Raw genomic sequence first — 72,089 nt, forward strand, 5'->3', positions numbered from 1 at the left:
TCATTGCGTCAAAAATCTCAAGTTTCTGTTAAGTGTTGAAATGGTTAAAAACGACCCAGAATACGGCCCGTAAACTGGTTTACGGGACCGTAAACCAGGTCGTAAACTGCCAAGTCCACCAGCCAAACTCTCTGTTTTTGGAATGCTTAAATACGACCACAGTGGACGACCCGTAAATCAAAATACGGTCCGTAAACTGCAGTTTACGACCACTGTTCATCCCGACAAAAATTCATTAAACATCAGCTTTTGAGTTATTAAAAGGAACTTAGGCCTCATTTTATTTCATTCTTCATTAATACAACTCAAGAACACTTTAGAACTCTCCAAATACTTCCTCCATAAGAATCCAAGAGAATCAAGGGAAAGCTAAAGATCAACAACACAAAACCTATGAAATCAAGTGCAAGAACACATCAAGGGATCATCTAAGTCAAGTAATTCCCAAGAAGGTGAAACTAGGGTTTTGTCCAAAGTGAAGTATTGCAACTCAAGACTTGTTCAACCAACATCCAAGGTAAGTTCCATGATATATTCATGTTGTTCAAGGCATTGAAAGGCTTCGACACTTGAAATGTAGAAGAACATAGAAATGAGTCATTATTAAGTGAATAGTGACATGAACGAATGATAGTGGAATTGAACTATGAATATTGGAGTGTCGTGAGTACAAATACGTTATAAATGATGTTTATATCATGAAACAAGCGTTAAACGCATGAAAATGCAAGGACGAGTCAAAAGGCTAATTATGAGGGAAATTGGAGGAAAATGATGGATTTTGCTAAATGTACGTAAACGACGATTGTTGATTTCGATATTGTGAGTAATGCTATGAATGTTGGGAGTTAATATAAAACATGGGAAAAATAGTATAAACAAGAGAAGCGCTGTCCGACTTCTCTTAGAATTAGCGACGCGTTCTTGTAGTTAGTATGCTAATGTTGATATAAATTCATTATGAAGGTAACGACGCGATATTGAAGGAGAACGAGTGAGAGATATCTTAGCTAAACGACCAAGGTATGTGAGGCTAGTCCCTTCTTCTGATGGCATGAATCTTGTAGCACGAAATTCCTATTCTCTTCATGAGTTCTTATAGTCCGAAAGGCTAAGAGTCTAACTCCTTAATGTCTATATAAGATGAGGAATACGATATGATGATGCTAGTATAATGATGATGTTAATTATCGCTTACACTCACCTTATGTACTAGTTCCTTCAAGGTGAGGCAGAGTATCAATAGTTGTTCCATAATAGAATCGGGGGATCACGACCTTACGTCACCCCGATAGAGTAAAGTTGATCTTGAGCCTTATGCATGTATTACAGTGAGATAAGTATTTTATGATGAGTATATTATTATTATGAGCATTTTATGATAAGCATGACATGAGCATTTCACACCTTGCCTAGTTGGTCGGGCAGTCACCGCCAAGGCGGGCAGCTATACGGATACACCATGACCTTCGGGCATGGGCAGACACCACTAGTGGGCGGCATGAGATGGTACCTCGGACGCGGGAGGCATGGACGCGGGCTAATATTATTGATTATCACACCGTTCCGACATGGACGGGCAGCTTGCATATGATGCATATATGTTATGAGGATGAGTATGAGTAAGATGGCACGCATGATTTCCTTTATGATTATCAGACAGATCCAGATATTTCATGTTGATGTTATCACTATATTGCTGATGTTTTATTTCATTGTTTATGCTTCTCATACTCAGTACAACATTCGTACTGACGTCCTTTCTTCGGACGCTGTGTTCATGCCCACAGGTAGACAGAGAGGAGAGCTTGGCCCAGATCCTCAGTAGCAGTCAGCTGGTTGAAAGCACTCCATCGTCCGGAGGTGCTTAGGATTATCCTTTTGGTATATATATATATGCATATTTTGGGCACGACGGAGTCTTGTTCCGTCCATGTATATACAGTATGTTAGTAGAGGCTCGTAGATACGCAGTGTGGGTTAGATGGTCTCACAAGACGTTTTCATATGCGTGTATATTATTTTGATGGCCGAAAGGCAATTGTATATAAAGTATTTATGTTTGTTTAATTATGATTTTCCTACAACTGGTATGTAAATTTATAAAAGAATATTAAATGAGCAAGATAAGTAGTAGAGTGAGCGGTGCTCGGTAACTAGCTCCGGGTACCCGTCGCGGCCCCTAGCTGGGTCGTGACAAGAGCATACTAGGCTTCGAGCTAATGTCGATGATAGAGGTGAATATTGTGGCAAGATTTATTGCGGGTTTAAATAAGGAGATAAGGCAACCACTAAATTTGCATCGATTTGCTACTTTATAAAGGCACTCAAGGTGAAGGGACATCAAAAAGAGAACAAATCAAAGACTCAATCTGTTTCTTCATGGGATAAAAATAAGGAAGTTCGGAAATCATTTTCTACGCGGGACAACTCCAAATGGTCAAAGCAAAAATTCAAGTCCAATTTTGACAAAGGCAAATCAAAGGTGGACTAGATGGAGGTAACAAAGCTATACTTGAAACTCCATCTAAAATAAGTGTTTTAAATGTCAAGGATATGGGCATAAAATAAATGAATGTCCTAATAGAAGAACAATCATTGCATTGAATGATGGTGGTTATCAAACGGAAGATGAATCTAGGGATGAGCATGAGGAGGATTATAGTAGTGATGAGTTTACCGATGATGATGGAAATTTTTTCCTTGTTGTAAGGAGAAGTATGAGTGCTCAAGCGAGGGAAAGTCTTGATGAAAGGGAGAACTTGTTTCATAATTGGTGTAGTGTTCAAGAGCAATTATGTTTCTTTATCATTGATATTGGAAGTTGTGCAAATGAAACTTCCAAGAAGAAGGCATCCAAACCTTATAGATTGCAATGGCTCAGTGAATGTGGTGAACTCAAGGTGACCAAGAGAGTGTTGGTGAAGTTCAAGATAGGACGTTTTCATGATGAAGTGCTTTGTGATGTTGTACCAATGCAAGCTTGTCACCTATTGTTGAGAAGGCCATGGGAATATGATGTAGGGGATAAACATGATGGAAGGTCCAACAAATATGCATTTTTTACGGATGAAAAACAACACATTTTTAAACCTCTTTCTCCTTTTCAAGTGGGTGAGGAATATAAAAAAATGGGAGAGTTGAAAGAAAAACTTGAGAGAGAAAAGAAAGAGAGGAGAAAGGAAGTGAAAAGTGGTAACCTAAGAGAGGAAAGAGGAGAGGTTGAGAGCTCAAGTTAGAATGGGTTATCGCAAGAAAAGAGAGGTGAGCAAGAAAAACAAAAGATCAAAGGAAGAGAAAAGATGTGCATGATTTTGCAAAATCGAGAGAGCATAGAAGAGCTAAACATTAAGGATGATACTCAAGTCATACTTATTAAACTTCAAGGTTATTCTTTGCTTTTTAATAATGCATTAACCTCTTTACCTTTTTCAAGTGTTGTTTCTTCTTTGTTGCAAGGTTATGAAGATCTATTTTTGGAAGAAATGTCGAGTGGATTGCCTTCTTTGAGGGGAATCGGGCATCAAATTGACTTTGCACCAGATTCTCAGCTACCCAACAAAGCAGCTTATAGGAGAAACCCTCAAGATACCAAATAATTGCAAAAATAAGTGAAGGAACTTTTGGGTAAAGGATTGGTAAGAGAATGTTTAAGTCCATATATGGAGCCTGTGATTCTAGTGCCCAAGAAGGATGAGATGTGGAGAATGTGTGTAGATTGTTGTGCCATTAATCGAATTATGGTAAAATATCGACATTCCATTTCTAGACTTAATGATATGCTAGATGAATTGTGTGGTTTTACATTGTTCTCTAAAATTGATTTGAGAAGCAGATACCATCAAATCTGAATGAAACCTGGAGATGAATGGAAAACTACCTTCAAAACTAAATTTGACTTATATTAGTGGATGGTGATGCCTTTTGGACTAACCAATGCACCAAGAACTTTTATGCGATTACTGAACCATGTACTTAAACCGTTTATCACTGATTTTGTTGTGATTTATTTTGGTGATATTTTTGGTGTATAATAAGTGCTTGGAGGATCATGTGCAGCATTTGAAGTTGATATTTGATGTGTTGAGAAATGAACAGTTGTATGTGAATTTAAAAAAGTGTTCTCTTTGTGTGGACCGTGTTGTTTTCCTTAGCTTTGTTGTAAGCTCTAGAGGAGTTGAGGTGGATGATGATAAGGTAGAGGCTATTAAGAGTTGGCCAACCCCTAAGTCCATTAACGATGTTAAAAGCTTTCATGGGTTGGAAAGTTTTTATAGGATGTTTGTGAGAGGTTTTAGTTCTCTAGACACTCCCCTGACCGAGGTCATTAAAAGCCATTCGTTTGGGGTAAGAAACAAAATGAAACCTTTAGGATCTTAAAGGAGAAATTTTTTTCCACTCCTTTACTTCAACTTCCCAACTTTGAGAAGATGTTTAAAATTGAGTGTGATGCTAGTAGGGTAGGCATTGGTGCTGTCTTGATGCAAGAAGGTTACCCATAGCTTACTTTAGTGAGAAGTTAAGAGGAGCTCCATTGCAATATTCTACCTATGATAAGGAACTCTATGCCCTAGTGAGAGCTTTAGGAAATTGGCAACCTTATTTGTGGCATAAGAAGTTTGTGATTAGAATTGGTCATGAGGCTTTGAAGCATATTAGGATCCAAAATAAGCTTCATAAGAGGCATGCCAAGTGGATAGAATTTATTGAGTCTTTTCCTTATGTGATTAATTATAAGCAATGCAAAGTGAACATTGTGGCAGATGCTTTATCTAGAAGATATACATTGATAAATACTTTGACTTCTAGATTGATGGGTTTTGAAAGTTTGAAGGATTTATATCCTAGTGATGTTGATTTTGAAAAAGTCTTTGGAGAGAGTCAAGTAAGATTGAGTGGGTGTGTGCAAGTTGTTAAGGAGGGTAATGAAGCTAACTCCTAGGTTTGAGTTGAAGGAGGGCTATTGGTTTAGGAATGGAAGACTTTGTGTATCTATGTCTTCATGGAGAGAGTTTTTGGTGAAAAAGTCTCACAATGGAGGCTTGATGGGTCATTTTGGAGTGTCAAAAACCTAAGCTATTCTTAGTGAACATTTATTTTGGCCTAAGATGATAAGAGATGTGGAACGAATTTGTGCTAGGTGTTTGGATTGTAAGCATTCTAAATCTTGTACCCAACCCCATGGCTTGTATACCCCTTTGCCTATTCCTAGCGGCCCTTAGCTAGATATTTCTATGGATTTTGTTGTTGGCCTCTGTAGGACTAGAAATGTTAGGGATAGCATCTTTGTTGTTGTGGATAGATTTTCTAAAATGGCTCACTTTATTGCTTGTCATAAAAGTGATGATGCATCTAATGTTTCTACTTCATTTATTCATAATGTGATGAAATTTCATGGTGTTCCGCAAACAATTGTTAGTGATAGGGATTCAAAATTTGTTAGCCATTTCTGGAGGTGTTTATGGGGAAATTTGGGAACCAAATTGCTATTTTCTACTTCTTGTCATCCTCAAACGGATGGTCAAACCGAGATGTTTAATAAAACCTTAGGTAACATGCTTAGGGCTAGGGTTAAAGGGAAGTTAACTTCTTGGGAGGATCAATTGCCAGTAATTGAGTTTGCATATAATAGAACTATTCATAGATCTATTGGTATAACCCCTTTTGAGTGTGTTTATGGCTTTAACCCCTTGACTCTGTTAGATTTAACTCCTTTACGTAAATATGGTATTGCGAGTATAGATGCAAAAGCTATGAAAAGCATCCATGAGAAGGAAAGAATGCAAATTGAGTAGGCCAACAAAGATGCAACCAAAAGATCCAACAAGGGACGAAAAAGAGTCACCTTTGCACCCGGTGATTGGGTATGGGTTCATTTTAGGAAGGAAAGGTTACCAAGCAAAAGGAAGAACAAGCTTATGCCAAGAGGAGGTGGACCCTTTCAAGTGCTTGAGAAGATTAGAGATAATGCTTGTTCACACCTAATTTTTGCCCTCTAATAATTTTATTTAATTATTTGGAGTTCTTGAGTTCCAAACAGAGTGGAATTGTCACACCCTAATCTTACTAGGGTGTGATGGGCACCCGACCCCATATTCGGAGCTGAGCGAATCCGCTGACTCGTATTACATACACAATCTCTTTGGACTCTTAAATCAAATAAGAATGAAATACGTAGTGAAAGCTTTTGGACACTTTCTTTTCATCGTGCTCAAATCAAATAGAATCTGTAACCATAAGGAATCTGTATCATAATACATAACGACACATCGGCCGGTGGAGCCGCTTACAAGACTGACATCCTATACCCACGACTCTGTCTGCAAAGTCTCTAACTTCGAACAAGACATCATAGCATAATACTCTGACCCGGCATCACTCCAGGGGCAAATGGAGCTTGCCAACTCCGCTGGAACATCTTCTATAATGGCATTTACTCGTCTGGGTGTACCTGCGTGGCATGAAACGCAGCCTCCGAAGAAAGGGGGTCAGTACGGAATATGTACTGAGCATGTAAGGCATGGAATACAGAAAAGAGAATCATAGCTGAAACAGAGATTTACTAGAATCAAGTATGACCTTTTAAAATATCAAAGCACTTGCCTTTTGAAATGAAAATCATGTATGTCATCATAAATCATAAATGAAAATCATGTATGCCATCATCATATATCATATATCATATAACGTGCCTCGGCCCTCTAGTGAGGGACGCGGTGAGTAAATTCATGCGTGTCATCACCATATATCATGTATGCATATAACGTGCCCCGGCCCTCTATCGAGGGACGCGGTGAATGAAATCATGTATATCAATATCATGTATCATATCTGCATGTAACGACCCCCGGCCCTCTATCGAGGGACGCGGTGAATGAAATCATGTATGTCAATGTCATGTGTCATATGTGCATGTAACGTGCCCCGACCCTCTATTGCGGGATGCGGTGAATAGAGTCATCATATGCCATCCTGGCCACCACCCCGTCATCATATCATCATGTCATAATATCATATATAACGTGCTCCGGCCCGCAAGTGAGAGGGACGCGATGAATAATGCAGTGGAGTACGCGCGAGAACATGCCTTGGCCCGGGACGCAGTGGAGGACATATTGAGGCATACACGAGCAGAGTAGTGAGAGACTATATGCACACAAACGAATTTTCTTTCAAGACTCGAAAGATAAGTATACAAACCGACACTCGAGGATCGTAAACACGTTTCAAGTCAATCCAAGTTAGTATGAGAAAGTGATGGACACTTTTACCACAGAACCTCTTCGAACGTTTCCAAAGCAATCCAAGACTATATACAAAAGGTAGAGACATTAATACTTACAAAACCCTATTAGGGACATGAGCTCTTTATGCTTTACTCGTTACGCAACCATACAATAAGCTCAACTATACCGAGCGTACTCATGTCAAGAAGTGAATAAGAATCATAGGCAAAGTCTGAAACATATCAAATAGAGCTTCGGACATCATAGATACGTATCAAAACCATATGAAGTAGCTTATGGAAATCAAGAATATTAGCCATCCTAGTGGCTCTAAGAATAGGAGTTTCTTTAAATCATACATATACTTTTTCTATTTGTTTCACAAGGATCATGCCAAAAGAAAGAAAGGGTAAGCCTTACATACCTGTCCCACGTCCTATTAGCTACGCTTAATTGTCCACGCTCACTATCGCTAGTCTACATTCAAGAAGATTGACACAATCATTAAACTCATCATCATATACTTGTCTTAGTCCTTCAAATGAATTCATTTATAATCTGCCGAAATTTCGGCAGCATCTTCGTCGCCTCTTTAGCCTATTTAATATGAAAGTAACGCTATCGTTAGTAAACTATACTTCCTAGCTTATAAATCTATAACCAATCACTTATAGGACTCATTCTTTAATTCATACCTTCTTTGATTAGAGTTTTCATTAGTTAAGAATTTAACGGAAAACAGGCAGCATTTCCCCTATATACTAGCCTAACCCGAACTTCCAATTAATCTCCTGTCATTACAACAATATCAACAACAACATATGAACATAATCATACCTTTAATCCTTTCAATTCAACAAGGATAACAACATGTCCACAAAACAAATACAACTTCAATTTTAACCATTTAATTCCTTCATTCTCACCATATAATCCATGACAACAACAACCACAATGCTACTTAAAATTAATTCACCATTCCTAATTAAAACAACCCCTCTACACGGCTCAATTAACACCTCAACATCAACATACATAATTCCTTATATCCCATACACATCTACCAAATTATACAAGTCTAAACCATCTCCAAAACATGTAAAAAGGGATTAAATCTTACCTTAAAAATATTGGTTCCTTAACGTTGCCGCCCCCAACGATTCAATTCACGTTGCAATTCCCCTTGAACACTTAGAACTCCTTAGAAATCCAAGCTCCCTTCACTAGAGCTTAGTCTCGGCTAAGGTAGCCATGGCCGAGAGCTCCTCCTCTCTCATCTCCATCTCTCTCTTTTAGTTCAATTGGAATTTGGAAATTATGATCAATGAGTCATATTTGTGATTTATATATGAATCCCCTTGGCCTTACACGTGCCCACCTAATGAATCATACATTATCTTATTTTTATTATTATATTTTTTTTATTAAAAATAGCTGGGGCCCACAAGATGTAATTAACCTAATCAATTTTAATAATCACTAATCCCTACTTAATAATCTAATCATAATTAATTAGTCCCTAATCTCCAATAATATTTCTACTCCAATTAAATTTACAAGCAATCGCGCACTCATTAAAAATCGGGGATTTAAAAGCCCTTGTCTCATATCCCAAGAATAATCTCGTCCTTAAACTTACGTCGATTGTCTTTCAAATAATCCGACATGAAAAAATACGAGGTATAACAATACCGATGATGAATCTAAGTCTAGAAGTCCTAAAGCTCGTGATATGATATTCCTACGAAGCTAATGATCCTTATATGATTCCTATAATATTACTTCCCTACCTCTCCATGACTTTCTTACATACCGGGAACTATGAGTCAATATTGATAAAGAGCTTCTTATGAGATAAAGATGAGAAATAGGTCATGAATATGATAATAATGATGATAAGTTTAAGCCTGGAAATTTTTAAAGCAAGATATGATGTCTATAAAGTAAATGATCCTTATTATGATCCATTGATGTTGTTCATTGAATACACTCACCTTATGTGCCAATTCCTTCAAGGTGAGGCAGAATGCTTATGAATACTCCATAATGGAATCGGGGGTTCTCGACCTTATGTCACCCCGATATTGTTGTTGATTGTCTATAAGCTCTAATGCATGTCCTATGACCAGAGTCCCGAAAAATTACGAGTTTGCATTCATAGAGGATTTCATATGAGATAAAGGTAAGAGATATGCCATAGATACGATGATGGTAATGATGAGCCTAAGTTAGAGATTATAAATTCTATCGTACGATATGTTTACGAAGCACATGCTACGGTTATGATATGATTTTCATAGATTGCCTTTAAATTCAAATGCATACTTTATGAAGAGTTATGATAATCTTATGAGATGTATGTGATGATAATGACGACGATGATAACAGTGATAGTGATAACGATGATGATGTTAATAGTGATAATGATAATGATGACGATGATAATGGTGATGACGCTAAAGATGTTTATGGGCTTTTAGGTATATGTGCCTGTGTATGGCTACTATGAAACCTCGAGCTTATATTGGCCGGGTAGAATATATATATATATGGTAGGGCCTGGTACGGATACCACTGAGCCTTGGTAGGGCCTGGTACGGATACCACTGAGCCTTGGTAGGGCCAGGTACGCATAACACCAAGCTTTATTATAGCTGGGTACGAAAAACACCGAACCTATATGGTCGGGCACGATACTACTATGTATTCAAATGTATGAAAATCCCGAAAGACATGTATGCGATATTGTCGAGCCACTACGTGGCCGAATACGGATAATGTTTAATATGTATGAGCAGATACGGTGCTATGATATATAGATATGATACGATGATGTATGCGCTATGATGATACATATACGATGATTATATATGATATAGGCATGAAAGGTATCCACCCATAAAAGTTACGCAGGTTATATCTACATCTTATGACTTTTCTATTATGTTCATTTCATTCATGCCATACATACTCAGTACCATATTCGTACTGAAGTTCGTTTTCTTTGGACGCTGTGTTCATGCCCACAGGTAGACAGGGAGGCGACTCAGATTTATAGAAGCCGATAAGCAGACTTTTGAGAGCACTCCATTATTCCGGAGGTGCCATCGATTTACTATGTTATGTATATATATGTTTTGGGCACGACGGGGTCCTGTCCCATCCATATGTCTAGTATTCCAGTAAAGGCTCATACATACGTATGTGTGGGTAGTATGGTCTTACGAATTTCCACGTGTATATATGTATTATGTGGATAGCCAAAGGGCTTATGTATATAAAAGTAATTATGTTTCCAAATGAAAAATGATTTTCCTATGATGAGTAATGGAATGAGTGGTGCTCGGTGGTTAGCCCCGGGTACCCGTCATGGCCCCTAGACGGGTTGTGACAAAGGATTAACCTTAACATACCTCGATCTCCTTTTCTCCTCAATATTTTCAAAGCATCCCACAATACAACTCAATCTACATTAATACAACAAGGTCCATGATTAAAGCCAAGAAGGAACTTAGTTTGAATCTCTAAGTTAGTAACTTATCTATATATATTTGGGCAACATCTCCCCAATAAATGTGACTTCTCTAACTCCACACATCATCAACAACAAACAGAACAACATACCAAGAACAACATCAACAACAAGGTACAATATATCATTAACAAGTCATCAACATATCATGACGAGCGGCAAGCTCGGATTGGAACTCATACAACCCTTGTCACCCCTTTTGAATTTGTTACTTTAACTCAAAAATATATATAACATGATGACAAGTATATTCATCCAATTTTCCAGTTTATATCTCACAAAATAACAAGAAAAATGTCCATAAAGTTGTCACGACCCGTCTAGGGGCCGTGACGGGTACCCGGGGCTAACCACCGAGCACCGCTCGTTCTGCTACCCATTATACTCAATAGGCCTTCTTTTATCAAATTCATACTCAAATCATAAGAAAATCATTTTTCCATTTGAGAACATAAATACTTTTATATACGTAAGCCTCTCGGCTATCAAAATGATAATATACACATATATAAATATATACAGTAGTGACCTTGTGAGACCATATAACCCACACTGCGTATCTACGAGCCTCTACTAGAGTGCTAGACATAAGGACAGGACAGGACCCCGTCGTGTCCAAAATATGCATACATACACAAAAGAATAATCACAGGCACCTCCGGAACAATAGAGTGCTCTCAAATCAGCTACTAGCTCCTACGAGTCTGGATCAAGATCACCTCCCTGTTTACCTGTAGGCATGAACATAGGGTCCAAAGAAAACGGACGTCAGTACGAACATTATACTGAGTATGAGAGGCATAAGTAATGAAAATACGCCGATGAGATAAAGAAAGCATCAAGAAGGAGCAACTGTATATGATTGTCACTTATAGAAGAAATAACACATGCTGACTTACTCATAATCATCATCATATCATACATGCATAAATGTATAAGCTGCCCGTCCATATAGGTACGGTGTGATAATGTATAAGCTGCCCATCAATATAGGTACGGTGTGATAATAATTAACCTGCGTCCAGGCCTCCCGCGTCCGGGGTATAAGCTGCCCACTATAGTGGTGTGTATGTCTGCCCGTCCATATAGGTACAGTGTAATATCATCAATATATACTCATTATAATGCATGTGTAATAACTCCAAGATAGCTATACTTTATCGAGGTGACATAAGGTCGTGAACCCCCGATTCCATTATGGACATCTATAAGTACTCTGCCTCACATTAAAGGAAATAGTATATAAGGTGAGTGTATACAATAACTGACATCATTAAATTAATGGTATTCTGCCTCACCTTGAAGGGAATATATGTATAAGGTGAGTGTATACAATAATGAGATCATTAGCTCAACGGTATTCTGCCTCACCTTGAAGGAAATAGTACATAAGGTGAGTGTGTACAATAAACAACATCATTAGTGTTACACCTCTCGTTTATATATATATATATATATATATAGAATTCCGCCGAATGCTAATTGTCCTAGTTTCGGGAAGTAAGATAAATCTTGCAAGGTCACGAAGGTATATGTGTCCATCTTGAGTATATAATGGAGTAAAACTGTTATAGCCCGTATTTTGTTCGTCCGGAAATTTCAAGGCAATCGTGGTAAGTTAAGGGCAATACCATTTTCAAAATTATTTTAATGTACAAGTTGGTTATGGATATTATTTATGAATATTATTAGTGTGAAAATAATGATAAAGGCTAAGGATGAAAAGGAAAATTCGCAAAGATGGCTTATGGTAATATTGAGGAAGGCTAGGGGCAAGAAGGACATTTCACAAAAATTCAAGAAAGGTCAAGAATATTCCACCATAGCCGTGTGGTGTATATGGGTTCCACCCATGGCCATGTGTTCATATTTTCATTTGTGGGACTCAAGTATATATATATATATATATATATATATATATATATATATATATATATATATATATGTGATGGCAAATAATACATATTCAAAAAAAAAACAAGAAGCTTGGAGAAGAGGAGAAAGAAAGAAGAAGAGGAAAAGGGTTCGGCCATGGTGGAAAATTTTTTGAAGCCATGGAAATTGATCAAGAAAAATTATTTTCTTCTAGATTTTCTACCAATTGGAAGGTCCTCTATAACGTGGAGTAGTAGTTGAAGCAAGCAAACCATTCTTTGTGCAATTTTAACCCCTAGCTGAGAAAGAAGATGGGTGGAAAGGAAGGTATGTGTTCAATCCTCTTTTACTTGTGTTATGGATGATTTATGTATGTTGAAGTATGTAGAAATGGATGGAATTCATGGTACATGTGTGTGTTAATGTTGTGGCCGAATATAGTAGTGTTGTGTAGATATGGTGAATTGATTTTATTTAATAGTTTGATTGTTGTGTTGTGGATTCCATGATGTAAAATTAGGATTTAATGGTTTGAAATTAAGTTGTAATCGTTGTGGTGTCGTGGCGGAAGTTAATGTGACACTAGCATGAATTCGCATATTTGTATGAATGAAGTTGTTAATGTAAAATGTTGGTGGAATTCATGAATTTGGAAGTGAGACATTTGTTTGGAAGATTGTAAATTGGGTTGTTGTGATTGAATTTGAAAGAAGGAAATAGGTTGTTATTGTCCTTGTTGGAATTGGAAGGTTTCGGGTGAAGTAGTAAGTTGATTGAGTCGTTTTGAATGTTATGTGAATTGAATTGAATATAAATGAAATGTCGTTAAATTGTATGACAAAGGTTGTTAATGTTAGAATGCGTCTTGAATTGATTGTTGATGTTGTTGGCACGATTGTTGGTATTGTTGTTGATAGTTTGGCCGAGTTGAATTCTCGGATTGTTGATTGATGATTTGGGCTGAGTTAGATTCTCGGGGATGGTGTATTTACAGGGGAGATGCTGCCGAAATTTCGGCAGATCATAAGTGAATTTATTTGAAAGACTAAGACAAGTGTATATGATGATGAGTCTAATGATTGTGGCAATCTTCTTGAATGTAGACTAGCGATAGCGAGCTTGGACAATTAAGCGTAGCTAATAGGACGTGGAGCAGGTATGTTAAGGCTCGTCCCTCTCTTTCAAAGGCATGATCCCTAGGTTATGACTTTATAAATGTTTCCATATTTTTCTCGTTATCAAAGGTTAAAAATCTAAGATTCCAAGGCATGATTTCTTTCCTATTAACCTATAAATGTTTTTCCAAAATATTCGTACTCTCGAAACCAAAGGTTGTAATTGTGTGAGCTCTTATGATAACAATGATGGATATGTTTTTCAGTGACAATGATGATGTCAAGGATGAGAATGTCTACGATGACTATGATGAAAATGATTTTATGTTTAAAGGTTTTTGCAAGGGACAATGTCCATAACTTTCTTATACTAACTCGGATTGACTCGAAACGTGGTTATGATCTTATTCTATGTTCACTTAACGCTGTTATTCGTTGCTAGTCTCATCTTATAGCAATTATTCCTTCAAGGTGAGACAAAGCCATGATGATTATTCCATAATATATTCGGAGGTTACCGACCTTACGTCACTCCGATAGATACATGACTTTCTTTGGGCTCTCCTGCATGCTGCTTATATATATGTATATGTATATGTATATGGGGAAGATGGGAAAAAGGGCCAGAGCATTATATACGCGTAGCCACCTGATCAGTTGGTATCGGAGCCGGTGGTGGGGCAAAGCCAATGGTGGGGCAAACCTCAGCAAGAACGCTGAGTCCCAGAGTGGGGGGGGGGGGGGGGGGGGGGTGAGTTTAAAGCTAGTCTTAGGCAAATCCCACATTGGTTTAGGCAAATCCCACATTGGTTCAGGCAAATCCCACATCGGTTAATATCGTCCCGGACGCGGGACATATGTGGGGGAGCTGACGTTGTTCGGCGCTATGACATGTTCTATTTTCTATGTATATGAAAAAGAAATGTTTTCAAAGGAAAGCTAAGCATGCATGGCATCCACCCTAAGAGGCACTCAGATGTACAGGTTACCCTTTTATCTCATGATATGCTATACCTCTCTATTCTGTATGGTTTATAATTACATCCCTCACTATGTTATTATTCATGCCTTACATACTCAGTACATTGCTCGTACTGACCCCTTTTCTTCGGGGGCTGCGTTTCATGCCGCGCAAGTACACCCAGATGAGTAGAAGCCATTATAGAAGACGTTCCAGCGGAGTTGGTAAGCTCCATTTGCTCTGGAGTGTTGCCGGGTCAGAGTACTATGCTATGATGTCTTGTTCGAAGTTAGAGACTTTGCAGACAGAGTCGTGGGCAAAGAATGTCAGTTTGTAAGCGGCTCCATCAGCCGATGTGTCTTATAGTATTACATTACAGATCCATTATGATTATAGATGTTACTTGATTTGAGCTTAACGAAAAAAAAAAACAGAGAGATGTTCTGGGAGCCCTTTGTATGTATTTCACTTTTGTGTAATTCAAGGAATCCAAAAGATTATGTATGTAACAAGAGTCAGCGGGTTCGCCCGGCTCCGAGTATGGGGTCGGGTGCCCATCATACCCTAGTAAGGTTTGGGTTTGACAAAAATAATGTTTAGTAATATCACGACCCGGTTAGGGGCCGTGACGGGTACCCGGGGCTAATCACCGAGCACCGCTCGTGCCATCATTTCTTAAGCTTATTTAGCAATCATTTATCCGATTCATGCTCAATTTATAATAAAATCCATTTTCATTTAGAAACAAAATGCTTTTATACATACGAGCCTTTAGGCTAGCAAAATACTATACACATATATATATATATATACATAATGACCATGTGATAAAACCACATGACCCACGTCGAGTATCTACGAGCCTCTAAGAGATGACATCTACAACTGTACACAAAAGAATCATCATAGGCACCTCCGGGACAGTGGAGGGCTTTCAGTCAGCTTGCAGCCTCTAAGAATCCGGAGCAAGATCTCCTCCCTGTCTACCTGTGGGCATGAACACATCGTCCAAAGAAAAAGGACGTCAGTACGAATATTGTACTGAGTATGTAAGGCAGGAATAAAATCAACAAACATAATAGAAAGATGATGAGTCATGGGAAAAAGACGTAACCTGCACCAAGGTCATAGGCAATCGTATTACTATCATATTTCACATTTTACATAATCGTAGCACACATGTTATCACATCCCATACATCATCACGTACGTCATTATATACCTCGTCATATCATAATCTGAATCATTACCCGCATCCGGGTAACCCTCATATGCCGCCCACTAGTGGTGATCATGCCCGACCTTCTCGGCTTGGTGTAAACATAGCAGCCCGCATTAGCGGTGACATGCCCGGCTATATAGGCGCGGTGGAATTATACGCAACCCGCGTTAGCGGTGACATGCCCGGCCATATAGGCTGTCACACCCCGACTTTACTAGGGTGTGATGGGCACCCGACCCCATATTCGGAGCCGAGCGAACCCGCTGACTCTTATCACATGCATAATATCTTGGGACTCTTAAATCGAATAAGAATGAAATACATAGTAAGCTTTCAGAATCTTTCTTTTCCCTCGTACTCAAATCAAATGGAATCTGTAATCACATGGACTTTATAACATAACATAAGGTGGCACATCGGCTGGTGAAGCCGTTTACAATACCGACACTCTATACCCACGACTCTGTCTGCAAAGTCTCTAACTTCGGACAACACGTCATAGCATAGTACTCTGACCCGACAACACTCCAGAGCAAATGGAGCTTGCCAACTCCACTGGAACATCCTCTATCATAGCTTCAACTCATCTGGGTGTACCTGCGCGGCATGAAACGCAACCCCTGAAGAAAAGGGGTCAGTACGAGCAATGTACTGAGTATGTAAGGCATGAATAATAACATATGAGGGACACATAGCATGGGTAATGACACAAAGGAAATATAGGGCATATGGTGAGATGAAAGAGTAACCTATACATCTGAGTGCCTCTTAGGGCGGATGCCATGCATGCTTGGCTTTCTTTGAAAAACATTTCTTTCCATATATATAGAAAATAGAACATATCATATCATAGCGCCGAATACGTCGGCTCCCCCACATATGTCCCGCGTCCGGGCATCCCACGTCCGGGATGATATTACGCCAACTGACCAGGTGGCAATGCGTCTATAGCGCAACATATGGCCCTTTTCCCCATATCCCCCATATACATATACATATATCATATAAGCAACATGCATGAGAGCCCAAAGAAAGTCATGTATCCATCGGAGTGACGTAAGGTCGGTAACCTCCGATTACATTATAGAATAACCATGGCCACTTTGTCTCACTTTGAAGGAACAATTATTATAAGATGAGACGAGCAACGAATAACAGCATACATAAACTGACACCTGAAGGCTCAGAAACAAGTTTCAGGTCAATCCGATTTAGTATAAGAAAGTTATGAGCGTTTGAAGTACCGAACCTTCCACGAAAGTTTCAGAAGCTATTTTTGGAAAATCAAAGCAATAATCACATCAAGCACCTTTCGAACATGAAATCATTCTTATCATAGTCATCATAGAAATATTCTCATGCTCGACATCATCAGTGTCATTGTAAAACATATCCATCGTTTTTGTCATAAAAGCTTACAATACCATAAACCTTTGTTTTGAAAAGATACGGACATTTTGGAAAACATTGACGGGTTATCGGGAACACAATCATTGCCTTGGGACCATAGACTTATAACTTTTGAAGATAAGGAAGATATGGAAACATTTATAAATTTCGTAACGTAGGAATCATACCTTTGAAAGAAAGGGACGAGCCTTAACATACCTGCTCCACGTCCTATTAGCTACGCTTAATTGTCCAAGCTCGCTCTCGCTAGTATACATTCAAGAAGATTGACACAATCATTAGACTCATCATCATATACTTGTCTTAATCCTTCAAATAAATTCACTTATGATCTGCCGAAATTTCGGCAGCATCTCCCCTGTAAATATACCATCCCCGAGAATCTAACTCGGCCCAAATCATCAACCAACAATCCGAGAATTTAACTCGGCCAAACTATCAACAACAATACCAACAATCGTGCCAACAACATCAACAATCAATTCAAGACGCATTCTAACATTAACAACCTTTGTCTTACAATTCACCGACATTTCGTTTATATTCAATTCAATTCACATAATATTCAAAATGACTCACTCAACATACTACTTCACCCGACACCTTCCAAATTCAACAAGGACAATAACAACCTATTTCCTTCTTTCAAATTCAACCATAACAACCCAACTTACAATTTTCCAACACATGTCTTACTTCCAAATTCATGAATTATGTCAACAACCCATACATTAACAAATTTATTCTTACAAATATAAGAAACCACACTAATGTCACACTAACTTCTTCAATAAAGCACAAACAATTTCAAATTCATTTCAAGCCACCAAACCTTCATTTTACATCATGGAATCCACAACACAACAATCGAACTACTAAATAAAATTAATTCATCACTTCTACACAACATGCTCTACATTCGGCCATGACCCTTATATCCATATTCCATGAATTTCATCCATTTCTACCTTCTACAATACTCACAAATCATCCATAAAACATGTAGGAGAAGTTTGAACACATACCGTTTTCCCTTATCTCTTCACTCGGCTAGGGGCATATATTGCACAAATGAATGATTTAATTGCTCCAACAACTCCTTCATGTTAATAAGGACCTTCCAATTGCTTGGAACACTAGGAGAAAATAATTTTTCTTGACCAAATTTTCCATGGCCAAATTCGGCCAACCCTTGGCCGAATACCTTGTGTTTCTCTCTTTCAAGTTTCTTGAATTTTTATGAAGAGTAAGTCTTGCTTGGTAAGCTCTCTCTCCCATATATATACATAGCTCCTTCCAATTCCATTTGAACACATGTCTCTTTCTTGAGGTTTCTTAACTATTAAAATAAGATGACTAACTATTTTATTTTTGTCATCACTCTTTTTTTTTCTATATATATATATATATATATACACGGCCATTTTCTTGAACATTTTGTGAAATTCCCATTTTGCCCCTAGCCTTTCACAATATTACCATAAAGCCACTTTGCGAATTTTCCCTTTTTTCCCTTAGCCTCTCTCAATATTTCCTTACTAATAATGTTCATAAATAATATTCATAACCAACTTGTACATTAAAATAATTTTGGAAGATGGTCATTCCCTTAACTTACCACGACTACCTTGAAATATCAGAACGTACAAAATATGGGATATAACACAGGCGCGGTGGAATCTTATCATCACAACATCAATCGTAACACGTCTTTATTATACATCTCAAGCCTTAGCATCATGTTATCGTTTCTTAGTGTTCCATGTACCCCATAGTTATATTACAAGTTAACATTATTCATCATCTTATTGTCATAACATACATTAACATTAAGAGCATTCATTAGGCTTTAAGACAACCATACTATATCGGGGTGATGTAAGGTCGTGAACCCCCGATTGTATTATGGACATTTATGAGTATCATGTCTCGCCTTGAAGGGAATAAAACGTAAGGCGAGTGTTAACAATAATAACATCATTAGCATTGTAGGAACATCATGCCACAATTTCTTGAGTCTCTAGACTCTAGCTCATTGTCATCACTATCATGCTCATAGGGAATTTAACATATAGAAGGACTATTAAGCTTAATCTTATGGAAGGATTTGTGGAAAGCTTGAAGGATTCATGCCTTTGAAAGAAGAGTTAAGCCTCACATACCTTTGTCATTTAAGAAATTTAGCGTTTTCTTATTCTCCTTCAATGTCACGCCTCTACCTTCAAAAAGAGGATTCGTACGATCGTTAGTTAACGAACTATAAGAACGCACTACTATTTCTAGAGAAAATTGGGCAGCATTTCCTTTGTTTATACTACTTTTCCCGTATTCCATATCAACTCCCAATAACCCACAATAACAATCATAATATAGTAAATCACAATTATCATTCATATACAATGGCCATGATCCACAATTTCTCTTCATTTTTCCCCATATTTATGGTTTTTGGTTCGCTATCGTATTTTCCCATGTATCACACTTATCTCATGGTATACATGTCATTTATAACATATTCATACTCACAACACACTAACATTCATGATTCAATTCAACTACCACTCAGTCATGACACTATTCACTCTTGAAAGACCCATTTGCTATGTTCTTCTACAATTCGGGTATCTTAACCTTCCAATACCTTAAACAACATAGAATGGTCATGAAACATACCTTGGATGATGGTTGAACAAGTCTTGAGTGGAGTTTCTCTTCTTAGCACCAAAGCCCTAGCTCACCTCCTTTGGTTTTCTTGAGGAAGATGAACTTTTCTTGAGTTTCACACACATTGATTCATGGATTATGTGTTGTTGATCTTGGTTTTCCTTTGATTCTCTTGAATTATTGTGGATGAAGTGCTTTGAAGTGTTCTAGAGAGTTCTTGAATTGGATAGATGATAAATGAAATAAAACGAGCTTGGGGTCCCTTATACTTAACTTAAAAATCTAATTTTTGTGAACAGTATTCGGGGTGTACAGTGGTCGTAAACCCAGTTTACGGGCCGTATAGTGGTTTACGGTCCGTCCTTCATGGCCGTATTTAAGCATATCAAAAACAGAATGGTCTGCTGGGATCATGGTGGTTTACGGTCACAGTTTATGGGCCGTATTTCAATTTACGGTCCGTAAACTGAGTCGTATTTTACCATTTCAACATTTGATAGAAAGTTGAAATCTTGGAAGGTTAGAGGACGACAACAGTTTACGGTCCGTAAACTACTTTACGGGCCGTCTTCCACTTTACGACCACTGGGCCGAAGTGAAAATTCTGCAACTTTTCACTGCACGCTCACAGGGAAATTTCCGAGGTGTAACACTCTTCCCCCCTTTTGGAACATTCGTCCCGAATGTTGAACACTCGGAATTCTACGAAAATTTCGCCAGAGTTTCCCCTGTAACTTGGCATTACCAACCTGTCACAACAACCCATAATATCATCGCCTCACAGGGCTACATCACAATAGCAACATATCTATGGCCACACATGACCAAAAACATAAAGATAAAGCATATATACCTTATATTGTCGGCGTTTGATTTTGTATCTCTCCTGGGGGTTGGAATAAGTGTGGATACTTGGACCTCACCTTCTCTTCTGCCTCCTAAGTCATTTCTTCCCGATTGTTATTTTGCCATAGGACTTTGACTGAAGCTATCTCTTTATTTCGAAGCTTGCGCACTTGCCTATCCAAGATGGCAATAGGCACCTCTTCATAAGTTAGCCTTTCTGTTATCTGCACATCGCCTATCGGGACAATCCTTGTGGGATCTCCAACACACTTGCGGAGCATCGAAACATGAAAGACTGGATAGACTGATTCAAGCTCCGAAGGCAATTCCAATTCATATGCTACCTGTCCCACCTTTCGAATGATTTTGTAGGGTCCGATATACCTAGGGCTTAGTTTCCCTTTCTTACCAAATCTCATCACCCCTTTCATTGGTGACACTTTCAAAAATACCCAATCATTGACTTGGAACTCCATGTCTCGTCGGCGATTGTCTGCATAGGACTTTTGGCGACTTTGGGCCTTCAACAACCGATCTCGAATCACCTTGACCTTTTCTACTGCTTGTTGAATCAATTCAGGGACCACTAACAGTGCTTCTCCTATTTTGAACCATCCGATTGGAGATCTACATTTCCTTCCGTATAACGCTTCATATGGAGCCATTTGTATACTAGAATGATAGCTATTATTGTATGCAAATTCGATAAGGGGTAAATGCTCATCCCAACTACCACCGAAATCCAGTACACATGCTCATAGCATATCTTCTAAGGTTTGAATGGTACGCTCGGCCTGCCCATCAGTCTGTGGATGAAATGCCGTGCTAAACTTCACTTGCATGCCCAAACCTTCTTGAAAGGTCTTCCAGAATTTAGCTGTGAACTGTTCTCCTCTATCCGTGATAATAGACAGTGGGATGCCATGGAGTCGCACGATTTCTTTAAGATACAGCCTTGCATAGTCTTCTGTTGTGTACGTGGTCCTAACTGGAAGAAAATGGGCTGCTTTTGTCAATCTATCCACGATCACCCATATAGATTCATATTTACCACGAGAATGAGGTAATCCCACGATGAAATCCATGTTAATCACTTCCCATTTCCAAGTGGGTACTTCTATCGCTTGCAATAGGCCTCTTGGCTTTTGATGTTTCGCTTTTACTTGTTGGCAATTTGGACATTGTGCTACAAATTCTGCTATGTCTCTCTTCATACCATCCCACCAATACATCATCTTGAAATCATGATACATTTTGGTTGAACCCGGGTGAATAGAATATCGAGAGCAATGTGCTTCTTCTAGAATTCGTTGGTGCAATTCCGCCACACTCGGCACACACAACCTGCCTCGGTATCTAAGAATTCCATCACTAGAAACTTCCAACGGAGACTTTTCCATTCCATGCGATGCGTCTCTATAATGACATAACTGAGGGTCTTCATACTGCCGTTCCTTCACTTCTAGATCCAAGGACGAAATTGCGGAATCTTTGATCCTAATACCTGCATCACTGGAATCAATTACACGCACTCCAATATTAGCCAATCGATGAAGTTCTTGAACCATCTCTCTCCTTTCCGGAGGGATTTCACATAAACTGCCCATTGATCGGCGGCTAAGTGCATCGACTACTACATTTGCCTTCCCGGAGTGGTATAAAATGTTAGCATCATAATCTTTTAATAATTCTAACCACCGCCTCTGCCGCAGGTTCAACTCCCTTTGCTTGAAAATGTACTGGAGGCTCTTGTGATCTGTATAGATATCAACATGCACACCATACAAATAATGCCTCCACATTTTCAGGGCATGAATAACCGCAGCCAATTCAAGATCATGCGTCGAATAGTTCTTTTCATGTTTCCGCAATTGTCTCGAAGCATATGCAATAATTTTACCATGTTGCATCAACACGCATCCTAATCCCACACCGGAAGCATCACAATACATAACGTAGCCATCTGGAAGTGTTAAAACTGGAGCTGAGGTCAACCTGTTTTTCAACTCTTGGAAACTACGTTCACAAGCGTCATTCCATTGGAATTTAGCCGACTTCTGGGTTAACTTCGTCAATGGGGCTGAAATGGATGAAAAGCCCTCTACAAACCTTCTATAGTAGCCTGCTAAACCCAGAAAACTACAAACTTCTGTAGGCGTCGTAGGCCTTGGCCAAGTCTTTATTGCTTCGATTTTCTGAGTGTCGACTCGAATACCGTCATTGGAAATAACATTAAACAGAAATGTCACAGAATTCAGCCAAAACTCGCATTTCAAAAATTTTGCATATGGCTCCCAGGCTCGAAGAACACCAAGAACGATCCTCAAATGATCTGCATGTTCTGATTCCGTGCGAGAATATATCAGAATATCATCAATAAATACAATCACAAATAGATCCAAGAGAGGCCTAAATACGTTGTTCATTAGATTCATAAATACAGCCGGAGCATTAGTCAACCCGAATGACATCACTCGGAATTCATAGTGGTCATATCTCGTTCTGAAGGCTGTTTTTGGAATATCCGCTTTCCTAACTCTCACTTGATGGTAGCCCGACCTTAAATCTATTTTTGAAAACCACTTGACACCTTGCAATTGATCGAATAAATCATCAATCCTTGGAAGAAGGTATCTGTTCTTTATCGTCACTTTGTTCAATTGCCTGTAGTCGATACACATTTGTAGAGATCCATCTTTCTTTCTCAGAAACAAGACCGGTGCTCCCCATGACGATGAACTGGGTCTAATGAATCCCTTCTCGAGCTGGTCTTTCAGCTGCGCCTTTAGCTCTTTTAATTCTGCCGGAGCCATTCGATAAGGGGGAATAGAAATAGGCTTTGTGTCCGGCAATATATCAATAGCGAAATCAATTTCCCTTTCTGGTGGAAGGCCTGGGAGTTCATCTGGAAATACGTCTGGAAACTCACTCACCACCGGAACTGACTGGAAAATTGGTGGCTTTGCCTCGGTATCATGAACCAGAACTAAGTGGTAAATATAGCCCTTGGCTATCATCTTCCTTGCCTTGAGGCAGGAAATAAACCTACCTTTCGGAGATGCTGTATCACCCTGCCATTCAAGCATGGTCTCTCCCGGAAATTGGAATCGAACCACTTTTGTGCGACAATCAACATTTTCATAACACGAAGCCAACCAATCCATACCCATGATTACATCTCTACCATTTCTAACCCAATCAAGTCAGCCTTGGTCTGTCGATCGCATATCACAATAACACAATTTTTGTACACTTGTCTTGCTATCACAGGATCACCAACTGGAGTGAGTACCTCAAAGGGTTTAATTGACTCGGGTTTTACCCCGATACAACCAGCAACGTATGGAGTAATATAAGAAAATGTAGAAACCGGATCTATCAACGCATACACATCACGGGAGAATATAGACAATATACCTGTGACTACATCCGGAGAGGACCCGAGGTCCTGTCATCTCGCTAAAGCATATACACGGGGCTGAGTGGCACCCGAAGTAGATGCTGCCCCTCGGCCTGCTGTCATCTGAGAAGTCTGCCCTGTGGGGCGTGCTGATGAGGAACCCGCTGCTGAGCCTGTGGGCTGAACCCCACCTCTTCCATATCGCGAGGGACAATCTCACATCAAATGTCCAGTCTGCCCATAAACATAACAACCATCAGTGTCCTGATGACATGGCCCTGAATGTAATTTGTGGCACTAACTACATCATGGAACTGGCGGTCGTCTCTGACTGTAATCACCCCCAAACTGAGAACCCAGAGCTCTCGAGCTTTGACCCTGTCCCGACGGAAAAGAGCGATCAAATCCCCTGTTCGCGAACCGGGGAGGTGCACTAGTCGCTTACTGGCCTGAATGTCGAGAATAAGCCTGCCTCGATCCCCTTCTATAATCACCACCTGTTCCCTCAGATCTAGCCCTTTTGTTTTGCCTCCTATCACTGTCGCGATCGCCCCTTTGTTGTCGTTGTCGCCCCTCTAAATTCTGGGCATAGGCCTGTATCCGGGAAATGTCCATCCCGTCTTACAAGGAAGCCGTCAGACAATCTCTAAATAAATGCGGTCCCAGACCACTCACAAATCTATGTACCCGATCTCCCATGTCGGCCACCATAGTCGGAGCATATCTAGCCAAAGAATTGAATTGCATGCTATACTCCCGGGCACTCATGTTTCCCTGTCTCAAGTTCAGAAATCTATCCTCTCTAGCCCGGCGGACCTTGGGTGGCAAATAGTGGTGAATGAAAGCATCTACGAACTCTTGCCAAACCGGAGGAGGCGCATTCTCCCCTCTTGATAACACCCAATTGTTGTACCATAACACCGCCACATCCCGGAGTCTATAGGATGCCAACTCCACGAATTCGATTTCGGAGGCATGGACAATCTTCAACGTCCTCAATATTTCATCAATAAACCCTTATGGGTTTTCCTCCGGCTTTCACCCAAAGAATTCCGGGGGGTTTAGACTCATAAAATCACGGGCCTTTGTACTTGCTGCCCGGTCACTTGAACCCACATTTTGTCATTATGCTTGTGCGGTAACCAATTGGGTCAATAACTGAATGGCCTGGGTCATTTGTTGACCCGTAGCGGCTGGCGGAGGAATTGGAGCTGGGGCTCCTCCTTATTCTTCCACATGAGGCGGGGTAGAAGAAGTATTCGACAAGGCCTCGTTGTGCGATTCGCCTTCCTCTATATTCATCGGAGGCTCTCTTTCTACCCGCCTCTTTGTTGTAGGCTTGCCCTTCTGGGCGGCTATAGCTTTTCCCTTTGGCGGCATTCTGAAATCATAACACACTATTAGAGAGGATAACATCTTATACACGGCTCTATCGCACGATCTCATAGAAGAAAGATGGTCATTTTCCTAAATGCCCCGTAGCTCCTTGTTTATTGATGTGGCGCGCTACACACCATAAATAAGACTCTACTAGACCCGGCTCGTAGACACTTCCTAGGATCGAACTGCTCTGATACCACTTTTGTCACGACCCGGTTAGGGGCCGTGACGGGTACCCGGGGATAATCATCGAGCACCGCTCGTGCCATCACTTCTTAAGCTTATTTAGCAATCATTTATCCGATTCATGCTCAATTTATAATAAAATCCATTTTCATTTAGAAACAAAATGCTTTTATACATACGAGCCTTTAGGCTAGCAAAATACTATACATATATATATATATATATACATAATGACCATGCCATAAAACCACACGACCCACGTCGAGTATCTACGAGCCTCTAAGAGATGACATTTACAACTGTACACAAAAGAATCATCATAGGCACCTCCGGGACAATGAAGGGCTTTCAGTCAGCTAGCAGCCTCTAAGAATCCGGAGCAAGATCTCCTCCCTGTCTACCTGTGGGAATGAACACAACGTCTAAAGAAAAAGGACGTCAGTACGAATATTGTACTGAGTATGTAAGGCAGGAATGAAATAAACAAACATAATAGAAAGATCATGAGTCATGGGACAAAGATGTAACCTGCACCAAGGTCATAGGAAATCGTATTACTATTATATTTCACATTTTACATAATCGTAGCACACATGTTTTCACATCCCATACATCACCACGTACGTTATCATATACATCGTCACATCATAATCTGAATCGTTACCCGCGTCCGGGTAACCCTCATATGCCGCCCACTAGTGGTGATCATGCCCGGCCCTATCGGCTCGGTGTAAACATAAAATCCCGCATTAGCGGTGACATGCCCGACCATATAGGCGCGGTGGAATCATACGCAGCCTGCGTTAGCGGTGACATGCCCGACCATATAGGCGCGGTGGAATCTTGTCATCACAACATCAATCATAACATGTCCTTATTATACATCTCAAGCCTTAGCATCATGTTATCATTTCTTAGTGTTCCATGTACCCCATAGTTATATTACAAGTTAACATTATTCATCATCTTATTGTCATAACATACATTAACATTAAGAGCATTCATTAGGCTTTAAGACAACCATACTATATCGGGGTGACGTAAGGTCGTGAACCCCCGATTGTATTATGGACATTTATGAGTATCATGCCTCTCCTTGAAGGGAATAAAACGTAAGGCGAGTGTTAACAATAATAACATCATTAGCATTGTAGGAACATCAAGCCACAATTTCTTGAGTCTCTAGACTCTAGCTCATTGTCATCACTATCATGCTCATAGGGGATTTAACATATAGAAGGACTCTTAAGCTTCATCTTATGGAAGGATTTGTGGAAAGCTTGAAGGATTCATGCCTTTGAAAGAAGAGTTAAGCCTCACATACCTTTGTCGTTTAAGAAATTTAGCGTTTTCTTATTCTCCTTCAATGTCACGCCTCTACCTTCAAAAATAGGATTTGTACGATCGTTAGTTAACCAACTATAAGAACGCACTACTCTTTCTAGAGAAAATTGGGCAGCACTTACTTTGTTTATACTACTTTTCCCGTATTCCATATCAACTCCCAATCACCCACAATAACAATCATAATATAGCAAATCACAATTATCATTCATATACAATGGCCACGATCAACCATTTCTCTTCATTTTTCCCCACATTTATGGTTTTGGGTTCGCTATCGTATTTTCCCATGTATCACACTTATCTCATGGTCTACATGTCATTTATAACATATTCATACTCACAACACACTAACATTCATGATTCAATTCAACTACCACTCACTCATGACACTATTCACTCTTGAAAGACCCATTTGCTATGTTCTTCTACAATTCGGGTATCTTAACCTTCCAATACCTTAAACAACATAGAATTTTCATAAAACTTACCTTGGATGATGGTTGAACATGTCTTGAGTAGAGTTTCTCTTCTTAGCACCAAAGCCCTAGCTCACCTCCTTTGGTTTTCTTGAGGAAGATGAACTTTTCTTGAGTTTCACACACTTTGATTCATGGATCATGTGTTGTTGATCTTGGTTTTCCTTTGATTCTCTTGAATTATTGTGGATGAAGTGCTTTGAAGTGTTCTAGAGAGTTCTTGAATTGGATAGATGATAAATGAAATAAAACGAGCTTGGGGTCCCTTATACTTAACTTTAAAATCTAATTTTTGTGAACAGTATTCGGGGTGTACAGTGGCCGTAAACCCAGTTTACGGGCCGTATAGTGGTTTACGGTCCATCCTTCATGGTTGTATTTAAGCATATCAGAAACAGAATGGTCTGCTGGGATCATGGTGGTTTACGGTCACAGTTTACCGGCGTATTTCAATTTACGGTCCGTAAACTGAGTCGTATTTTACCATTTCAACATTTAACAGAAAGTTAAAATATTGGAAGGTTAGAGGACGACAGCAGTTTACGGGCCGTCTTCCACTTTACGACCACTGGACTGAAGTAAAAATTCTGCAACGTTTCACTGCACGCTCACGGGGAAATTTCTGAGGTGTAACAAGTATGCTTCGGGAAGGTTTAAGACTCGTTGGATCATCGGAGATAAGTTTCAGGGGAAGTTTGAAAAATTTCATGTTCTGGCGCACTTTGCGGCACAACATGCGTCCAGCAAACACGACATGCGGCCACAAAGTTGCACAACAAAGTATGCCAGTGGAATTTGGTCAGCTGGCAAGCTTTGCGACACAACATGCGGCTCGCAGAGCACACTTTGCATCTAGCAAAGTGTGCCGCATGTTTTGTCGGTCCAGAATTTTCTGGACCACTTTAAATAGACCCAACTCGACCAAAAATCATATTTTTCATCATTCTTGGTCAAGAAAACCTATAGAATACTCTCTAACATTCATCCACAAGAAAAATTCAAGGGAAATCCATGATCAATGACACCAAATCCATGATCCCAAGTGTATGAAGCCTAGCCAAAGTTCATTTAATTCAAGAAATCCCAAGGGAAGTGAAGTAGGATTTTGGTGCTAGAGGAGTAACTCCACTCAAGACTTATTCAACCACTATCTAAGGTAAGTTTCATGACTTTCTCATGATGATTAAAGTGTTGATAAGTTAAAATACTTGGATTGAAGAAGAGTGTAGGAAATGGGTCATGAAAGGTGAAGAGTGACATTGTTGGATGAAGGTTTGAAATGAATCATAAATGTTGGTATGTTGAGATTATAAATACATTATAAATGACATTTATAACATGGAATAAGTATTGTACGAGAATGAACGCGATAATGGACTTTGGTCATAGCTATGAAAAATTGGAGTGAAATTGTGAATTGTGGGCAAAATAATTAGATGATGCTTATTGTTTATGATATTTTGATTGTTGTTATGGATGTTGGGAGTTGGTATGGAGTATGGACGAAAGTAGTGTAAACAAAGGAAATGCTGTCAAATTTTCCCTAGAATTAGTAGTGCATTCTTAGGGACGAGTAACTAACGTTAATGCGAATTCTCTCTTGAAGGTAGACACGTGACATTGAAGGAGAACAAGCGAGCGATAAACTAATTAAGCGAGAAAGGTATGTGAGGCTAGTCCATTCTTTCCATGGCATGAATCCTGTAGCATGATTTTCCTTCTCTTCATTAGTCTCTTAAATCCCGGAAAAATTACGAGCCTATGACCCTAAATTGCTATACCAGTTAATAATGAGTTAGAGTATATAAATTTTTGATGTACATGATATGATGATTCCAAAAATGTTCATGATGTCATTTATTGCTTACACTCACCTCATACCCTATTTCCTTCAAGGTGAGGTAGAATGTTAATGAGTGCTCCATAATGGAATCGGGGAATCACGACCTCATGTCACCCCGATAAAGTATAGTGCTCCATAATGTACGTTTAGCACTCTAGTAGAGGCTCGTAGATGCGCAGTGTGGGTTAGGTGGTCTCACAAGATGCTATCATGCATATATATCCGTACTTATGATTCCATACAAAATATGATCTCTTCTATGATTTGCATATACGGGTGATAAAAGAGCATTAAATGAGTAAAATGAGCAATAGAACGAGCGGTGCTCGGTGGTTAGACCCGGGTACCCGTCGCGGCCCGTAGCTGGGTCATGACAAAAGTTGTATCAGAGCGGTTCAGTCCTAGAAAGTGTCTACGAGCCGTGTCTAGTAAAGTCTTGTTTATGGTGTGTTGCGCGCCACATTAATAAACAGAAGGCTACAGGGCATTTAGGAAAAATGACCATCTTTCTTCTCATGCGATCGTGCGATAGAGTCGTGTATGAGATTTTATCCTCCCTAATAGTGTGTTGTGATTTCAGAATGCCGCCAAAGGGGAAAGATATAGCCGCCCAGAAGGGCAAGACTACGACAAAGAGGCGGGTAGAAAGAGAGCCTCCGGTGAATATTGGAGAGGGCGAGTCACAAAATGAGACTCCATCTAGCACTTCCTCCACCCCGCCTAATGTGGAAGAACAAGGGGGAGCTCCAGCTCCAACCCCTTCGCTGGCTGCTTCGGGTCAACAAATGACTGAGGCCATTCAGTTATTGACACAGTTGGTTGCCGCCCAGGCACAGCGGCAAAATGTGGGCCCGAGTGATCGATCCGCCAGTACTAAAGCCCGTGATTTCATGACTTTAAATCCTCCAGAGTTCTTTGGGTCAAAACCGGATGAAGACCCATAGGGCTTTATTGATGAGGTACTGAAGCCGTTGATAATTATTCATGCTTATGACACCGAGTCCGTGGAGTTGGCATCTTATAGATTCCGGGATGTGGCAGTCTTATGGTACAATAACTGGGTACTTTCAAGAGGAGAGAATGTGCCTCCTCCGGTTTGGCAAGAATTTCTAGATGCTTTCATTCGTCACTACTTGCCACCCGAGGTCCGCCGAGCTAGAGCGGATAGATTCCTAAATTTAAAGCAAGGAAGCATGAGTGCCCGGGAATATAGCCTACAATTTAATTCATTGGCTAGATATGCCCCGTCTATGGTGGCTGACATGGGAGATCAGGTACATAGATTTGTGAGTGGTTTGGGGCCACATTTATTTAAAGACTGTTTGGCGGCTTCGTTGCAAGACGGAATGGATATTTCCCGAATACAAGCCTATGCTCAAAATCTAGAGGGACGACAACAACCACAAAGAAGTGATCATGATATTGATAGAAGGCAAGGTAAAAGGGCCAGATCCATGGGAGCAGACAGTGATTATAGAGGGGGACCAAGGCAGACACATTCTAGGTACTCAGGCCAGTCGGTGACTAGTGCACCTCCTCGATTTGCAGGCAGGAGATTTGATAGCTCCTTTCATTCAGGACATGGTCAGAGTTCGAGGGCCTCAAATTCCCAGTTCAGGGAAGATTATAGTCAGAGGAGACCCCCGGTACCGCAGTGCAGCCAGTGCGGCAGATTACATTCCGGACGATGTCGTCAGGGCTCGGATGCTTGTTATGCCAGTGGCCAGATTGGGCACATGATGAGTGATTTCCCTTCGATGAGAGATAGAGTTGGGACCCAGTCTAAAGGTCCAGCAGATGGTTTATCGTCGGTGCTCCCGTCAGGGCAGCCTCCTCAGATGTCAGCAGGTCGAGGTAGAGGTAGAGGGGCAGCACCTACTTCAGGTGCCACTCAGCCCCGTGTATATGCTTTAGCCGGACGATAGGGTCTCGAGTCCTCCCCGGATGTGGTTACAGGTATATTGATTATATTCTCCTGTGATGTGTATGCATTGATAGATCCCAGTTCTACATTTTCGTATATCAATCCATACGTTGCTGGTTGTATTGGGGTGAAACCCGAATAAATTAAACCTTTTGAGGTACTCACTCCGGTTGGTGATCCCGTGATAGCGAGGCAAATGTACAAAAATTATGTAGTTGTGATATGTGATCGCCGGACTAGAGCTGACTTGATTGAGCTAGAAATGTTAGATTTTGATGTGATTATGGGTATGGATTGGTTGGCCTCGTGCTACGCTAATGTTGATTGCGGAACGAAAGTGGTTCGATTCTAATTTTTGGGAGAGCCCGTGCTTGAATGGAAGGGTAATGCAGCGTCTCCGAAGGGTAGGTTTATTTCCTACCTCAAGGCAAGGAAGATGATAGCCAAGGGCTATATTTATCACCTAGTCCGAGTACATGACACAGAAGCAAAGTCGCCAACTTTCCAATCTGTTTCGGTGGTGAACAAATTTTCGGATGTATTTCCAAACGAACTCCCCGGTCTTCCTCCAGAACGAGAGATTGACTTCGCCATCGATGTGTTGCTAGATACCAAGCCTTTTTCTATTCCTCCTTATCGAATGGCTCCGGCAGAATTGAAAGAGCTAAAAGCACAGTTGAAAGATTTGCTTGATAAGGGGTTTATTAGACCCAGTTCGTCGCCATGGGGAGCACCAGTCTTGTTCGTGAGAAAGAAAGATGGTTCCCTACGAATGCGTATTGATTACAGGCAGCTGAACAAGGTAACGATAAAGAACAAATATCCTCTTCCGAGGATTGATGATATGCTTGATCAGCTGTAGGGTGCCAAATGGTTCTCAAAAATAGACTTGAGATCAGGTTATCATCAAGTGAGAGTTAGAGAAGCGGATATTCCAAAAACAGCCTTCCGAACAAGATATGGCCACTATGGGTTCCAAGTAATGTCGTTTGGGCTAACCAATGCTCCAGCCATGTTTATGAATTTGATGAATAATGTGTTCAGGCCACTCTTGGACTTATTTATGATAGTACTCATTGATCATATTCTGGTGTACTCTCGCACAGAATCGGAACATAAAGATCATTTGCGAATTGTTCTTGGCATTCTTCGAGCCCGAGAATTATATGCAAAATTTTCAAAGTGCGAGTTTTGGCTGAATTCTGTAACATTTCGGGGCCATGTTATTTCAGATGATGGCATTCGAGTTGATACTCAGAAAATTGAAGCTGTGAAGACTTGGCCAAGGCCTACAACGCCTACAGAAGTTCGTAGTTTTCTGGGTTTGGCAGGTTATTATAGAAGATTTGTAGAGGGATTTTCATCTATCTCAGCTCCATTGACGAAGCTAACCCAGAAGTCAGCTAAATTTCAATGGAACGACGCTTGTGAGCACAGCTTCCAAGAGTTGAAAGATAGATTAACCTCAGCTCCAGTTTTAACGCTTCCAGAAGGGACAGATGGTTATGTCGTGTATTGTGATGCTTCTGGTGTTGGGATAGGATGCGTATTAATGCAGCACTGTAAAGTTATTGCATATGCTTCGAGGCAGCTGCTGAAACATGAAAAGAACTATCCAACTCATGATCTTGAATTAGCTGCGGTTATTCATGCATTGAAAATGTGGAGACATTACTTGTATGAAGTGCATGTCGATATCTATACAGACCACAAGAGTCTTCAATATATTTTCAAACAAAAGGAGTTAAATCTGCGGCAGAGGCGGTGGTTAGAGCTATTGAAAGACTATGATGTGAATATTTTGTATCACCCCGGAAAAGCGAATGTGGTAGCCCATGCGCTTAGCCGCCGATCAATGGGCAATTTATGTGAAGTCCCTCCGGAAAAGAAAGAGATGGTTCATGAGCTCCGCCAATTAGCTAATCTTGGAGTGCGTGTGATTGATTCGGGTAATGCAGGGATTGGCATCAATGACCCCACAACTTCGTCTTTGGATATAGAAGTGAAAGAATGGAAATATAAAGATCCTCAATTGTGTCGTTACAGGGACACATCTCATGGAAAAGAAAAATCTCCATTTGAAGTTTCTATGGACGGAATTCTTAGATACCAAGGCAGGCTGTGTGTGTCGAATGTAGCGGAGTTGCGCCAACGAATTCTAGAAGAAGCACATTGTTCTCGGTATCTATTCATCCAGGTGCAACTAAAATGTATCATGATCTCAAGATGATGTATTGGTGGGATGGCATGAAGAGAGACATAACCGAATTTGTAGCGCAGTGTCCAAATTTCCAACAAGTACAGATTGAACATCTGAAGCCAAGAGGATTATTGCAAGCAATTGAAATCCCTACTTGGAAATGGGAAGTGATTAACATGGATTTTATTGTGGGATTACCTCGTTCCCGCGGAAAGTATGATTCCATATGGGTGATCGTGGACAGGTTGACGAAAGCATCCCATTTTCTCCTAGTTAAGACTACATACTCAGCTGAAGATTACGCAAGGTTATATCTCAAAGAAATTGTGCGACTTTATGGTATTCCATTATCCATTATCACAGATAGAGGAGCACAGTTTACAGCCAGGTTTTGGAAGTCCTTCCAAGAAGGTCTAGGCACTCAAGTGAAGCTTAGTACGGCATTTCATCTGCAGATTGATGGACAAGCTGAACGTACTATTCAGACTTTAGAAGATATGCTACGAGCATGTGTGCTGGATTTCGGTGGTAGTTGGGATGATCACTTACCCCTTATTGAGTTTGCATACAACAATAGTTACCATTCCAGTATCCAAATGGCTCCGTATGATGCATTATATGGAAGGAAGTGTAGATCCCCGATTGGATGGTTCGAAACAGGAGAAGTACAGTTGATAGGTCCTGAATTGATTTAGCAAGCGGTAGAAAAAGTCAAGGTGATCCGAGACCGATTGTTGACAGCCCAAAGTCGCCAAAAGTCTTATGCGGACAATCGCCGACGAGACTTGGAATTTCAAGTTAATGATTAGGTATTTTTGAAAGTGTCGCCAATGAAAGGGGTGATGAGATTTGGAAAGAAAGGGAAGTTAAGTCCTAGATACATTGGACCCTATAAATTATCCGCAAGGTGGGTCATGTAGCCTATGAATTGGATTTGCCTTTGGAGCTTGAATCAGTCCACCTAGTTTTTCACGTTTCGATGCTCCGCAAGTGTATTGGAGATCCCACAAAGATTGTTCCGATAGATGATGTGCAAGTAACAGAAAAGCTAACCTATGAAGAAGTGCCTGTTGCAATCCTCGACAGGCAATTGCGAAAACTCCGAAACAAAGAGGTGGTTTCAGTTAAAGTCTTGTGGCGAAACAATGACCGGGAAGAAATGACTTGGGAAGCGGAAGAGAGTATTAAGTCTAAGTATACGCATTTATTTCGACCCCCAGGAGAGATTCAAGATGAAATGCCAGCGATATAAGGTATGTATGCTTACTTTTCATGCTTTTGGTCGCGTGTGGCCATGGATACGTTGCTATTATGTTGTAGCCCGGTGAGGCAGTGATATTATGAGTTGTTGTGACAGGTTGGTAGTGTCATATTACAGGGGAAACTCTGGAAAAATTTTCATTGAATCCCGAGTGTTTAACATTCGAGGGTGAATGTTCCAAAAGGGGGGAAGAATGTTACACCTCTCATTTTTATATATATATATATATATATATATATATAGAGTTCCACCGAATGCTAATTGACCTAGTTTCGGGAAGTAGGATAAGTCTTGCAAGGTCATGAAGGTAGATGTGTCCATCTTGAGTATATAATGGAGTAAAACCATGTTTAGTAAGCTTCGGGAAGGTTTACGACTCGTTGCATCATCGGAGATAAGTTTCAGGGGAAGTTCGAAAAATTTCATGTTCTGGCGCACTTTGTGGCACAACATGCGTCCAGCAAACAGGACATGCGGCCACGCAGTTGCACAGCAAAGTGTGCCAGTGGAATTTTGTCAGCTGGCAAGCTTTGCGACACAACATGCTGCTCGCAGAGCACACTTTGCGTCTAGCAAAGTGTGCCGCATGTTGTGTCGGTCCAGAATTTTCTGGACCACATTAAATAGACCTAACTCGACCAAAACTCATATTTTTCACCATTCTTGGTCAAGAAAACCTCTAGAATACTCTCTAACATTCATCCACAAGAAAAATTCAAGCGAAATCCATGATCAATGACACAAAATCCATGAACCCAAGTGTATGAAGCCTAGCCAAAGTTCATTTAATTCAAGAAAACCCAAGGGAAGTGAAGTAGGGTTTTGGTGCTTGAGTAGTAACTCCACTGAAGACTTGTTCAACCACTATCTAAGGTAAGTTTCATGACTTTCTCATGATGATTAAAGTGTTGATTAGTTAAAATACTTGGATTGAAGAAGAGAGTAGGAAATGGGTCATGAAAGGCGAATAGTGACATTGTTGGATGAAGGTTTGAAATGAATCATAAATTTTGGTATGTTGAGATTATAAATACATTATAAATGACATTTAGAACATGGAATAAGTATTGTATAGAAAGAACGCAATAATGGACTTTGGTCATAGCTATGAAAAATTGGAGTGAAATTGTGAATTGTGGGCATGGATGATATTGTGATTGTTGTTATGGATGTTGGGAGTTGGTATGGAGTATGGAGGAAAGTAATGCAAACAAAGGAAATGCTGTCAAATTTTCCCTAGAATTAGTAGCGCGTTCTTAGGGACGAGTAACTACCGTTAATGTGAATTCTCTCTTGAAGGTAGACACGTGACAGTGAAGGAGAACAAGCGAGCGATAAACTAATTAAGCGAGAAAGGTATGTGAGGCTAGTCCTTTCTTTCCATGGCATGAATCCTGTAGCATGATTTTCCTTCTCTTCATGAGTCTCTTAAATCCCGGAAAAATTACGAGCCTATGACCCTAAATTGCTACACCAGGTAATGAGTTAGAGTATATAAATTTTTGATGTACATGATATGATAATTCCAAAAATGTTCATGATGTCATTTATTGCTTACACTCACCTCATACCCTATTTCCTTCAAGGTGAGGCAGAATGTTAATTAGTACTCCATAATCGAATCGGGGAATCACGACCTTACGTCACCCCGATAAAGTATAGTTGTCCTTGAGTTTCATGCATATATTATGATGAGCATACTATAATGAGTACATTATGATAATGAGCATATGATGATGATGATACACCGTACCTATATGGTCGGGCAGATACATACACCACTATAGTGGGCAGCTTATACCCCGGACGCGGGAGGCCTGGACGCAGGCTAATGTTATGATTATCACACCGATCCGATATGGACGGGTAGCTTGCATATTAACACACCGTATCTATAAGGACGGGAAACTTATACATTATGCATATATGATACGATGATGAGTATGAGTAAGACAGCATGACTTATTTTCTTTATGCTTGACAGTCGGATATAGATGTCCCATATTGATAATTCCCCTGTATCATTGTCTTATTTCATTTATTATGCCTCTTATACTCAGTACAATGTTCGTACTGACGTCCGTTTTCTTTTGACGCTGTGTTCATGCCCACAGGTAGACAGGGAGTTGATCCTGATCCAGACTCATAGGAGCTAGCGGCTGATTTGAGAGCACTCCATTGTCCGGAGGTGCTTATGATTATTACTTTGTGTATATAGTCATGTATATGTATTTTTGGGAATGATGGGGTCTTGTCCCGTCCTTACGTTTAGCACTCCAGTAGAGGCTCGTAGATGCGCAGTGTGGGTTAGGTGGTCTCACAAGATGATATACGGGTTTGCATATATATATATATATATATATATATATATATATATATATATATATATATATATATATATATATATCTGTACCTATGTTTCCATACAAAATATGATCTCTTCTATGATTTGCATATACGGGTGATAAAAGAGCATTAAATGAGTAAAATGAGCAATAGAACGAGTGGTGCTCGGGGGTTAGCCCCGGGTACCGTCGCGACCCCTAGCTGGGCCGTGACAATTAGCTTTATAGGAATATCATATAATGAACTCTAGAATCTTTATACTTAACTCATCATCATCATTATTGGACTCATAATGTATCTCTCATCTCATATAGCTATTCATGAACATATGCTATTAGTTTTCTTGAAGATAGGAAATTCTTGAAGAAGAAGGAAATTCATACCATAAGATTCATGCCTTAGAAAGAAAGGACTAGCCTCACATACCTTTGTCGTTTAACTACTCTATTGGTTGATCATTCTCCTTTAATGTTCACGTCTTTACCTTCAAAAGAATTCGCATTAACATTAGCTAAGCGATTATAAGAATCCAGACCCCAAGATGTGGGATTTCACTGGGCTGTTGTTGTTGTTGTTGTAAGCGATTATAAGAACGTGCTTACTAAAGCTAGAGAAAATTGGGCAGCATTTCCTTTGTTTATACTACTCTCCCCATATTCCATATCAACTCCCAAACATCCGTAACATCATTCATTATATCATAAATAACAATCACCATTTATCTACATTATCCACATTTCACAATTCCACTTCAATTTCCTCATAATCATGGTCATAATTCACTATTACGGTCTTTCACATATCATACTCATTCCATGTTCTAAATGTCATTCATAACCTACTTACAATCACAACATATCCATATTCATGATTCATTCCAAACTACTACTCAACAATAGCACTATTCCCACATTTATGACCCACTCTCTATATTCTTCTACAATCCAAGTGTTTCAACTTCTCAATATCTTAAACATCATGAAAATATCATAAAACTTACCTTAGACATTGTAGGAACAAGCCTTGAGTGGTATTACTCTTCTTGCACAAAAACCCTAGTTCACTTCTCTTGAAATTTCTTGGCTTAGATGACTTTAATGTGCTTCACACTCTTGATTTTTGTTGGTTTGATGAAGTTGATCATCAATTTCCTTTGTTTTCTTGTAGATGAAGAGTGGAGAATATTCTAGAGAGTTCTTGACTTGTGTAGGAGAGAAATGAAATAAAATGAACTTGGGTCTCCTTTTAATAACTTAAATCTGATCTCGTCGGACAATTATACGGACACTTATACGGTCCGTATATAATTATACGGTCCGTATAAGTGACCGTGAAATGGACCCTTCAGTTTCTCTTCTCTGTGACCATTATATGGCACATTATGTCACGACCAAACCCCATGGGCCATGACTAGTGCCCGAGCTGGACACTCATATACGTACCTGTTAGATATAGTCAAATCGGATCTATGAAACAGTATGGAAACTCGCATAAGAACCCCAAAGGTTCGTAACGTCATCTTATATATACATACTCAGATAACCTGTCTCCCGAGGAGTCACAACTAATCAAAACATAATATGATATGCAAGCCGACAAGGCTGCCACTACATATCAATATCACACGCAAGCCGACAAGGCTGCCACTACATATCAATATTATACGAACATATCCATAGCACATCGTATATAGAATATTCAGACGAACTATCATTTGGAAATCAAGACAATAGTCATATCAAGTATCCTTCGAATGTCACAATGGAATATACCAAATAGAACTTTAGAAATCATAGATACGTATCAAGACGAACTATCATTTGGAAATCAAGACAATAGTCATATCAAGTATCCTTCGAATGTCACAATGGAATATACCAAATAGAACTTTAGAAATCATAGATACGTATCAAGACATAATAAAGTAAGTTCTGGGAATCAAGGACATTAGCCATCCTAGTGGCTCTAAGAATAGGAGCCGCTTTGGAGTTATACATTTGTCGTCTGCTTGTTTCATATGGATCATGCCAAAAAGAAAGAAGGGTTAGCTTTGCATACCTTTAACGCTTATCCGTGACACAATACGTATACGCTTCCCGAAGTGTCTCAACCTATATTAAAACGTCAAGACTATGGTTAAGCTATGGAAAGGCATAAACGTACTTCAACGTTAATAGCTTATTTCTAGACGATTGGGCGATATTTTCCCTATATTGTTTACTTCTTTCACTTTCAAGCCAACTATAAAGCGACCGAGTCAATATCAACAACCATACGTTCAAATACTGTATCTGTCACACCCAAATCTTACTAGGGTGTGATGGGCACCCGACCGTTACCTAGGGCCGAGCGAACCCTAGTAAGATTAGGGTGTGACAAAGTGGTATCAGAGCAGGTCGTCGTAGGGGTTGTCTGCAAAGTCGTGTCCAGTAGAGTCCTGTTTATGGGTGTGAAGATGGCCACATTTATAAACAGGAGGCTGCAGGGCATCTAGGGATTGTTGACCTTCTTGCTATCTTAGATCATGCGATAGAGCCAAGTCATAGGAAATGAGATTCCTTGCACTAACTTTTGACCTCAGCAGAAGCACAGTATCGACGGGAGAAGATGAGTGAAAACATGGAAAGTCACAGGGGTAAGTTCTGATATTTTCATTCTTTTACCTGAAATTGGGAGCTCTGGGTGGCTGAAATGTGCCGTATACATATGTATTCCCTGTGAGGCATTGTTGGTATTTGCTGCGTGCAGATTCTGAATAGTAAGAATTGTAAAGGAGATTCTGCCAGAATTGTTCAAAATCAGGTCATTTAGTTAGGTACACCTAACAGGAAGAAGCGTGGAAAGGAAATATTGTAAATAGACAATAAGTGAGGTGCGTTGTTCTAGAGGAGTTATGGATTTGGCATGGCATGAAGAGTAATTGCGAGAAAGACGATTAGCAGCCCGAAGGATTAAGATGGACAACATTCGAGGTTTAGTAGGAGCAAGGTCTGTTGGAGGATTTAGAGAAAGTCGGCAATCAATTTTGCTGTAGATTATTATATAAGGATGGTGAGTGGGAATCCGAACAGGCTGATACCCGAGTATTCATAAGTAACGGTGACGAAGGTGTGTCCACTACCATCGGGAATCTAGGAATCTAGGACGAAAGGTAGTCATACACATAAGTGAAAGGTGAATATTGAGGATTGAAAAGGGTAAAATAGTAATTGTAAAGGGAAGGACGTGTTATGAGAATGTCTTGGAATCTGTAAGTCTTCGACTTGCTCCAGATCATGTAATGAAGGTCATGTAATGAGGTGGGTGCGATTATACCAGCACTAATGCACCGGATTTCATCGGAGTTTCAAGATTAAGCGTGCTGGGGTGAGAGAAATCTTAGGATGGGTGACCCCCTGGGAAGTGCACTAAAAGTTCTGCAAAAGCAGACATAAAAGAAAAATGAGAAGCTAGAGTAGCCTAAGGGAAATCAGAGTATACGGAATGGCTGGAAACCTTAAGAGGTCGCATAGGACGAGGTAGACTAGACCGGTGAAGAGAAAGAAGGTGCACCACGACTCTAGAACTAGGATGAGGTTGAATAGCATTTGGAAATATTTTGTAAGCGAGGTGGTAGTAAATATATATATATATATATATATATATATATATATATATATGTATGCATATGGTATCCTATTTATGACTGTATCGATGGCATGTGTATCCCAGCAACCGGTGTTACAGTATGGAAGACATCAATAGAGTAAGGGTATCGAAGTTCAAGTGATAACAAAAATAAACGGTACAAGTGTTACAAGGTAAGCTGATGCTATTTTCACTACAGGTTAAGATTGGAAAGTTCTAATACCACGATATTTGGAAAGAAAGAGAGTGATTAAATAGAAGGCAAGGAGATCAAAATGTCGGAAAAAGTGAAAAGTAAGAAACATGATTGAGCAAAGCCTCCAAAAGAAACGACGGGCAAAGCACGAGACTATTTGGGTAAAAATTCGAAGGTAGGCATATGAAGGGGATAGAGTATGGTAATATGGAACAAAAGAGGAATATGAAGTAAGAGATGGAATGATTAAGCCTTGCGTCGATGTTAGGAGATTTCGGCCCTTGAAAGGTATATAAAGGGATAAATGTGCGGCCATATTAATATGGTTGCCTCAGACATGGATGAGCTTTCCTGAAAGAATGACTTAAGAATAGGACGGGTTTGCACGTCTAAAGGAATATTTCACAAACTTCAGAGCCGATGTTACAAATAACAAGAGAAGAAAGGTACTCGAGGAGGAATAGACCCAAGGAAGGTTAAGGATGAAAGTAGGAAAGGTATACTAATGGGTTGGTCAAAGGAAGAGGAGAGCATTTAGGAGTGGAATAACTGGAAATCTCTAACCATGGGAGTAAGAAGGATACTTTAACTAAATGACGGTAGGAGACCGATTACTCATCAAGGAAAGAACAATATGGTGAGTTGACACAATTGATTAGAAAATTAGTGATATGAGGCAAGAACTTCTGTAAAGACCGAAAGGTTCGATTATAAAGGAAATAAAATGAAATGTAAGAAACGTGCGTGGAGGAGAAGACAAACTTGGCCGTGGCATCAAAAAGATAAATATAGGATTGATTGGGATGGATAACTACAAGGGAAATGTGACGAGTCTATTAGTAAAATGAAGTAACAGCGTGACGGGGACAGGGGCATAGAATACTAAGGTTTGTAATGAATGTGAATAACTTGGTAAGACAACTTATGTGGTAAGTGTAATAGGGTCAATTAGAAAGAGTTACCGGTTAAGTAAGCTTACTCCACGAGCTTTATTCTGTTTTATAAGCAGTGTTACGAATGAGATCAAGAAATGGTACTCTATAGAGTTGATTATGATTGGGATATAACGAGAACGTAGCAAGAACTACAATACAAAGTAAGTAAAGTACAATGAGGAAATGACTTAAGAGGTTTTGCAATGTCAGGACTGATAGCAAGCATGATGAAAGAGGAAGTCAACTCAAAAAAAGAAGAAGTGAAATTGGACTAAATTCAGGTATATTACGAAACAGACATGGGAAAGGAGGCATGACAAGATAATAAAGGTTTAGAAGAATCAAGGAAAGAAGTTTTGTCAAGCAATACGTTGTGTCCCGGGCTATGATTCGAATCACTCGTACCGGAGAAATTTTGTTGCAAATAATTATGTAGCAGGCATACTCCAAAAAGGTAACGGAGGAAGTGAGAAATGCCTACGAGTAACCAAGGATAAGTATCATGACAGACGAGATTACTAAAGAAAAAATCGCGACGTTGGAAGGAATGAGAGTTTTAAAAAGGAATATTTATAGGAATCTCAATGCTTGTTAAAAGGAAAAAAAAGGCAATATGCCTATGGATAGCATGACAGCAGTACTACCTGAGATTTGGAAAACACCTCCTGCATCATGAAATCATAGGTCACCGTTTATGTATCAAATCGTGGGAGTATATGTCATACGACCACATAAATGATCGTCCTGACGAAATGATTAGTAAAATAGTGTGGAAACAACAATAAATATTTGAAGAAGAACGGAATCTCGTTAAATCTCTATTAGCCTCCTACTTATGAGTTATTTGTAATGACGTTCAGATCAGAGGAGAAGAGGTTGGAGGAAAGATTCATACAAGGATTTGAAAATATTTTGAATAGTGGAATAGTATGTTGTAAGTATACTCTTGCGTCCTGAGGGATAACAATGATGATGAGAAAATATTATATACAAGAGTATAAGAAATGATGCTGAGGATCGTTGTATGGGTCGAATTGAGTCTCGTTTGACTATAAATCCCTTAGCTACGGTATTTTCGACGCATTGGATGAGTAACCTTGTTACACCTCGGAAATTTTTCCGTACTTGTGTGATGAGTAGAACAATGAAGGACTTGAGTGTGTGGTGTTTTACTGAGTCGGGAATGGCTAATTTTGCATTTTTGGAAATAATAAAGTTGCAGAAAAATTTTCACCCAGTGGTCGTATATGGCACTATACGGCCCGTAAAGTGATTTACGGACCATATAGTGCAATCGTCTTTCATTGCGTCAAAAATCTCAAGTTTCTGTTAAGTGTTGAAATGGTTAAAAACGACCCAGAATACGGCCCGTAAACTGGTTTACTAACCGTAAACCAGGTCGTAAACCACCAGGTCCCTCAGCCAAGACTTTCTGTAAATGTTGAATATGGTTAAATACGACCTAGTTTATGGCCCGTAAACTGGTTTACGGACCGTAAACCAGGTCGTAAACTGCCATATCCACCAGCCAAACTCTCTGTTTTTGGAATGCTTAAATACGACACAGTGGACGACCCGTAAATCAAAATACGGTCCGTAAACTACAGTTTACGACCACTGTTCATCCCGACAAAAATTCATTAAACATCAGCTTTTGAGTTATTAAAAGGAACTTAGGCCTGATTTTATTTCATTCTTCATTCATACAACTCAAGAACACTCTAGAACTCTCCAAATACTTCCTCCATAAGAATCCAAGAGAATCAAGGGAAAGCTAAAGATCAACAACACAAAACCTATGAAATCAAGTGCAAGAACACATCAAGGGATCATCTAAGTCAAGTAATTCCCAAGAAGGTGAAACTAGGGTTTTGTCCAAAGTGAAGTATTGCAACACAAGACTTGTTCAACCAACATCCAAGGTAAGTTCCATGATATATTCATGTTGTTCAAGGCATTGAAAGGCTTAGACACTTGAAATGTAGAAGAACATAGAAATGGGTCATTATTAAGTGAATAGTGACATGAATGATTGATAGTGGAATTGAACTACGAATATTGGAGTGTTGTGAGTACAAATACGTTATAAATGATGTTTATATCATGAAACAAACGTTAAACGCATGAAAATGCAAGGACGAGTCATGAGGCTAATTATGAGGGAAATTGGAGGAAAATGGTGGATTTTGCTAAACGTACGTAAACGACGATTGTTGATTTCGATATTGTGAGTAATGCTATGAATGTTGGGAGTTAATATAAAACATGGGAAAAATAGTAAAAACAAGAGAAGCGCTGTCCGACTTCTCCTAGAATTAGCAACGCGTTCTTGTAGTTAGTATGCTAATGTTGATATGAATTCTTTATGAAGGTAACGACGCGATATTGAAGGAGAACGAGTGAGCGATATCTTAGCTAAACGACCAAGGTATGTGAGGCTAGTCCCTTCTTTCTGATGGCATGAATCTTGTAGCACGAAATTCCTATTCTCTTCATGAGTTCTTAAAGTCCGAAAGGCTAAGAGTCTAACTCCTTAATGTCTATATAAGATGAGGAATACGATATGATAATTCTAGTATAATGATGATGTTAATTATCGCTTACACTCACCTTATGTACTAGTTCCTTCAAGGTGAGGCAGAGTATCAATAGTTGTTCCATAATGGAATCGGGGGATCACGACCTTACGTCACCCCGATAAAGTAAAGTTGATCTTGAGCCTTATGCATGTATTACAATGAGATAAGTATTTTATGATGAGTTTATTATTATTATGAGCATTTTATGATAAGCATGACATGAGCATTTCACACCGTGCCTAGTTGGCCGGGCATTCACCGCCAAGGCAGGCAGCTATACGGATACACCATGACCTTCGGGCATGGGCAGACACCACTAGTGGGCGGCAAGAGATGGTACCCCAAACGCGGGAGGCCTGGACGCGGGCTAATATTATTGATTGTCACACCGTTCCGACATGGACGGGCAGCTTGTATATGATGCATATAGGTTATGAGGATAAGTATGAGTAAGATGGCACACATGATTTCCTTTATGATTATCAGACAAATCCAGATATTTCATGTTGATGTTATCACTATATTGTTGATGTTTTCTTTCATTGTTTATGCTTCTCATACTCGGTACAACATTCGTACTGATGTCCTTTCTTCGGACGCTGTGTTCATGCCCACAGGTAGACAGAGAGGAGAGCTTGGCCCAGATCCTCAGTAGCAGTCAGCTGGTTGAAAGCACTCCATCGTCCGGAGGTGCTTATGACTATCCTTTTGATGTACATTCATGTATGCATATTTTGGGCATGACGGAGTATTGTTCCGTCCATGTATTCATTATGTTAGTAGAGGCTCGTAGATACGCAGTGTGGGTTAGATGGTCTCACAAGACGTTTTCATATGCGTTTATATTATTTTGATGGCCGAAAGGCAATTGTATATAAAGTATTTATGTTTGTTTAATTATGATTTTCCTACAACTGGTATGTAAATTGATAAAAGAATATTAAATGAGCAAGATAAGTAGTAGAGTGAGCGGTGCTTGGTAACTAGCTCCGGGTACCCGTCGCGGCCCCTAGCTGGGTCGTGATAGAAGTGGTATCAGAGTCGATGTCACGACCCAGCCCCGTGGGCCGCGACTGGCACCCTACCTGGGTACCCAGACCAAATCGCCTATTCATTTCCGAATCCAAACTCATTTCAGAATTTTCAAGAAGTTATATCAAACATAATTTATATCGAAAATATGTCTTAAGCGCTCATATCAAATCCAACTCAAACAAAGCGGCGGAATAGACATCGCCGGTCAAAATACAAATATATACAGAAAGGCCATTTGGGGCCATAATATCAAACGGACCGCTTTAAGACCCGAAAGCAAAATCAGACAACATACACATAGGACCCTCGCCCCACAAAGATGACTACAGGCCTCTACGAATTCAAAACATAACATATGGCGAGACAGGGCCCCGCCGTACCCAAACTGTCAAATATACAAAATATATACAGAGTAGAGGAGTCTGTACCAAAAGTGGACTCCGGACCAAGTAAGAGTACTCCGAAAAGCAAGAAGTGAAGCCTACTGCGGAGGATCACCGATGTCTGCACCTGCGGGCATAAAACGCAGCCCCCGAGGAGAGGGGGTCAGTACGAAATATGTACTGAGCATGTAAAGCACGGAGTACAGAATTATGGATCAAAAACCGAAAGCAAATCAAATGTCAAAGTGGGGTACAAACTGGTATGTCAAAATCTGTATCGAAATCATATACGTATATACTATGCAAATGAAATCATGCAAACGCTTAGGAACGTGGTCGCCACTCCGACGCTGACGCCACACACAGCATAACACCAGAAGGTTTCAAATCTCCGTACATCCCCGAACATAATCATAATCATCGGTGAGCGTATCGCATCCCGAGCCATATCACAGCATAACTCCAAACGGAACCGGGCCCTATGGCGAAGCCTCGGGAACCGTAACACAGCATACAGCCGAATTTATCATACAGCGCACGAATCAAAACCGGCCCGGGAACCGGTGAACGAAGTCATAATAAGGCACGAGCGGAGTCGTGAGCAAACAAATGCAAATCGTATTTCAAAATAGTGTTTCAAAACAAAGTAAACTCATAAATCATATCCTATTACAAAATAGTCGAATACTTAGTCGACATAAGGTTTCATTTTGCAAAACGATTCCAAAATGGTCTATATAGTTCAAGACATGGATTAGTGCATCGAATAGTCCAAACATACCCCGTGGAAGGATGTTCCAAAGATCAGAAGTGGTACGTTCAACTCTGTTCTCAAAGATGGCCCGAAGGGCAATTCGGGCATTTTGGGGGTAGCGGACCCACCGCGAGTCGAAGTGAGGTGGCGAACAAATTTTTATGAGCAGTTATATGCCAAGGGTCATACATAATCATTTCTAGGTTACCCGACCACATTTCGATAGGTTTCGGACGAATAATGGCATTCTAGCCAAAAGGGAGCCTTTAGGCTTCAATCGAATTGAATGAATAGTAACTTTCCTGTGGATCGGGTTTCGAGGAGCAGAAATGCTCCGGAAGGTCTCATATTCAACTAACACACTAAGATATGCCAAATAAAGAATTGGGAAGCTTTACATACCTCTCAGATGTCGTAAGCTCCTCCAAAAGTCCCGTCCCGTTTCGTCAAAAATCTGCAAATGGTCAAAGTTACCAAATGAGATCCTTAGGCTCAAAAATGCCTTTAACTCCATATTTGCCTACCGAAATTTCGGCAGCATTTCCCCTATAAATCTAACATCCCCGAGGCATAACTCGTCTCAAATTAACCAACCACAACAGCCCACACATCAACAACCAAACCAAACAACAATCAATCCAATCTAGCTTTAAAGTTCTACATGATTTCTAAAGTTGGCAACTTCCATTCAAACTTTCAAAATCCCAATTCTATATTCACATAATTGTATTCATTTACCCATCCGACACTAGTCAAACAAATTCCAAATTCAATCTAAGCCATACACGAAATTGCATCAAAATCAATAAATTTCCATAGTTCTTCAAAATATCCAAATTTCACGACGAACATTCTAACTAACGTCGTTCCATTCCAAATTCACCCATATCATTAAAAAGTCATATCTAAAGTCTCTAGTACCCAAAATATACATTGATATACATAAAGATACCAAGGATATACACTTTCCGATAACATCCAAATTCGTTTTCCACCGCCAATTTAATTCAACAATCAATCATTTACGATATAAGGATCACAACAACACATTATGCCAACTTAAACAAGATCAATTCAAGTCATTTCTTTCTTCCATAACTCACGGCCAAACACACTACACACACACACCCACGACTTTCTATTTACGTTAAAATTACGGGATCTCCATCTACTTCCAATGCTTAACACATTCACATCAATTCTATAACATAAAAGAGTAAGAATTCTCACCTTTTCTTGAAACCCCGACTTGTCGAAAACGTCGTCCCCGTGCCAAACTAATTATACCACGTCGGAGAGCGTCTTGAGTGCTTCACAAATATGTAGAAACCAAGATTTTTGAATCACCACACAAGCTTGGAATTTTTCTCTTCTTTCCTTTTTGCACTTCGGCCGAACCCCTTTTTGATGGTGAGTTCTTGATTTTGTGATTTGTTTCTTGGATAATACTAAGTATTCCTTAATATATATCCTTTTAGGGGTCATGTGCATAGCACATGACCCTTTAAAAATGGCTTGGGCCTTAAAGACATGGCCGGCCCCCTTTGTTCTTTTTGGGCTTCATTGAGTTGTAATTTCTTTGGCCCAATTCTTGAAATGTCCCGATTCGTAATTCCCGAAACTAATTTCCGAAATTCCAAATTTATCCTCGGCCTTCCCCGAGGTCTTAGCATAAAAGATTCCATAACCAACATAGTCATATTCTCACAAATTAATTTATATCCTTCTAACACCCTAGTCATAATTATTTCTCGATTTCCAATTGTACGAAAACACGGGGCCTAACATTCTCCCCCCCTTAAGAACATTCGTCCCCGAATGTTAAACAAATCTTATGAAGGCTCACAAGCATAACGGGAAAACCATTTTTATATAAATAACACACATGGTCCGTCCGTTCATTGGTACAACAAATACAAAAGTCTAGATTACAGGAGGCGTAGGGAATAAATGGGGGAATCTCTTCTTCATCTCATCCTCCGCCTCCCAAGTCATCTCTTCCCGGTTGTTATTTCTCCATAGAACCTTAACCGAAGGCACTTCCTTAGTGCGCAATCTCCTCACCTGACGATCCAGAATAGATACCGGCTGCTCGTCATAAGATAACTGCTCCGTCACCTGGAGATCATCTACTGGGAATATCCTGGAAGGGTCACCAATACATTTCCGCAGCATAGACACATGAAACACCGGGTGCACGGACTCCAAATCGGATGGCAAGTCTAGCTCGTAGGCGACTGCGCCTATCCTCCGAACAATCTGGTAAGGCCCGATGTACCGCGGACTCAGCTTACCCTTCCTGCCAAATCTCATAACGCCCTTCATAGGCGACACCTTCAGGAATACCCAGTCGCCAACCTGGAACTCCAGCGGTCGACGCCGTTTATCGGCATAAGCTTTCTGCCGACTCTGAGCAGCTAACAGTCGCTCCCGAATAAGCTTCACCTTATCTACAGCCTCCTGGATCACATCCGGCCCAATCAGCTTAGTCTCGCCCACATCAAACCAGCCAATAGGAGATCTGCATCTCCTGCCATAAAGGGCCTCATACGGGGCCATCTGAATGCTAGAGTGATAACTGTTATTGTAGGCAAACTCTATAAGCGGCAAATGATCATCCCAGCTGCCCCTGAAATCAATAGCGCAAGCCCGTAACATATCCTCGAGAGTCTGGATAGTGCGCTCGGCCTGCCCGTCGGTCTGAGGATGGAAAGCTGTACTGAGGGTCACCTGGGTCCCTAATCCCTCCTGAAATGACCTCCAGAAATAAGCTGTAAACTGAGCACCTCGGTCAGTAATAATAGATACAGGGACCCCGTGAAGTCTGACTATCTCTCTGATATATAATCTGGCATAGTCCTCAGCCGAATATGTAGTCCGGACCGGAAGGAAATGGGCTGATTTCGTCAGCCTGTCCACAATAACCCAAATAGAGTCGTACCTGCGTAGAGTACGCGGCAACCCAACAACGAAGTCCATATTAATCATCTCCCATTTCCAGGCTGGAATCTCCATCTCCTGTAACAAGCCACCGGGCTTCTGGTGCTCGATCTTGACTTGCTGGCAGTTTGGGCACTGACTAATAAACTCAGCAATGTCTTTCTTCATGCCGTCCCACCAATACAAACACCTGAGGTCCCGATACATCTTGGTGGAACCAGGATGGACGGAATACCGGGCACAATGTGCCTCGCCCATAATCTGCCGCCGTAAGCCCGCGACATCCGGTACACAGTACCTGCCGTTGTATAATAATACTCCTTCAGGCGAGATTTCGAACTGAGTCGTGGCTTTATTAAGGGCCACACCCCTGTACTGAATCAAAGTAGGATCCTCAAACTGGCGCTGCTTTACCTCCTGAATAATAGATGACTCAGCAACCGGGCGAACAGAAATCCCAGAATCTCCAGAATCGGCCAAACGAACTCCGAGGCTGGCCAGCTGATGAATATCACGAACCAAATCTCTCTTATCAGATGGGACGTCAGCCAGACTGCCTACGGACTTGCGGCTAAGCGCATCAGCTACCACGTTGGCTTTTCCTGGATGGTACAGAATATCAACGTCGTAATCCTTTAGTAGCTCCAGCCACCTCCGCTGCCGCAAGTTTAGCTCCTTCTACTTAAAAATATACTGAAGGCTCTTATGATCCGTATAGATATCCACATGGACCCCATATAAATAATGCCGCCAAATCTTCAAAGCATGAATCACCGCGGCCAACTCAAGATCATGAGTGGGATAGTTCTTCTCGTGCGGTCTGAGCTGCCGGGAAGCATAGGCTATAACTCGACCGTGCTGCATCAATACACATCCGATCCCAATACCAGAGGCGTCACAATATACAACATACCCATCAGACCCCTCTGGAAGAGCCAAAACTGGCGCTGTAATCAATCTCTCCTTCAGCATCTGAAAGCTGCGCTCGCAGGCATCCGACCACTGGAATTTTGCTGCTTTCTGGGTAAGCCTCGTCAGTGGTGCTGAAATAGAAGAGAAATCCTCCACGAACCTGCGGTAATACCCAGCCAATCCAAGAAAACTACGCACCTCTGTCGGTGTAGTAGGCCTGGGCCAATTCTGCACAGCCTCAATCTTCTGCGTGTCGACCCGAATACCATCTGCGCCGACAATATGGCCCAAGAATGCCACAGAAGTCAACCAGAACTCACACTTAGAGAATTTAGCATATAACTTCTGCTGACGGAGGATGCCAAGTACCGTCCTCAAATGATCTGAATGCTCCTCGGCTGATCGCGAGTAAATCAGGATATCATCAATAAACACAATAACAAACATATCCAGGAAAGGCCGAAATACCCGGTTCATCAGATCCATAAATACTGCTGGAGCATTAGTCAGCCCGAAAGACATAACTCTGAACTCATAATGCCCGTACCGAGTCCTGAAAGCAGTCTTCGGGATATCTGACTCCCGTACTCGCACCTGATGATAACCTGAGCGCAGATCTATCTTGGAGAAGTGTCTAGCACCCTGCAGCTGATCAAACAAGTCATCAATCCGGGGAAGGGGATATTTATTCTTAATAGTCACCCTATTCAGCTGCCGGTAGTCAATACACATCCGCAACGACCCATCCTTCTTTCTGACAAACAATACCGGCGCTCCCCAGGGTGATGTGCTGGGCCTGATAAAACCCTTATCCAGCAAATCTTTCAGCTGCTCCTTCAACTCCTTCAACTCAGCTGGTGCCATCCTGTAGGGAGGAATAGATATAGGCTGCGTATCCGGCATCAACTCAATAGAAAAATCAATCTCCCGCTCCGGCGGAAGGCCAGGAAGCTTGTCAGGAAAAATATCTGGAAACTCACTGACGACCGGGACAGACTGAAGGGTAGGTACCTCCGCGGCAGTATCATGCACACGAACCAAATGATAGATATAACCCTTCTGAATCATCTTCTTAGCCTTGAGGTATGAAATAAACTTACCCCTCGGCGATGCAGTAGATCCGAACCACTCTATGACTGGTTCCCCTGGAAACTGAAAACGGACTACCTTTTTCTGGCAGTCGACATTAGCATAACAGGAAGACAACCAGTCCATACCCATAATGACGTCAAACTCGAGCATGTCTAACTCTACCAAATCAGCCTTAGTGCTACGATCATAAATAGCCACAGAACAATCCCTATAGACCTGCCTCGCTATAATAAAATCCCCAACTGGCGTAGCTACCTCAAATGGCTCTATAGGCTCAGACACTATCCCAATCTTACTAGCAACGAGCGGGGATATATATGATAAAGTAGAGCCAGGGTCAATCAATGCATATACAGATCTGGAGAAAACCAGTAATGTACCTGTGACGACATTTGGCGAAGCCTCCTGATCCTGGCGGCTGGCCAAAGCATATATGCGGTTCGAGGGACCGCTAGAACCTGAAGCGCCACCGCGGCCTCGACCGCGCCCTGCCGGTGCTGGAATACCCCGCCCTCCAGGGCGTCCAACAGATGGAACAGAGGAAGAACCGGCGGCTGACCCTGTCTGCTGAGCCGCATTACCCGAACCACTGGCCAATGGGCAGTCTCTCATAAAGTGGCCCTGACCACCGCAAGAGAAGCAAGCTCCCGTCGCTCGGTAACACTCCCCGGGATGAGACTTCCCGCAATGTGGACAACGGGGTCTAGGTGGTCTGGCCTGACTGGGACCCCTGGATACCTGCGATCCTGCCGCTCTGGAGCTCTGGCCGGCCCCAGACGGTCCCGTACTGTCGAATCTCCGGCTACCTGACTGAGTACCCCGGCCGGAAAGAGGAAAATATCTATCAGACTGCGGCTGCTGCTGAGGCTGTCCGCCTCGAGAATCACCTGAATAGCCCGCGGATCTAGCCCTCTTGGGCGGTCTCCTGTCTCGATCTCTGCCAGCAGGATCAGATCTGCGACGGTCCTCCATACCCATCGCATAGGCCTGAAGCCGGGAAATATCCATGTCTGTCTGCAGTGACACGGCCATACAGCTGTCTACCAAATACCGGTCCAATCCCATAACATAGCGATGCATCCGATCGGACATATCTGCTACCACGGCCGGTGCATATCGGGCCAGAGAATCAAACTCAAGGCTATACTCGCGAACACTCCGACCCCTCTGCTGCAGACGTAAGAATCGATCAGCCCGTGCCCGCCGTAACTCTGGGGGCAAAAAGTGGCGGGTGAATGCTGTCACAAACTGATCCCAAGTGGCTGGAGGGGCACCCTCTCCCCTAGACAATTCCCAAGTCTCGTACCAGTGGGTAGCCACATCTCGAAGCCGGTGCGAAGCCAGCTCAACCGACTCGGTCTCTGAAGCCCTGACCAAGTCCAGTGAGCGTCGCATCCCCCGAATAAAGTCGTGGGGGTCCTCGTCGGGCTTAGACCCGAAGAACTCTGGAGGCCCACATAGCAGAAACTCCCGAACTCGCAGGCTGTCCCGCCTGTCATCATCATCATCATCCCTCCGCCCGCGTCTGCGAGCCTGCCCTGCTACCAGCGTAGTTAGCAACTGCACAGCCTCTCTCAGGGTCCGATCCTCCGCCCCTGGCTGAGGAGCTGGAGTCTCAGGTGCGGGTACACGGACCTCTGGAGCTGTCGATGGTCCTGCTCCAGGCTGTACTAGTGGGGGTGTAGCAGAACCCTCAGACTGTGGCACATCCTCAGGCAAATCATAAACACGAGCCCGGGTAGCTCGCTGTGCCTGGCTAGTCTCCCCAATCCTCGCCTTGCCCTTCTGGGCTGCCGTTCCCTTCTTCGGAGGCATCACTGCAAACACGAAGGCGAGTCAGATCAAAATCATCCTAATAGCACAGCTCTATCGCACGATCTAAGAGTACAAAAAAAAGTAACATCCTAAATGCCCTGTAGCTTCCTGCTTATAGACGTGGTGCACAACACATCGATAAACAAGACTCTACGAGACACGGCCTGTAGACATTCCGAGGACAAACCGCTCTGATACCACTTTTGTCACGACCCAGCCCCGTGGGCCGCGACTGGCACCCTACCTGGGTACCCAGACCAAATCGCCTATTCATTTCCGAATCCAAACTCATTTCAGAATTTTCAAGAAGTTATATCAAACATAATTTATATCGAAAATATGTCTTAAGCGGTCATATCAAATCCAACTCAAACAAAGCGGCGGAATAGACATCGCCGGTCAAAATACAAATATATACAGAAAGGCCATTTGGGGCCATAATATCAAACGGACCGCTTTAAGACCCGAAAGCAAAATCAGACAACATACACATAGGACCCTCGCCCCACAAAGATGACTACAGGCCTCTACGAATTCAAAACATAACATATGGCGAGACAGGGCCCCGCCGTACCCAAACTGTCAAATATACAAAATATATACAGAGTAGAGGAGTCTGTACCAAAAGTGGACTCCGGACCAAGTAAGAGTACTCCGAAAAGCAAGAAGTGAAGCCTACTGCGGAGGATCACCGATGTCTGCACCTGCGGGCATAAAACGCAGCCCCCGAGGAGAGGGGGTCAGTACGAAATATGTACTGAGCATGTAAAGCACGGAGTACAGAATTATGGATCAAAAACCGAAAGCAAATCAAATGTCAAAGTGGGGTACAAACTGGTATGTCAAAATCTGTATCGAAATCATATACGTATATACTATGCAAATGAAATCATGCAAACGCTTAGGAACGTGGTCGCCACTCCGACGCTGACGCCACACACAGCATAACACCAGAAGGTTTCAAATCTCCGTACATCCCCGAACATAATCATAATCATCGGTGAGCGTATCGCATCCCGAGCCATATCACAGCATAACTCCAAACGGAACCGGGCCCTATGGCGAAGCCTCGGGAACCGTAACACAGCATACAGCCGAATTTATCATACAGCGCACGAATCAAAACCGGCCCGGGAACCGGTGAACGAAGTCATAATAAGGCACGAGCGGAGTCGTGAGCAAACAAATGCAAATCGTATTTCAAAATAGTGTTTCAAAACAAAGTAAACTCATAAATCATATCCTATTACAAAATAGTCGAATACTTAGTCGACATAAGGTTTCATTTTGCAAAACGATTCCAAAATGGTCTATATAGTTCAAGACATGGATTAGTGCATCGAATAGTCCAAACATACCCCGTGGAAGGATGTTCCAAAGATCAGAAGTGGTACGTTCAACTCTGTTCTCAAAGATGGCCCGAAGGGCAATTCGGGCATTTTGGGGGTAGCGGACCCACCGCGAGTCGAAGTGAGGTGGCGAACATATTTTTATGAGCAGTTATATGCCAAGGGTCATACATAATCATTTCTAGGTTACCCGACCACATTTCGATAGGTTTCGGACGAATAATGGCATTCTAGCCAAAAGGGAGCCTTTAGGCTTCAATCGAATTGAATGAATAGTAACTTTCCTGTGGATCGGGTTTCGAGGAGCAGAAATGCTCCGGAAGGTCTCATATTCAACTAACACACTAAGATATGCCAAATAAAGAATTGGGAAGCTTTACATACCTCTCAGATGTCGTAAGCTCCTCCAAAAGTCCCGTCCCGTTTCGTCAAAAATCTGCAAATGGTCAAAGTTACCAAATGAGATCCTTAGGCTCAAAAATGCCTTTAACTCCATATTTGCCTACCGAAATTTCGGCAGCATTTCCCCTATAAATCTAACATCCCCGAGGCATAACTCGTCTCAAATTAACCAACCACAACAGCCCACACATCAACAACCAAACCAAACAACAATCAAACCAATCTAGCTTTAAAGTTCTACATGATTTCTAAAGTTGGCAACTTCCATTCAAACTTTCAAAATCCCAATTCTATATTCACATAATTGTATTCATTTACCCATCCGACACTAGTCAAACAAATTCCAAATTCAATCTAAGCCATACACGAAATTGCATCAAAATCAATAAATTTCCATAGTTCTTCAAAATATCCAAATTTCACGACGAACATTCTAACTAACGTCGTTCCATTCCAAATTCACCCATATCATTAAAAAGTCATATCTAAAGTCTCTAGTACCCAAAATATACATTGATATACATAAAGATACCAAGGATATACACTTTCCGATAACATCCAAATTCGTTTTCCACCGCCAATTTAATTCAACAATCAATCATTTACGATATAAGGATCACAACAACACATTATGCCAACTTAAACAAGATCAATTCAAGTCATTTCTTTCTTCCATAACTCACGGCCAAACACACTACACACACACACCCACGACTTTCTATTTACGTTAAAATTACGGGATCTCCATCTACTTCCAATGCTTAACACATTCACATCAATTCTATAACATAAAAGAGTAAGAATTCTCACCTTTTCTTGAAACCCCGACTTGTCGAAAACGTCGTCCCCGTGCCAAACTAATTATACCACGTCGGAGAGCGTCTTGAGTGCTTCACAAATATGTAGAAACCAAGATTTTTGAATCACCACACAAGCTTGGAATTTTTCTCTTCTTTCCTTTTTGCACTTCGGCCGAACCCCTTTTTGATGGTGAGTTCTTGATTTTGTGATTTGTTTCTTGGATAATACTAAGTATTCCTTAATATATATCCTTTTAGGGGTCATGTGCATAGCACATGACCCTTTAAAAATGGCTTGGGCCTTAAAGACATGGCCGGCCCCCTTTGTTCTTTTTGGGCTTCATTGAGTTGTAATTTCTTTGGCCCAATTCTTGAAATGTCCCGATTCGTAATTCCCGAAACTAATTTCCGAAATTCCAAATTTATCCTCGGCCTTCCCCGAGGTCTTAGCATAAAAGATTCCATAACCAACATAGTCATATTCTCACAAATTAATTTATATCCTTCTAACACCCTAGTCATAATTATTTCTCGATTTCCAATTGTACGAAAACACGGGGCCTAACATTCTCCCCCCCTTAAGAACATTCGTCCCCGAATGTTAAACAAATCTTATGAAGGCTCACAAGCATAACGGGAAAACCATTTTTATATAAATAACACACATGGTCCGTCCGTTCATTGGTACAACAAATACAAAAGTCTAGATTACAGGAGGCGTAGGGAATAAATGGGGGAATCTCTTCTTCATCTCATCCTCCGCCTCCCAAGTCATCTCTTCCCGGTTGTTATTTCTCCATAGAACCTTAACCGAAGGCACTTCCTTAGTGCGCAATCTCCTCACCTGACGATCCAGAATAGATACCGGCTGCTCGTCATAAGATAACTGCTCCGTCACCTGGAGATCATCTACTGGGAATATCCTGGAAGGGTCACCAATACATTTCCGCAGCATAGACACATGAAACACCGGGTGCACGGACTCCAAATCGGATGGCAAGTCTAGCTCGTAGGCGACTGCGCCTATCCTCCGAACAATCTGGTAAGGCCCGATGTACCGCGGACTCAGCTTACCCTTCCTGCCAAATCTCATAACGCCCTTCATAGGCGACACCTTCAGGAATACCCAGTCGCCAACCTGGAACTCCAGCGGTCGACGCCGTTTATCGGCATAAGCTTTCTGCCGACTCTGAGCAGCTAACAGTCGCTCCCGAATAAGCTTCACCTTATCTACAGCCTCCTGGATCACATCCGGCCCAATCAGCTTAGTCTCGCCCACGTCAAACCAGCCAATAGGAGATCTGCATCTCCTGCCATAAAGGGCCTCATACGGGGCCATCTGAATGCTAGAGTGATAACTGTTATTGTAGGCAAACTCTATAAGCGGCAAATGATCATCCCAGCTGCCCCTGAAATCAATAGCGCAAGCCCGTAACATATCCTCGAGAGTCTGGATAGTGCGCTCGGCCTGCCCGTCGGTCTGAGGATGGAAAGCTGTACAGAGGGTCACCTGGGTCCCTAATCCCTCCTGAAATGACCTCCAGAAATAAGCTGTAAACTGAGCACCTCGGTCAGTAATAATAGATACAGGGACCCCGTGAAGTCTGACTATCTCTCTGATATATAATCTGGCATAGTCCTCAGCCGAATATGTAGTCCGGACCGGAAGGAAATGGGCTGATTTCGTCAGCCTGTCCACAATAACCCAAATAGAGTCGTACCTGCGTAGAGTACGCGGCAACCCAACAACGAAGTCCATATTAATCATCTCCCATTTCCAGGCTGGAATCTCCATCTCCTGTAACAAGCCACCGGGCTTCTGGTGCTCGATCTTGACTTGCTGGCAGTTTGGGCACTGACTAATAAACTCAGCAATGTCTTTCTTCATGCCGTCCCACCAATACAAACACCTGAGGTCCCGATACATCTTGGTGGAACCAGGATGGACGGAATACCGGGCACAATGTGCCTCGCCCATAATCTGCCGCCGTAAGCCCGCGACATCCGGTACACAGTACCTGCCGTTGTATAATAATACTCCTTCAGGCGAGATTTCGAACTGAGTCGTGGCTTTATTAAGGGCTACACCCCTGTACTGAATCAAAGTAGGATCCTCAAACTGGCGCTGCTTTACCTCCTGAATAATAGATGACTCAGCAACCGGGCGAACAGAAATCCCAGAATCTCCAGAATCGGCCAAACGAACTCCGAGGCTGGCCAGCTGATGAATATCACGAACCAAATCTCTCTTATCAGATGGGACGTCAGCCAGACTGCCTACGGACTTGCGGCTAAGCGCATCAGCTACCACGTTGGCTTTTCCTGGATGGTACAGAATATCAACGTCGTAATCCTTTAGTAGCTCCAGCCACCTCCGCTGCCGCAAGTTTAGCTCCTTCTACTTAAAAATATACTGAAGGCTCTTATGATCCGTATAGATATCCACATGGACCCCATATAAATAATGCCGCCAAATCTTCAAAGCATGAATCACCGCGGCCAACTCAAGATCATGAGTGGGATAGTTCTTCTCGTGCGGTCTGAGCTGCCGGGAAGCATAGGCTATAACTCGACCGTGCTGCATCAATACACATCCGATCCCAATACCAGAGGCGTCACAATATACAACATACCCATCAGACCCCTCTGGAAGAGCCAAAATTGGCGCTGTAATCAATCTCTCCTTCAGCATCTGAAAGCTGCGCTCGCAGGCATCCGACCACTGGAATTTTGCTGCTTTCTAGGTAAGCCTCGTCAGTGGTGCTGAAATAGAAGAGAAATCCTCCACGAACCTGCGGTAATACCCAGCCAATCCAAGAAAACTACGCACCTCTGTCGGTGTAGTAGGCCTGGGCCAATTCTGCACAGCCTCAATCTTCTGCGTGTCGACCCGAATACCATCTGCGCCGACAATATGGCCCAAGAATGCCACAGAAGTCAACCAGAACTCACACTTAGAGAATTTAGCATATAACTTCTGCTGACGGAGGATGCCAAGTACCGTCCTCAAATGATCTGAATGCTCCTCGGCTGATCGCGAGTAAATCAGGATATCATCAATAAACACAATAACAAACATATCCAGGAAAGGCCGAAATACCCGGTTCATCAGATCCATAAATACTGCTGGAGCATTAGTCAGCCCGAAAGACATAACTCTGAACTCATAATGCCCGTACCGAGTCCTGAAAGCAGTCTTCGGGATATCTGACTCCCGTACTCGCACCTGATGATAACCTGAGCGCAGATCTATCTTGGAGAAGTGTCTAGCACCCTGCAGCTGATCAAACAAGTCATCAATCCGGGGAAGGGGATATTTATTCTTAATAGTCACCCTATTCAGCTGCCGGTAGTCAATACACATCCGCAACGACCCATCCTTCTTTCTGACAAACAATACCGGCGCTCCCCAGGGTGATGTGCTGGGCCTGATAAAACCCTTATCCAGCAAATCTTTCAGCTGCTCCTTCAACTCCTTCAACTCAGCTGGTGCCATCCTGTAGGGAGGAATAGATATAGGCTGCGTATCCGGCATCAACTCAATAGAAAAATCAATCTCCCGCTCCGGCGGAAGGCCAGGAAGCTTGTCAGGAAAAATATCTGGAAACTCACTGACGACCGGGACAGACTGAAGGGTAGGTACCTCCGCGGCAGTATCATGCACACGAACCAAATGATAGATATAACCCTTCTGAATCATCTTCTTAGCCTTGAGGTATGAAATAAACTTACCCCTCGGCGATGCAGTAGATCCGAACCACTCTATGACTGGTTCCCCTGGAAACTGAAAACGGACTACCTTTTTCTGGCAGTCGACATTAGCATAACAGGAAGACAACCAGTCCATACCCATAATGACGTCAAACTCGAGCATGTCTAACTCTACCAAATCAGCCTTAGTGCTACGATCATAAATAGCCACAGAACAATCCCTATAGACCTGCCTCGCTATAATAAAATCCCCAACTGGCGTAGCTACCTCAAATGGCTCTATAGGCTCAGACACTATCCCAATCTTACTAGCAACGAGCGGGGATATATATGATAAAGTAGAGCCAGGGTCAATCAATGCATATACAGATCTGGAGAAAACCAGTAATGTACCTGTGACGACATTTGGCGAAGCCTCCTGATCCTGGCGGCTGGCCAAAGCATATATGCGGTTCGAGGGACCGCTAGAACCTGAAGCGCCACCGCGGCCTCGACCGCGCCCTGCCGGTGCTGGAATACCCCGCCCTCCAGGGCGTCCAACAGATGGAACAGAGGAAGAACCGGCGGCTGACCCTGTCTGCTGAGCCGCATTACCCGAACCACTGGCCAATGGGCAGTCTCTCATAAAGTGGCCCTGACCACCGCAAGAGAAGCAAGCTCCCGTCGCTCGGTAACACTCCCCGGGATGAGACTTCCCGCAATGTGGACAACGGGGTCTAGGTGGTCTGGCCTGACTGGGACCCCTGGATACCTGCGATCCTGCCGCTCTGGAGCTCTGACCGGCCCCAGACGGTCCCGTACTGTCGAATCTCCGGCTACCTGACTGAGTACCCCGGCCGGAAAGAGGAAAATATCTATCAGACTGCGGCTGCTGCTGAGGCTGTCCGCCTCGAGAATCACCTGAATAGCCCGCGGATCTAGCCCTCTTGGGCGGTCTCCTGTCTCGATCTCTGCCAGCAGGATCAGATCTGCGACGGTCCTCCATACCCATCGCATAGGCCTGAAGCCGGGAAATATCCATGTTTGTCTGCAGTGACACGGCCATACAGCTGTCTACCAAATACCGGTTCAATCCCATAACATAGCGATGCATCCGATCGGACATATCTGCTACCACGGCCGGTGCATATCGGGCCAGAGAATCAAACTCAAGGCTATACTCGCGAACACTCCGACCCCTCTGCTGCAGACGTAAGAATCGATCAGCCCGTGCCCGCCGTAACTCTGGGGGCAAAAAGTGGCGGGTGAATGCTGTCACAAACTGATCCCAAGTGGCTGGAGGGGCACCCTCTCCCCTAGACAATTCCCAAGTCTCGTACCAGTGGGTAGCCACATCTCGAAGCCGGTGCGAAGCCAGCTCAACCGACTCGGTCTCTGAAGCCCTGACCAAGTCCAGTGAGCGTCGCATCCCCCGAATAAAGTCGTGGGGGTCCTCGTCGGGCTTAGACCCGAAGAACTCTGGAGGCCCACATAGCAGAAACTCCCGAACTCGCAGGCTGTCCCGCCTGTCATCATCATCATCATCCCTCCGCCCGCGTCTGCGAGCCTGCCCTGCTACCAGCGTAGTTAGCAACTGCACAGCCTCTCTCAGGGTCCGATCCTCCGCCCCTGGCTGAGGAGCTGGAGTCTCAGGTGCGGGTACACGGACCTCTGGAGCTGTCGATGGTCCTGCTCCAGGCTGTACTAGTGGGGGTGTAGCAGAACCCTCAGACTGTGGCACATCCTCAGGCAAATCATAAACACGAGCCCGGGTAGCTCGCTGTGCCTGGCTAGTCTCCCCAATCCTCGCCTTGCCCTTCTGGGCTGCCGTTCCCTTCTTCGGAGGCATCACTGCAAACACGAAGGCGAGTCAGATCAAAATCATCCTAATAGCACAGCTCTATCGCACGATCTAAGAGTACAAAAAAAAGTAACATCCTAAATGCCCTGTAGCTTCCTGCTTATAGACGTGGTGCACAACACATCGATAAACAAGACTCTACGAGACACGGCCTGTAGACATTCCGAGGACAAACCGCTCTGATACCACTTTTGTCACGACCCAGCCCCGTGGGCCGCGACTGGCACCCTACCTGGGTACCCAGACCAAATCGCCTATTCATTTCCGAATCCAAACTCATTTCAGAATTTTCAAGAAGTTATATCAAACATAATTTATATCGAAAATATGTCTTAAGCGGTCATATCAAATCCAACTCAAACAAAGCGGCGGAATAGACATCGCCGGTCAAAATACAAATATATACAGAAAGGCCATTTGGGGCCATAATATCAAACGGACCGCTTTAAGACCCGAAAGCAAAATCAGACAACATACACATAGGACCCTCGCCCCACAAAGATGACTACAGGCCTCTACGAATTCAAAACATAACATATGGCGAGACAGGGCCCCGCCGTACCCAAACTGTCAAATATACAAAATATATACAGAGTAGAGGAGTCTGTACCAAAAGTGGACTCCGGACCAAGTAAGAGTACTCCGAAAAGCAAGAAGTGAAGCCTACTGCGGAGGATCACCGATGTCTGCACCTGCGGGCATAAAACGCAGCCCCCGAGGAGAGGGGGTCAGTACGAAATATGTACTGAGCATGTAAAGCACGGAGTACAGAATTATGGATCAAAAACCGAAAGCAAATCAAATGTCAAAGTGGGGTACAAACTGGTATGTCAAAATCTGTATCGAAATCATATACGTATATACTATGCAAATGAAATCATGCAAACGCTTAGGAACGTGGTCGCCACTCCGACGCTGACGCCACACACAGCATAACACCAGAAGGTTTCAAATCTCCGTACATCCCCGAACATAATCATAATCATCGGTGAGCGTATCGCATCCCGAGCCATATCACAGCATAACTCCAAACGGAACCGGGCCCTATGGCGAAGCCTCGGGAACCGTAACACAGCATACAGCCGAATTTATCATACAGCGCACGAATCAAAACCGGCCCGGGAACCGGTGAACGAAGTCATAATAAGGCACGAGCGGAGTCGTGAGCAAACAAATGCAAATCGTATTTCAAAATAGTGTTTCAAAACAAAGTAAACTCATAAATCATATCCTATTACAAAATAGTCGAATACTTAGTCGACATAAGGTTTCATTTTGCAAAACGATTCCAAAATGGTCTATATAGTTCAAGACATGGATTAGTGCATCGAATAGTCCAAACATACCCCGTGGAAGGATGTTCCAAAGATCAGAAGTGGTACGTTCAACTCTGTTCTCAAAGATGGCCCGAAGGGCAATTCGGGCATTTTGGGGGTAGCGGACCCACCGCGAGTCGAAGTGAGGTGGCGAACATATTTTTATGAGCAGTTATATGCCAAGGGTCATACATAATCATTTCTAGGTTACCCGACCACATTTCGATAGGTTTCGGACGAATAATGGCATTCTAGCCAAAAGGGAGCCTTTAGGCTTCAATCGAATTGAATGAATAGTAACTTTCCTGTGGATCGGGTTTCGAGGAGCAGAAATGCTCCGGAAGGTCTCATATTCAACTAACACACTAAGATATGCCAAATAAAGAATTGGGAAGCTTTACATACCTCTCAGATGTCGTAAGCTCCTCCAAAAGTCCCGTCCCGTTTCGTCAAAAATCTGCAAATGGTCAAAGTTACCAAATGAGATCCTTAGGCTCAAAAATGCCTTTAACTCCATATTTGCCTACCGAAATTTCGGCAGCATTTCCCCTATAAATCTAACATCCCCGAGGCATAACTCGTCTCAAATTAACCAACCACAACAGCCCACACATCAACAACCAAACCAAACAACAATCAAACCAATCTAGCTTTAAAGTTCTACATGATTTCTAAAGTTGGCAACTTCCATTCAAACTTTCAAAATCCCAATTCTATATTCACATAATTGTATTCATTTACCCATCCGACACTAGTCAAACAAATTCCAAATTCAATCTAAGCCATACACGAAATTGCATCAAAATCAATAAATTTCCATAGTTCTTCAAAATATCCAAATTTCACGACGAACATTCTAACTAACGTCGTTCCATTCCAAATTCACCCATATCATTAAAAAGTCATATCTAAAGTCTCTAGTACCCAAAATATACATTGATATACATAAAGATACCAAGGATATACACTTTCCGATAACATCCAAATTCGTTTTCCACCGCCAATTTAATTCAACAATCAATCATTTACGATATAAGGATCACAACAACACATTATGCCAACTTAAACAAGATCAATTCAAGTCATTTCTTTCTTCCATAACTCACGGCCAAACACACTACACACACACACCCACGACTTTCTATTTACGTTAAAATTACGGGATCTCCATCTACTTCCAATGCTTAACACATTCACATCAATTCTATAACATAAAAGAGTAAGAATTCTCACCTTTTCTTGAAACCCCGACTTGTCGAAAACGTCGTCCCCGTGCCAAACTAATTATACCACGTCGGAGAGCGTCTTGAGTGCTTCACAAATATGTAGAAACCAAGATTTTTGAATCACCACACAAGCTTGGAATTTTTCTCTTCTTTCCTTTTTGCACTTCGGCCGAACCCCTTTTTGATGGTGAGTTCTTGATTTTGTGATTTGTTTCTTGGATAATACTAAGTATTCCTTAATATATATCCTTTTAGGGGTCATGTGCATAGCACATGACCCTTTAAAAATGGCTTGGGCCTTAAAGACATGGCCGGCCCCCTTTGTTCTTTTTGGGCTTCATTGAGTTGTAATTTCTTTGGCCCAATTCTTGAAATGTCCCGATTCGTAATTCCCGAAACTAATTTCCGAAATTCCAAATTTATCCTCGGCCTTCCCCGAGGTCTTAGCATAAAAGATTCCATAACCAACATAGTCATATTCTCACAAATTAATTTATATCCTTCTAACACCCTAGTCATAATTATTTCTCGATTTCCAATTGTACGAAAACACGGGGCCTAACAGTCGACACTCAGAAAATAAAAGCTGTGAAGACTTGGCCAAGGCCTACGACACCTACGGAAGTTCGTAGTTTTCTTGGGTTAGCAGGATATTACAGGAGATTTGTAGAGGGCTTCTCATCTATTTCAGCCCCATTGACGAAGTTAACTCAGAAGTTGGCTAAATTCCAGTGGGATGATGCCTGTGAGCGTAGTTTCCAAGAGTTGAAAAACAGGTTGACCTCAGCTCCAGTGCTAACACTTCCAGAAGGGTCCGATGGCTATGTCGTATATTGTGATGCCTCCGGTGTGGGAATAGGATGTGTATTGATGCAGCATGGGAGAGTCATTGCATATGCCTCGAGACAGTTGCGAAGGCATGAACAGAATTATCCGACTCATGATCTTGAATTGGCCGCGGTTATCCATGCCTTAAAAATATGGAGGCACTACTTGTATGGTGTACGTGTTGACATCTATACGGACCACAAAAGCCTCCAATATATTTTCAAACAGAAGGAGTTGAACCTGCGGCAAAGGCGATGGTTAGAATTACTAAAGGATTACGATGTGAACATTCTATATCATCCAGGGAAGGCGAATGTAGCGGCAGATGCAGTTAGCCGCCGATCGATGGGTAGTTTATGTGGAGTTCCTTCGGAAAAGCAGGAAATGGTTTGTGAGCTCCATCAACTAGCAAGTCTCGGCGTACGTGCAACTGATTCAGGAGATGCAAGTATTAGAATCAATGACCCCACAGTTTCATCATTGAATCTAGAGGTGAAGGAACGACAATATGAGGATTCCCGGCTAAGCCATTATCGAGATCTAGCTCACGAAAAAGAAACGTCTCCATTCGAAGTTTCCATAGAAGGGGTCCTTAGATATCGGGGCAGGTTATGTGTACCGGATGTAGTAAACTTACGCCAACGAATTTTTGAGGAAGCACATTATTCCCGGTATTCTATTCATCCAGGTGCAACCAAGATGTACCACGACCTTAAGTTGCTATATTGGTGGGATGGCATGAAGCGAGACATAGCAGGGTTTGTAGCTCAATGTCCAAAATTTCAGCAAGTGAAAGCCGAACATCAAAAGCCAGGAGGTTTATTGCAAGCAATGGAAATTCCTACGTGGAAATGGGAAGAAATTAATATGGATTTTGTGGTAGGATTACCCCGTACGCGAGAGAAGTATGATTCTATATGGGCAATCGTGGACAGGCTCACAAAAGCAGCTCATTTTCTCCCCGTCAGGACTACATATTCAGCGGAGGATTATGCTAAATTGTATCTCAAGGAGATTGTACGACTTCATGGTATTCCTTGGGCCATTATCACGGATAGAGGGGCGCAGTTCACAGCCAAGTTCTGGAAGTCCTTTCAAGAAGGTCTAGGTACTCAAGTTAAGCTCAGCACGGCGTTCCACCCACAGACCGACAGGCAAGCCGAGCGCACTATTCAGACCTTAGAAGATATGCCACGAGCATGTGTGCTGGACTTCGGTGGTAGTTGGGATGAGCATTTGCCTCTTATTGAATTTTCCTATAATAACAGCTATCATTCCAGTATCCAAATGGCTCCGTATGAAGCCTTATACGGAAGAAAATATAGATCTCCAACTGGATGGGTTGAAACCGGAGAAGTACAATTGATAGGCCCCGACTTGGCCCAACAAGCAGTTGAAAAGGTTAAAGTGATTCGAGACCGACTGTTAAAAGCTCAAAGTCGCCAAAAGTCTTTTGCGGACAACCACCGACGGGATTTAGAATTTCAAGCTAATGATTGGGTATTCTTGAAAGTCTCGCCAATGAAGGGAGTAATGAGGTTCGGCAAAAAGGGGAAATTGAGTCCAAGATACATTGGACCTTATCGAATCATCCGCAAGGTGGGTAGAGTAGCCTTCAGAGCTCGAATCTGTACACCCAGTATTCCATGTTTCGATGCTCCGCAAGTGTATTGGAGACCCCACGAGGATTGTTCCGATTGATGATATACAAGTGACAGAGAAGTTGACATACGAAGAAGTGCCCATTGCTATTTTGGATAGACAAGTGCGAAGGCTTCGGAATAAAAATGTTGCTTCAGTCAAAGTGCTATGGCGGAACAATAATCGGGAAGAAATGACTTGGGAAGCGGAGGAAAAGATGAAATCTATGTACCCCCATTTGTTCCAATCCCCAGAAGAGATTCAAGATGAGACGTCGACGATATGAGGTATGAATGTTTTAGTTTTATGTTTTTGGTCATGTGTGGCCATAAATATGCTGATATTGTGATATAGCCCTGTGAGGCGATGATATTATGGGTCGTTGTGGTAAATTGGTAGTGCCAAATTACAAAGGGAACTCTGGCAAAAAATTTCTAGAATCCCCGAGTGTCGAACATTCGAGGACGAATGTTCCAAAAGGGGGGAAGAATGTTACACCTCGGAAATTTTTCCGTACTTGTGTGATGAGTAGAACAATGAAGGACTTGAGTGTATGGTGTTTTACGGAGTCGGGAATGGATAATTTTGCATTTTTGGAAATAATAAAGTTGCAGAAAAGTTTTCACCCAGTGGTCGTATATGGCACTATACGGCCCGTAAAGTGATTTACGGACAGTATAGTGCAATCGTCTTTCATTGCGTCAAAAATCTCAAGTTTCTGTTAAGTGTTGAAATGGTTAAAAACGACCCAGAATACGGCCCGTAAACTAGTTTACTGACCGTTAACCAGGTCGTAAACCACCAGGTCCCTCAGCCAAGACTTTCTGTAAAAGTAGAATATGGTTAAATACGACCCAGTTTACGGCCCGTAAACTGGTTTACGGACCGTAAACCAGGTCGTAAACTGCTATATCCACCAGCCAAACTCTCTGTTTTTGGAATGCTTAAATACGACCACAGTGGACGACCCGCAAATCAAAATACGGTCCGTAAACTGCAGTTTACGACCACTGTTCATCCCGACAAAAATTCATTAAACATTAGCTTTTGAGTTATTAAAAGGAACTTAGGCCTCATTTTATTTCATTCTTCATTCATACAACTCAAGAACACTCTAGAACTCTCCAAATACTTTCTCCATAAGAATCCAAGAGAATCAAAGGAAAGCTAAAGATCAACAACACAAAACCTATGAAATCAAGTGCAAGAACACATCAAGGGATCATCTAAGTCAAGTAATTCCCAAGAAGGTGAAACTAGGGTTTTGTCCAAAGTGAAGTATTGCAACACAAGACTTGTTCAACCAACATCCAAGGTAAGTTCCATGATATATTCATGTTGTTCAAGGCATTGAAAGGCTTAGACACTTGAAATGTAGAAGAACATAGAAATGGGTCATTATTAAGTGAATAGTGACATGAATGATTGATAGTGGAATTGAAGTACGAATATTGGAGTGTTGTGAGTACAAATACGTTATAAATGATGTTTATATCATGAGACAAGCGTTAAACGCATGAAAATGCAAGGACGAGTCATAAGGCTAATTATGAGGGAAATTGGAGGAAAATGGTGGATTTTGCTAAACGTACGTAAACGACGATTGTTGATTTCAATATTGTGTGTAATGCTATGAATGTTGGGAGTTAATATAAAACATGGGAAAATAGTAAAAACAAGAGAAGCGCTGTCCGACTTCTCCTAGAATTAGCGACACATTCTTGTAGTTAGTATGCTAATGTTGATATGAATTCTTTATGAAGGTAACGACGCGATATTGAAGGAGAACGAGTGAGCGATATCTTAGCTAAACGACCAAGGTATGTGAGGCTAGTCCCTTCTTTCTGATGGCATGAATCTTGTAGCACGAAATTCCTATTCTCTTCATGAGTTCTTATAGTCCGAAAGGCTAAGTGTCTAACTCCTTAATGTCTATATAAGATGAGGAATACGATATGATGATGCTAGTATAATGATGATGTTAATTATTTCTTACACTCACCTTATGTACTAGTTCCTTCAAGGTGAGGCAGAGTATCAATAGTTGTTCCATAATGGAATCGGGGGATCACGACCTTACGTCACCCCGATAGAGTAAAGTTGATCTTGAGCCTTATGCATGTATTACAATGAGATAAGTATTTTATGATGAGTATATTATTATTATGAGAATTTTATGATAAGCATGACATGAACATTTCACACCGTGCCTAGTTGGCCGGGCGGTCACCGCCAAGTCGGGCAGCTATACGGATACACCATGACCTTCGGGCATGGGCAGACACCACTAGTGGGCGGCATGAGATGGTACCCCGAACGCGGGAGGCCTGGACGCAGGCTAATATTATTGATTGTAACACCGTTCCGACATGGACGGGCAGCTTGCATATGATGCATATAGGTTATGAGGATGAGTATGAGTAAGATGGCACGCATTTTCATAGTGATGTTATCACTATATTGTTGATGTTTTCTTTCATTGTTTATGCTTCTCATACTCTGTACAACATTCGTACTGACGTCCATTTTTCGGACGCAGTGTTCATGCCCACAGGTAGACAAAGAGGAGAGCTTGGCCCAGATCCTCAGTAGCAGTCAGCTGGTTGAAAGCACTCCATCATCCGGAGGTGCTTATGACTATCCTTTTGATGTACATTCATGTATGCATATTTTGGGCATGACGGAGTCTTGTTCCGTCCATGTATTCATTATGTTAGTAGAGGCTCGTAGATACGCAGTGTGGGTTAGATGGTCTCACAAGACATTTTCATATGCGTGTATATTATTTTGATGGCCGAAAGGCAATTGTATATAAAGTATTTATGTTTGTTTAATTATGATTTTCCTACAACTGGTATGTAAATTCATAAAAAAATATTAAATGAGCAAGATAAGTAGTAGAGTGAGCGGTGCTCGGTAACTAGCTCCGGGTACCCGTCGCGGCCCCTAGCTGGGTCGTGACAGAAGTGGTATCAGAGTCGACACTCAGAAAATAGAAGCTGTGAAGACTTGGCCAAGGCCTACGACACCTACGGAAGTTCGTAGTTTTCTTGGGTTAGCAGGATATTACAGGAGATTTGTAGAGGGCTTCTCATCTATTTCAGCCCCATTGACGAAGTTAACTCAGAAGTTGGCTAAATTCCAGCGGGATGATGCCTGTGAGCGTAGTTTCCAAGAGTTGAAAAACAGGTTGACCTCAGCGCCAGTGCTAACACTTCCAGAAGGGTCCGATGGCTATGTCGTATATTGTGATGCCTCCTGTGTGGGAATAGGATGCGTATTGATGCAGCATGGGAGAGTCATTGCATATGCCTCGAGACAGTTGCGAAGGCATGAACAGAATTATCCGACTCATGATCTCGAATTGGCCGCGGTTATCCATGCCTTAAAAATATGGAGGCACTACTTGTATGGTGTACGTGTTGACATCTATACGGACCACAAAAGCCTCCAATATATTTTCAAACAGAAGGAGTTGAACCTGCGGCAAAGGCGATGGTTAGAATTACTAAAGGATTACGATGTGAACATTCTATATCATCCAGGGATGGCGAATGTAGTGGCAGATGCACTTAGCCGCCGATCGATGGGTAGTTTATGTGGAGTTCCTTCGGAAAAGCAGGAAATGGTTCGTGAGCTCCATCAACTAGCAAGTCTCGGCGTACGTGTGACTGATTCAGGAGATGCAAGTATTAGCATCAATGACCCCACAATTTCATCATTGAATCTAGAAGTGAAGGAACGACAATATGAGGATTCCCAGCTAAGCCATTATCGAGATCTAGCTCACAAAAAAGAAAAGTCTCCATTCAAAGTTTCCATAGAAGGGGTCCTTAGATATCGTGGCAGGTTATGTGTACCGGATGTAGTAAACTTACGCCAACGAATTTTTTAGGAAGCACATTATTCCCGGTATTCTATTCATCCAGGTGCAACCAAGATGTACCACGACCTTAAGTTGCTATATTGGTGGGATGGCATGAAGCGAGACATAGCAGGGTTTGTAGCCAAATGTCCAAATTGTCAGCAAGTGAAAGTCGAACATCAAAAGCCAGGAGGTTTATTGCAAGCAATGGAAATTCCTACGTGGAAATGGGAAGAAATTAATATGGATTTTGTGGTAGGATTACCCCGTACGCGAGGGAAGTATGATTCTATATGGGCAATCGTGGACAGGCTCACAAAAGCAGCTCATTTTCTCCCCGTCAGGACTACATATTCAGCGGAGGATTATGCTAAATTGTATTTCAAGGAGATTGTACGACTTCATGGTATTCCTTGGGCCATTATCACGGATAGAGGGGCGCAGTTCACAGCCAAGTTCTGGAAGTCCTTTCAAGAAGGTCTAGGTACTCAAGTTAAGCTCAGCACGGCGTTCCACCCACAGACCGACGGGCAAGCCGAGCACACTATTCAGACCTTAGAAGATATGCTACGAGCATGTGTGCTGGACTTCGGTGGTAGTTGGGATGAGCATTTGCCTCTTATTGAATTTGCCTATAATAACAGCTATCATTCCAGTATCCAAATGGCTCCGTATGAAGCCTTATACGGAAGAAAATGCAGATCTCCAATTGGATGGGTTGAAACCGGAGAAGTACAATTGATAGGCCCCGACTTGGTCCAACAAGCAGTTGAAAAGGTTAAAGTGATTCGAGACCGACTGTTAACAGCTCAAAGTCGCCAAAAGTCTTATGCGGACAACCGCCGACGGGATTTAGAATTTCAAGCTAATGATTGGGTATTCTTGAAAGTCTCGCCAATGAAGGGAGTAATGAGGTTCGGCAAAAAGGGGAAATTGAGTCCAAGATACATTGGACCTTATCGAATCATCCGCACGGTGGGTAGAGTAGCCTATGAATTGGACTTGCCTTCAGAGCTCGAATCTGTACACCCAGTATTCCATGTTTCGATGCTCCGCAAGTGTATTGGAGACCCCACGAGGGTTGTTCTGATTGATGATGTACAAGTGACAGAGAAGTTGACATACGAAGAAGTGCCCATTGCTATTTTGGATAGACAAATGTGAAGGCTTCGGAATAAAAAGGTTGCTTTAGTCAAAGTGCTATGGCGGAACAATAATCGGGAAGAAATGACTTGGGAAGCGTAGGAAAAGATGAAATCTATGTACCCCCATTTGTTCCAAACCCCAGAAGAGATTCAAGATGAGACGTCGACGATATGAGGTATAAATGTTTTAGTTTTATGTTTTTGGTCGTGTGTGGGCCATAAATATGCTGATATTGTGATATAGCCCTGTGAGGCGATGATATTATGGGTCGTTGTGGTAAATTGGTAGTGCCAAATTACAAAGGTAACTCTGGAAAAAAATTTCAAGAATCCCCGAGTGTCGAACATTCGAGGACGAATGTTACAAAAGAGGGGAAGAATGTTACACCTCGAAATTTTTTCCGTACTTGCGTGATGAGTAGAACAATAAAGGACTTGAGTGTATGGTGTTTTACTGAGTCGGGAATGGCTAATTTTGCATTTT

Source organism: Lycium barbarum, chromosome 6 (assembly GCF_019175385.1).
Source record: "Lycium barbarum isolate Lr01 chromosome 6, ASM1917538v2, whole genome shotgun sequence".
NCBI lineage: Eukaryota > Viridiplantae > Streptophyta > Magnoliopsida > Solanales > Solanaceae > Lycium > Lycium barbarum.